The 72,089-nt window shown below is 45.2% G+C and overlaps 2 long non-coding RNA genes across 3 annotated transcripts; one reads left to right on the forward strand and one right to left on the reverse strand.

Annotated features, from left to right (window-relative positions):
• The first annotated feature begins 26,748 nt into the window (after positions 1 to 26,748).
• On the forward strand, positions 26,749 to 31,572 carry LOC128776413 (uncharacterized). The gene is made up of 3 exons (XR_008421461.1): positions 26,749 to 26,798; positions 30,275 to 30,367; positions 31,415 to 31,572. It is a non-coding gene; the product is annotated as an uncharacterized LOC128776413 (long non-coding RNA).
• LOC128776412 (uncharacterized) lies at positions 27,764 to 35,237 on the reverse strand. 2 transcript variants are annotated; one of them, XR_008421460.1, is made up of 6 exons: positions 35,039 to 35,237; positions 34,896 to 34,924; positions 34,521 to 34,806; positions 31,708 to 31,861; positions 29,324 to 29,479; positions 27,764 to 27,883 (listed from the first exon to the last, which is right to left on the reverse strand). It is a non-coding gene; the product is annotated as an uncharacterized LOC128776412 (long non-coding RNA). The 2 variants fall into 2 exon arrangements; XR_008421459.1 differs by having other exon boundaries at positions 34,896 to 34,931.
• Positions 35,238 to 72,089: the final 36,852 nt, after the last annotated feature.

Raw genomic sequence — 72,089 nt, forward strand, 5'->3', positions numbered from 1 at the left:
AGGATCCGTCTTTGGCTGCCAAGGCCACACACGTGATTGGGCCCCTGGTCGAGGAGGCCTCCGGAATCCTCTGGGCAGCTGCAGCCGGGCCTGGGAAACGACATGGTGAGCTTCCAGGTTCCATGCCGCGTCAGCCTGCACCTCTTCCGGACCCCAGGCGCGTGGTGATGTCAGACGTTGGCATTGGGTCCTCTTGGGGAGAGAGCCTTAGCTAGGGTTAGGGTTCGGTCCAGGGACGTGGCCAGGGCCGAAGCGACTCCGGTCTCGTGATCTCCCTCGAGGGCTGAAGTGAGGGCCCATGCAGCAAGGCGGCTCAAGTGCAGGGTTAGGGGTCGAGGCCGGCTTAGGTTTCGATGGAGGGTCCCCGTTCGGTGTGGGGTTAGGGTTAGGGTTAGGTCCCAGGAGGCTCCAGGCGCCGAACCCACTGCAGGGCAGTGGTCTTCCCGAATGCCTGAGTTGAGGGCACAAGGGACCGTGCCGGTCAGGATCCGTCTTTGGCTGCCAAGGCCACAGACGTCGATCGGCCCCTGTTCGAGGAGGCCTCCGGAATCCTCTCGGTCAGCTGCACACGGGCCTGGGAAACCACATGGTGAGCTTGCAGCTTCCATGCCGAGTCAGCCTGCACCGCCTCTGGACCCCAGGCGCGTGGTCTTGTCAGACTTTGGCATGGGGTCCCCATGGGGAGGGAGCCTTAGCTAGGGTTAGGGTTTGGTCCAGGGACGTCGCCAGGGCTGAATCGACTCCAGTCTCGTGATCTCCCTCGAGGGCTGAAGTGAGGGCCCATGCCAGAAGGCGGCTCCATTGCAGGGTTAGGGTTCGAGGCAGGCTTACGTTGCGGTGGAGGGTCCCGGTTCGGGGTACGGTTAGGGTTAGGGTTAGGTCCCAGGAGGCTCCAGGCGCCCAACCCACAGCAGGGCAGTGGTCTCCCCGAAGGGCTGAGTGGAGGGCACAAGGGACCGTGCCGGTCAGGATCCGTCTTTGGCTGCCAAGGCCACACACGTGATTGGGCCCCTGGTCGAAGAGGCCTCCGGAATCCTCTGGGCAGCTGCAGCCGGGCCTGGGAAACGACATGGTGAGCTTCCAGGTTCCATGCCGAGTCAGCCTGCACCTCTTCCGGACCCCAGGCGCGTGGTGTTGTCAGACGTTGGCATTGGGTCCTCTTGGGGAGAGAGCCTTAGCTAGGGTTAGGGTTCGGTCCAGGGACGTGGCCAGGGCCGAAGCGACTCCGGTCTCGTGATCTCCCTCGAGGGCTGAAGTGAGGGCCCATGCAGCAAGGCGGCTCAAGTGCAGGGTTAGGGGTCGAGGCCGGCTTTGGTTTCGGTGGAGGGTCCCCGTTCGGTGTGGGGTTAGGGTTAGGGTTAGGTCCCAGGAGGCTCCAGGCGCCGAACCCAAAGCAGGGCAGTGGTCTTCCCGAAGGCCTGAGTTGAGGGCACAAGGGACCGTGCCGGTCAGGATCCGTCTTTGGCTGCCAAGGCCACAGACGTCGATCGGCCCCTGTTCGAGGAGGCCTCCGGAATCCTCTCGGTCAGCTGCACACGGGCCTGGGAAACCACATGGTGAGCTTGCAGCTTCCATGCCGAGTCAGCCTGCACCGCCTCTGGACCCCAGGCGCGTGGTCTTGTCAGACTTTGGCATGGGGTCCCCATGGGGAGGGAGCCTTAGCTAGGGTTAGGGTTTGGTCCAGGGACGTCGCCAGGGCTGAATCGACTCCAGTCTCGTGATCTCCCTCGAGGGCTGAAGTGAGGGCCCATGCCAGAAGGCGGCTCCATTGCAGGGTTAGGGTTCGAGGCAGGCTTACGTTGCGGTGGAGGGTCCCGGTTCGGGGTACGGTTAGGGTTAGGGTTAGGTCCCAGGAGGCTCCAGGCGCCCAACCCACAGCAGGGCAGTGTTCTCCCCGAAGGGCTGAGTGGAGGGCACAAGGGACCGTGCCGGTCAGGATCCGTCTTTGGCTGCCAAGGCCACACACGTGATTGGGCCCCTGGTCGAGGAGGCCTCCGGAATCCTCTGGGCAGCTGCAGCCGGGCCTGGGAAACGACATGGTGAGCTTCCAGGTTCCATGCCGAGTCAGCCTGCACCTCTTCCGGACCCCAGGCGCGTGGTGTTGTCAGACGTTGGCATTGGGTCCTCTTGGGGAGAGAGCCTTAGCTAGGGTTAGGGTTCGGTCCAGGGACGTGGCCAGGGCCGAAGCGACTCCGGTCTCGTGATCTCCCTCGAGGGCTGAAGTGAGGGCCCATGCAGCAAGGCGGCTCAAGTGCAGGGTTAGGGGTCGAGGCCGGCTTTGGTTTCGGTGGAGGGTCCCCGTTCGGTGTGGGGTTAGGGTTAGGGTTAGGTCCCAGGAGGCTCCAGGCGCCGAACCCAAAGCAGGGCAGGGGTCTTCCCGAAGGCCTGAGTTGAGGGCACAAGGGACCGTGCCGGTCAGGATCCGTCTTTGGCTGCCAAGGCCACAGACGTCGATCGGCCCCTGTTCGAGGAGGCCTCCGGAATCCTCTCGGTCAGCTGCACACGGGCCTGGGAAACCACATGGTGAGCTTGCAGCTTCCATGCCGAGTCAGCCTGCACCGCCTCTGGACCCCAGGCGCGTGGTCTTGTCAGACTTTGGCATGGGGTCCCCATGGGGAGGGAGCCTTAGCTAGGGTTAGGGTTTGGTCCAGGGACGTCGCCAGGGCTGAATCGACTCCAGTCTCGTGATCTCCCTCGAGGGCTGAAGTGAGGGCCCATGCCAGAAGGCGGCTCCATTGCAGGGTTAGGGTTCGAGGCAGGCTTACGTTGCGGTGGAGGGTCCCGGTTCGGGGTACGGTTAGGGTTAGGGTTAGGTCCCAGGAGGCTCCAGGCGCCCAACACACAGCAGGGCAGTGTTCTCCCCGAAGGGCTGAGTGGAGGGCACAAGGGACCGTGCCGGTCAGGATCCGTCTTTGGCTGCCAAGGCCACACACGTGATTGGGCCCCTGGTCGAGGAGGCCTCCGGAATCCTCTGGGCAGCTGCAGCCGGGCCTGGGAAACGACATGGTGAGCTTCCAGGTTCCATGCCGAGTCAGCCTGCACCTCTTCCGGACCCCAGGCGCGTGGTGTTGTCAGACGTTGGCATTGGGTCCTCTTGGGGAGAGAGCCTTAGCTAGGGTTAGGGTTCGGTCCAGGGACGTGGCCAGGGCCGAAGCGACTCCGGTCTCGTGATCTCCCTCGAGGGCTGAAGTGAGGGCCCATGCAGCAAGGCGGCTCAAGTGCAGGGTTAGGGGTCGAGGCCGGCTTATGTTTCGGTGGAGGGTCCCCGTTCGGTGTGGGGTTAGGGTTAGGGTTAGGTCCCAGGAGGCTCCAGGCGCCGAACCCACTGCAGGGCAGTGGTCTTCCCGAAGGCCTGAGTTGAGGGCACAAGGGACCGTGCCGGTCAGGATCCGTCTTTGGCTGCCAAGGCCACAGACGTCGATCGGCCCCTGTTCGAGGAGGCCTCCGGAATCCTCTCGGTCAGCTGCACACGGGTCTGGGAAACCACATGGTGAGCTTGCAGCTTCCATGCCGAGTCAGCCTGCACCGCCTCTGGACCCCATGCGCGTGGTCTTATCAGACTTTGGCATGGGGTCCCCATGGGGAGGGAGCCTTAGCTAGGGTTAGGGTTTGGTCCAGGGACGTCGCCAGGGCTGAATCGACTCCAGTCTCGTGATCTCCCTCGAGGGCTGAAGTGAGGGCCCATGCCAGAAGGCGGCTCCATTGCAGGGTTAGGGTTCGAGGCAGGCTTACGTTGCGGTGGAGGGTCCCGGTTCGGGGTACGGTTAGGGTTAGGGTTAGGTCCCAGGAGGCTCCAGGCGCCCAACCCACAGCAGGGCAGTGTTGTCCCCGAAGGGCTGAGTGGAGGGCACAAGGGACCGTGCCGGTCAGGATCCGTCTTTGGCTGCCAAGGCCACACACGTGATTGGGCCCGTGGTCGAGGAGGCCTCCGGAATCCTCTGGGCAGCTGCAGCCGGGCCTGGGAAACGACATGGTGAGCTTCCAGGTTCCATGCCGAGTCAGCCTGCACCTCTTCCGGACCCCAGGCGCGTGGTGTTGTCAGACGTTGGCGTTGGGTCCTCTTGGGGAGAGAGCCTTAGCTAGGGTTAGGGTTCGGTCCAGGGACGTGGCCAGGGCCGAAGCGACTCCGGTCTCGTGATCTCCCTCGAGGGCTGAAGTGAGGGCCCATGCAGCAAGGCGGCTCAAGTGCAGGGTTAGGGGTCGAGGCCGGCTTAGGTTTCGGTGGAGGGTCCCCGTTCGGTGTGGGGTTAGGGTTAGGGTTAGGTCCCAGGAGGCTCCAGGCGCCGAACCCACTGCAGGGCAGTGGTCTTCCCGAAGGCCTGAGTTGAGGGCACAAGGGAACGTGCCGGTCAGGATCCGTCTTTGGCTGCCAAGGCCACAGACGTCGATCGGCCCCTGTTCGAGGAGGCCTCCGGAATCCTCTGGGTCAGCTGCACACGGGCCTGGGAAACCACATGGTGAGCTTGCAGCTTCCATGCCGAGTCAGCCTGCACCGCCTCTGGACCCCAGGCGCGTGGTCTTGTCAGACTTTGGCATGGGGTCCCCATGGGGAGGGAGCCTTAGCTAGGGTTAGGGTTTGGTCCAGGGACGTCTCCAGGGCTGAATCGACTCCAGTCTCGTGATCTGCCTCGAGGGCTGAAGTGAGGGCCCATGCCAGAAGGCGGCTCCATTGCAGGGTTAGGGTTCGAGGCAGGCTTTCGTTGCGGTGGAGGGTCCCGGTTCGGGGTACGGTTAGGGTTAGGGTTAGGTCCCAGGAGGCTCCAGGCGCCCAACCCACAGCAGGGCAGTGGTCTCCCCGAAGGGCTGAGTTGAGGGCACAAGGGACCGTGCCGGTCAGGATCCGTCTTTGGCTGCCAAGGCCACACACGTGATTGGGCCCCTGGTCGAGGAGGCCTCCGGAATCCTCTGGGCAGCTGCAGCCGGGCCTGGGAAACGACATGGTGAGCTTCCAGGTTCCATGCCGAGTCAGCCTGCACCTCTTCCGGACCCCAGGCGCGTGGTGTTGTCAGACGTTGGCATTGGGTCCTCTTGGGGAGAGAGCCTTAGCTAGGGTTAGGGTTCGGTCCAGGGACGTGGCCAGGGCCGAAGCGACTCCGGTCTCGTGATCTCCCTCGAGGGCTGAAGTGAGGGCCCATGCAGCAAGGCGGCTCAAGTGCAGGGTTAGGGGTCGAGGCCGGCTTATGTTTCGGTGGAGGGTCCCCGTTCGGTGTGGGGTTAGGGTTAGGGTTAGGTCCCAGGAGGCTCCAGGCGCCGAACCCACTGCAGGGCAGTGGTCTTCCCGAAGGCCTGAGTTGAGGGCACAAGGGACCGTGCCGGTCAGGATCCGTCTTTGGCTGCCAAGGCCACAGACGTCGATCGGCCTCTGTTCGAGGAGGCCTCCGGAATCCTCTCGGTCAGCTGCACACGGGTCTGGGAAACCACATGGTGAGCTTGCAGCTTCCATGCCGAGTCAGCCTGCACCGCCTCTGGACCCCATGCGCGTGGTCTTATCAGACTTTGGCATGGGGTCCCCATGGGGAGGGAGCCTTAGCTAGGGTTAGGGTTTGGTCCAGGGACGTCGCCAGGGCTGAATCGACTCCAGTCTCGTGATCTCCCTCGAGGGCTGAAGTGAGGGCCCATGCCAGAAGGCGGCTCCATTGCAGGGTTAGGGTTCGAGGCAGGCTTACGTTGCGGTGGAGGGTCCCGGTTCGGGGTACGGTTAGGGTTAGGGTTAGGTCCCAGGAGGCTCCAGGCGCCCAACCCACAGCAGGGCAGTGTTGTCCCCGAAGGGCTGAGTGGAGGGCACAAGGGACCGTGCCGGTCAGGATCCGTCTTTGGCTGCCAAGGCCACACACGTGATTGGGCCCGTGGTCGAGGAGGCCTCCGGAATCCTCTGGGCAGCTGCAGCCGGGCCTGGGAAACGACATGGTGAGCTTCCAGGTTCCATGCCGAGTCAGCCTGCGCCTCTTCCGGACCCCAGGCGCGTGGTGTTGTCAGACGTTGGCGTTGGGTCCTCTTGGGGAGAGAGCCTTAGCTAGGGTTAGGGTTCGGTCCAGGGACGTGGCCAGGGCCGAAGCGACTCCGGTCTCGTGATCTCCCTCGAGGGCTGAAGTGAGGGCCCATGCAGCAAGGCGGCTCAAGTGCAGGGTTAGGGGTCGAGGCCGGCTTAGGTTTCGGTGGAGGGTCCCCGTTCGGTGTGGGGTTAGGGTTAGGGTTAGGTCCCAGGAGGCTCCAGGCGCCGAACCCACTGCAGGGCAGTGGTCTTCCCGAAGGCCTGAGTTGAGGGCACAAGGGAACGTGCCGGTCAGGATCCGTCTTTGGCTGCCAAGGCCACAGACGTCGATCGGCCCCTGTTCGAGGAGGCCTCCGGAATCCTCTGGGTCAGCTGCACACGGGCCTGGGAAACCACATGGTGAGCTTGCAGCTTCCATGCCGAGTCAGCCTGCACCGCCTCTGGACCCCAGGCGCGTGGTCTTGTCAGACTTTGGCATGGGGTCCCCATGGGGAGGGAGCCTTAGCTAGGGTTAGGGTTTGGTCCAGGGACGTCGCCAGGGCTGAATCGACTCCAGTCTCGTGATCTCCCTCGAGGGCTGAAGTGAGGGCCCATGCCAGAAGGCGGCTCCATTGCAGGGTTAGGGTTCGAGGCAGGCTTACGTTGCGGTGGAGGGTCCCGGTTCGGGGTACGGTTAGGGTTAGGGTTAGGTCCCAGGAGGCTCCAGGCGCCCAACCCACAGCAGGGCAGTGGTCTCCCCGAAGGGCTGAGTGGAGGGCACAAGGGACCGTGCCGGTCAGGATCCGTCTTTGGCTGCCAAGGCCACACACGTGATTGGGCCCCTGGTCGAAGAGGCCTCCGGAATCCTCTGGGCAGCTGCAGCCGGGCCTGGGAAACGACATGGTGAGCTTCCAGGTTCCATGCCGAGTCAGCCTGCACCTCTTCCGGACCCCAGGCGCGTGGTGTTGTCAGACGTTGGCATTGGGTCCTCTTGGGGAGAGAGCCTTAGCTAGGGTTAGGGTTCGGTCCAGGGACGTGGCCAGGGCCGAAGCGACTCCGGTCTCGTGATCTCCCTCGAGGGCTGAAGTGAGGGCCCATGCAGCAAGGCGGCTCAAGTGCAGGGTTAGGGGTCGAGGCCGGCTTTGGTTTCGGTGGAGGGTCCCCGTTCGGTGTGGGGTTAGGGTTAGGGTTAGGTCCCAGGAGGCTCCAGGCGCCGAACCCAAAGCAGGGCAGTGGTCTTCCCGAAGGCCTGAGTTGAGGGCACAAGGGACCGTGCCGGTCAGGATCCGTCTTTGGCTGCCAAGGCCACAGACGTCGATCGGCCCCTGTTCGAGGAGGCCTCCGGAATCCTCTCGGTCAGCTGCACACGGGCCTGGGAAACCACATGGTGAGCTTGCAGCTTCCATGCCGAGTCAGCCTGCACCGCCTCTGGACCCCAGGCGCGTGGTCTTGTCAGACTTTGGCATGGGGTCCCCATGGGGAGGGAGCCTTAGCTAGGGTTAGGGTTTGGTCCAGGGACGTCGCCAGGGCTGAATCGACTCCAGTCTCGTGATCTGCCTCGAGGGCTGAAGTGAGGGCCCATGCCAGAAGGCGGCTCCATTGCAGGGTTAGGGTTCGAGGCAGGCTTACGTTGCGGTGGAGGGTCCCGGTTCGGGGTACGGTTAGGGTTAGGGTTAGGTCCCAGGAGGCTCCAGGCGCCCAACCCACAGCAGGGCAGTGTTCTCCCCGAAGGGCTGAGTGGAGGGCACAAGGGACCGTGCCGGTCAGGATCCGTCTTTGGCTGCCAAGGCCACACACGTGATTGGGCCCCTGGTCGAGGAGGCCTCCGGAATCCTCTGGGCAGCTGCAGCCGGGCCTGGGAAACGACCTGGTGAGCTTCCAGGTTCCATGCCGAGTCAGCCTGCACCTCTTCCGGACCCCAGGCGCGTGGTGTTGTCAGACGTTGGCATTGGGTCCTCTTGGGGAGAGAGCCTTAGCTAGGGTTAGGGTTCGGTCCAGGGACGTGGCCAGGGCCGAAGCGACTCCGGTCTCGTGATCTCCCTCGAGGGCTGAAGTGAGGGCCCATGCAGCAAGGCGGCTCAAGTGCAGGGTAGGGGTCGAGGCCGGCTTAGGTTTCGGTGGAGGGTCCCCGTTCGGTGTGGGGTTAGGGTTAGGGTTAGGTCCCAGGAGGCTCCAGGCGCCGAACCCACTGCAGGGCAGTGGTCTTCCCGAAGGCCTGAGTTGAGGGCACAAGGGACCGTGCCGGTCAGGATCCGTCTTTGGCTGCCAAGGCCACAGACGTCGATCGGCCCCTGTTCGAGGAGGCCTCCGGAATCCTCTCGGTCAGCTGCACACGGGTCTGGGAAACCACATGGTGAGCTTGCAGCTTCCATGCCGAGTCAGCATGCACCACCTCTGGACCCCATGCGCGTGGTCTTATCAGACTTTGGCATGGGGTCCCCATGGGGAGGGAGCCTTAGCTAGGGTTAGGGTTTGGTCCAGGGACGTCGCCAGGGCTGAATCGACTCCAGTCTCGTGATCTGCCTCGAGGGCTGAAGTGAGGGCCCATGCCAGAAGGCGGCTCCATTGCAGGGTTAGGGTTCGAGGCAGGCTTACGTTGCGGTGGAGGGTCCCGGTTCGGGGTACGGTTAGGGTTAGGGTTAGGTCCCAGGAGGCTCCAGGCGCCCAACCCACAGCAGGGCAGTGTTCCCCCCGAAGGGCTGAGTGGAGGGCACAAGGGACCGTGCCGGTCAGGATCCGTCTTTGGCTGCCAAGGCCACACACGTGATTGGGCCCCTGGTCGATGAGGCCTCCGGAATCCTCTGGGCAGCTGCAGCCGGGCCTGGGAAACGACATGGTGAGCTTCCAGGTTCCATGCCGAGTCAGCCTGCGCCTCTTCCGGACCCCAGGCGCGTGGTGTTGTCAGACGTTGGCATTGGGTCCTCTTGGGGAGAGAGCCTTAGCTAGGGTTAGGGTTCGGTCCAGGGACGTGGCCAGGGCCGAAGCGACTCCGGTCTCGTGATCTCCCTCGAGGGCTGAAGTGAGGGCCCATGCAGCAAGGCGGCTCAAGTGCAGGGTTAGGGGTCGAGGCCGGCTTAGGTTTCGGTGGAGGGTCCCCGTTCGGTGTGGGGTTAGGGTTAGGGTTAGGTCCCAGGAGGCTCCAGGCGCCGAACTCACTGCAGGGCAGTGGTCTTCCCGAAGGCCTGAGTTGAGGGCACAAGGGACCGTGCCGGTCAGGATCCGTCTTTGGCTGCCAAGGCCACAGACGTCGATCGGCCCCTGTTCGAGGAGGCCTCCGGAATCCTCTCGGTCAGCTGCACACGGGCCTGGGAAACCACATGGTGAGCTTGCAGCTTCCATGCCGAGTCAGCCTGCACCGCCTCTGGACCCCAGGCGCGTGGTCTTGTCAGACTTTGGCATGGGGTCCCCATGGGGAGGGAGCCTTAGCTAGGGTTAGGGTTTGGTCCAGGGACGTCTCCAGGGCTGAATCGACTCCAGTCTCGTGATCTCCCTCGAGGGCTGAAGTGAGGGCCCTTGCAGCAAGGCTGCTCAAGTGCAGGGTTAGGGGTCGAGGCCGGCTTAGGTTTCGGTGGAGGGTCCCTGATCGGTGTGGTGTTAGGGTTAGGGTTAGGTCCCAGGAGGCTCCAGGCGCCGAACCCACAGCAGGGCAGTGGTCTTCCCGAAGGCCTGAGTTCAGGGCACAAGGGACCGTGCCGGTCAGGATCCGTCTTTGGCTGCCAAGGCCACAGACGTCGATCGGCCCCTGTTCGAGGAGGCCTCCGGAATCCTCTCGGTCAGCTGCAGATGGGCTTGGGAAACCACATGGTGAGCTTGCAGCTTCCATTTCGAGTCAGCCTGCACCGCTTATGGACCCCTGGTGCGTGGTCTTGTCAGACTTTGGCATGGGGTCCCCATGAGGAGGGAGCCTTAGCTAGGGTTGGGTTTTGGTCCAGGGACGTCGCCAGGGCTGAATCGACTGCAGTCTCGTGATCTCCCTCGAGGGCTGAATTGAGGGCCCATGCCAGAAGGCTGCTCCATTGCAGGGTTAGGGTTCGAGGCAGGCTTAGGTTGCGGTGGAGTGTCCCGGTTCGGGGTATGGTTAGGGTTAGGGTTAGGTCCCAGGAGGCTCCAGGCGTTGAACCCACAGTCGTGCAGTGGTCTACCCGAAGGTCTGAGTAGAGGTTACAGGGAGGGTGCCAATCAAGACCAGTCTTTGGCTTCCAATTTCACACAAATACATGGCCCCCTGTAGGTTAAGCCTCAGGAATCCTCTCCGGCAGCTGCAGCCGGGCCTGGGAAATGATATGGTGAGGTTCCACATTCCATTCCGAGTGACCCTTTACTGCTTCTGGACCCCAGCCACGTGATGTTGTCAGAGGTTTATGGTTCAGTCCAGGAAAGTCGCTAGTGTCGAAGCAACATCAGTGTTTTGAATTCCATGGAAGGCTGAAATGAGGGCACATATTCTGACATGGATCTGTTGTAAAGTTAGTGTGATATATAGGGTTAGGTGTAGCGTGAGTATTCTGGTTAGGGTTACCATTAGGTTTAGGGTTAGTTCCCTGGAGGCTCCGGGTTTTTACCCCAGAGCAGAGTACGTGTATCCCCAAAGGGCTGAGTGGAGTCACAAGGGTGTGTGCCGGTCAAGATTATTCTATGGGTTCCAAGACTAGACATATGTATGTGCCACCCTTACTGTAGGCTTCAGGAATCCTCTCGTGCAGCTGCCGTCTCGCTTTGGAAATGACATGGTGATATTCCACGTTCCATGTCGAGTATTTCTTCATCAATTCTGGAACCCATGTGCATGCTGTTATTAGAAAATGTACAAATGTATATTTTCTGGTGGAATGATATCTCCCTTGATGTCTTTGCAGTGTTAAAGTGCTCTTCTATGTATGTATGAGTATCAATTCTTTACTTTAGGTTTTCAGTGTTTTGTGTATTGAATTCTCTCAGGTTGAGCACATGTATGTTTACAATTGTTGTATCTTTCGTTGGATTATACCTTTTATCATTATAATTTCCTTCTTTCCCTCTTCTTAGAGTTTTATTTTTAAATGTAAAAGGATGTCAACTTTTCATTGAAATATTCTTCACACATTTGTTGTATTAGTTTTAGGCATACATTGTAGTCATTCCATATGTCTATAAATTATGTTGTCCTTCAGCACAAGTGAAAGCATGCAACAGTATTATTACAGGATTAACTCTATTCAATTGGCTATCTCTTGTATCCCTAGGACTCATTCGTTCCATAGCTGGAAGCAGTTATCTCTCTCTCAAAGGTGTCAATTCTTTATCTAACCTAAATACTCTGGTGGTAAACACAATTACTTGCTCAGCATGTGTAAATTGGCCGTCTATTTTTCTGTGGACATTGCTTAAAACATTACAAATGATGTCATTATGTTAATAAATTCTGTTTCATTCTTCACTCAAAAACAAGGAGAAGGAAAAGGTTTCTTTGTGTCCCAGGCCCTGTCACTAAGACCCTTCCCATTGTGGAGAACAGGCGGAGTTGCCCAGAGCACCTTCAGTCCCTCAGCTGAGCGACCAAGGCCTTCAACTTTGCAGGAATTCCCATGGTAGCCAGCAGAGAGAGCTCAAGCACCACAGACCCGGAGGGGCGGCCTCCTCTGCCTAGGCAGTGATGGCCAGCAGAGGGCGCACCATCAGCTTTTCTGACCCAGGGCACTTCAGAGCAGGAAGGGCTGCTGCTGCTCCCAGAGGACACAGGGCCTCTACCACTGTCTCAGGACAGAGAGCAGAGCTGTGTTTCGAGCGGGTTCTGCCGCCCGCCCCAGGGGAGACCTTGGGAGCTTTGCAGCAACTTGGCATCTCCTGAGTCGCCAGAGAGAAGCTGCCTTGTTGTACTGAGTGCTGAGGAGGGGGCGCTGCGTGGCTTCCCTGGGCATGATGGTTGCAAAACAGCATAGGCCCTTGCATTTTCTGGGTTGTTCCCGTGTTTCATTCCTCAACTTCCTGGACAGTATTTGAACAAGTCGTATTTTATTAAAGGACTTGTGGATTGCAGGGTTCCACGACATCACCTCATAGATACAGTCGATGGTTTGTTCCAGATTCAGGCTTGTTTCCGGGAAGAAACCCTGACAGAAATTCAGAAGAACGGGAGCTGCATTCCATTAGGACTTGAATACACGAAATGTTTGTCTCAGGACCTTCTAGAAGAATGAGCTGTGACCCACTTTCCGAGTCCTGCTGGAACCAGTGACCGAGGTAAGGGCACAAACTGTCCCCCACAACATACATGCTTTTTTAAAAAATTTATGGTTATTTTTCCAACCTAATGAAGTGATTGAAAACTACAGAAAACCCCGTAGGTAGGTGTCTTAACCTTCTGATATCTATTACTTTAAATTGCACTTAGTAAACATACAGTGTAATATTAGTTTCAGGTGTACAATGTAGAGCAACACTTCCATGCGTCACCTGGTGCTCATCCCAGGTGCACTTCGTAATCCCCAGAAGCTGTTTCATCCATTCCCCCAACTCATTGTGGAACCCCTCAGTTTGTTTTCTAGTTAAGAGTGTTTGTCACTGTCTCCTCCTCCCCCCCCCCAATTTGTTTTGTTTCATTTCCATGTGTTAGTGAAATCATCTGGTATTTGTGTTTCTCTGACAGGCTTATTTCACCCAGCATAACATTCTCTCCATCCACCTCGTGGAAAATGACAAGATTTCATGTTTTTATGGCTAAATAATATTACATTCCATATACTACATCTCAGTTTATTCATCAGTTGATGGATGCTTGGTCAGTTTCCGTAATTTGGCTTTTGTAGAAAATGCTGCTGTAAACTCATGGTGCATGTATCCCTTTGAAGAATTATTTTTGTATTCTTTCTGTAAATACCTCGTAGTGAAATTGCTGGATCGTAACATAGTTCTATTTCCATTTTTTTTTTTTGACGAATCTCCATGTTGTTTTCCAGAGTGGCTGCACCAGTTTGCATTCCTTCCCACAATGCAAGAGGGTTCCTCTTTCCCCACATCCTTGCCAACACCTGCTGTCTCATCATTCATTGATTTTAGTCATTTTCACAGATGTGACGTGTTATCTCATTGTACTTTTGAATTGTATTTCCCTGAAGACGAGTAATGCTGAGCATCTTTTCATGTGTCTCTTGGCTATGTTTATGTCACCTTGGGAAAATGTCCATTCGTGTCATCTGCCCATTTTTAATTGGATTTCTCATTTTTTGGGTGCTGTATAACTTTATATATTTTGGACAGTAAACCTTTATCAGATGTCGTTTACAAATATTATTCTGTAGGTGTTTTAGTTTTGTTGATTATTTCCTTTGTGACAGAAGCTTTTTATTTTTATGAAGTCCCATTATTTTTGCTTGTGTTTCCCTTACCTCAGGAGATATATCTACAAAGATGTTTGTACAGACAATGTCAAATAAGATACTGCCTGTGTTAGGTATCCTCTGGGATTTTTATGGTTTCAGGTTTCACACATAGTTCTTTATTCATGTTGGATTTATTTTTGTGTATGTTGTAAGAAAGTGGTCCGTTTGTGTTTTTGTTTTGTTTTGCAGGTTGCTGTCTAGTTTTTCCAAAACCACATGTTGAGGAGACTTTTTTTAAGTTTATGTATTTATTTTTGAGAGAGAGAGAGAGAGAGAGAGAGAACATGCAGAAGAGGGTCAGAGAGAAATGGAGAGAGAGAATCCCACGCATGCTCTGCACTGCCCTTAGATCATGGTTGGAGCTGAATCCACAGTCACACGCTGTGGAGACACACATGTGTCCCAAGAGTATCTTTTTTTACCCATTGGATATCCTTTCCTGCTTTGTTGAGAATTAATTGATCATATATGTATGAGTTCATGCCTGGGTTTCCATTCTATTGGTCTCTGCGTCTATGTTTTTGTTGTTGTTGTTGGTTGCCAGTACCATACTGTTCTGTTTAGTACAGCTTTGTAATATAACCTAAAGTCTAGAAGCGTGATGTCTCCAGCTTTAGTTTTGGTCTTCAATTTCTTTTGGCTGTTTGGGGTCTTTGTCACTCCATACATATTTTGGGACTATTTGTTCTAGTTCTGTGACAAATGTTTTGTTTGTGTGATAGGGATTTCATTACATGTGTAGATTGTTTTGTGGAGTGTAGACCTTTTAACAGTATTTTGTTCTTCCTATCCGGGAACATGAAATGTATTTCCTTTTCTTTGCGTCCTCTTCCATTTCTTTCATCAGTGTTTCAAAGCCTTTAGAGTACAGATCTTTTACCTCTTTGGTTAGGTTTATTCCAGGTATCTTGGGGTATTTGGTGCACCTGTCAATGGGATTGACCCCTTACTTTCTCTTTCTGTTAATTCATTATTTGTCTACAGAAATGCAATAGATTTATGTACATTGATTTCTGTATATTTTGATTTGTTGAATTCATGTATCAATTCTAACAATTTTGAGGGGAATCTTTCATGTTTTCTATAGAGACCATCATGTCATTTCCAAATACTGAAAGTTCTATTTCTTCCTTGCCAGTTTGGATGCTTCTTATTTCTTTTTGTTGTCTGATTGCTGTGGCTATAACTTACAGTACTATGTGGAATAACAGTGGTGAGAGGGATCATCCCTGTCTTGTCCCTGACCTTGGAAGAAAAATTTCAATTTTTCCCCATTGAGGATGAGATGAGCTGTGGGTTTTTCATAGATGGCCTTTATTATGTGCAGGTAGGTTGAGTACCAATATACTTGCTAGGGGGTTTTATCGTGAATGGACGTGACATTTTGTCAAATCGTTTTCCTGCATGTCTTGAAAGCATCATATTGTTCTTATCCTTTCTTCTATTACTGTGGTGCATCATGTTGATTGATCTGTGAATGTGGAACCACCCTTGCAGTCCGGGAATATATCCCACTTGATTATGGTAAATGATTCTATTAATGTATTATTGACTTTAATTTGAAGGTATTTTGATGTGGATTTATGCATACATATTCATCAGGATATAGGTCTGTAGTTGTATTTAAATTTTTTTTAACATATTCAAAGTATTTATTTACTTAGAGACATAGAGTACATAAAAGTGAGGGAGGGGCAGAGAGACAGGGAGAGGGAGAATCCTGGCCATGCTCCACACTGTCAGCACAGGGTCCAACGTTGGACTCGAACCCATGTGCTGCAAGATAATGTCCTAATCCAAAATTAAGATTTGGACACTAAACCCACTAAGCCACACAGGAGCCCCGGCAGTTTTCATTTTTAGTGGAGGCTTTAACTGGTTTTGGTATCAGCGTAATGATGGCCTCATAAGATGAATTTGTAAGTTTTCCTTCTTTTTTTTATTTTTATTTTTTGTAATAATTCAAGAAGAATACATATTATCTCTTCCTTAAATGGATGGTAGAATTCATTAGTGAAGCCATCTGGCCCTGAACTCTTGTGTTGGTGGGAAATTTTTTTTATTACTGATTTGATTTCTTTCTGTTTTCAGATTTTATGTATCTTCCCATTTCAGTTTTGGTAGTTTGTGTGTTTCTAGGAATTGTTCCATTTTTCTCAGAGTGTCCAATTTGTTGCATATAGATTTTCATAATATTATCTTCTAACTGTATTTTTGTGGTGTTGACTGTTATTTCTCCTGTGTTATTTGTGATTTTATTTACTTGAGTCCTTTCCTTCTTCTTTGTGAAAACTCTGCCTGGGAGGTTTTCATGTTGATTACTGTTTTCAAGGAACCAGCCCCTGGTTTCATTGATTTGGTCTAGTGTCTTTTTGGTTTCTATATTCCTTATTTCTGCCGTAATCTCTATTATTTCCTTCCTTCGGCTGTTCTTCTCATTCCTTTAGTTATAAGTTAGGATTGTTTGGGATTTTTCTTGCTCTTTATGGTAGGCTTGTACTGCTATATACTTCCATCATAGACTGCTTCTGCCGCATTCCAAATATTTTTACCAGTGTATTTTCATTTTCATTAGATTCAGTGTATTTTCTCATTGATTTCCTGTTTGACCCATTCATTTGGTAGCATGTTATTTAACCTCCCTTTATTTGTGGCCTTTCCCCCTTAGTGTGTGTGTGTGTGTGTGTGTGTGTGTGTGTGTGCGCGCACGCTCATGTGGTTAACTTCAAGTTTCTTAGCTTCGTGGTCAGAAAAAAATGCTTGGTCTGATCTCTGTCTTTGGATACCTGTTGAGGCCTGCTTTGTGACCTAGAATATGATCAGTTACGGAGAATGCCCCATGTGCACTTGAAAAGAATGTGTACTCTGTCATTTTAGTATGGAGTGTTCTGAATATATCTGTTAAACCCACCTGGTCCAGTGTGTCATTCAAAGCCATTGTTTCCTTGTTGATTTTCTATTTACAGGTTCTGTCCATCGATGTGAGTTATGTGTTAAAGTCCTCTAACATCGTTATATTATTATAAATGAGTTCTTTTATGGTTGTTGTTAAATGTTTTATATACTTGCTGGTTGCATGTTTGGGGCATCAAAATTTAAAATCATTGGATCTTCTTGTTTGGTTGTCCCCTTTAGTATGAGACAGTGTTCGTCTTCATCTCTTGTTACAGCTTTATTTATTTTTTAAATTTAAGTCTTAGTTGACATACAGTGCATTCTCGGATTCGTGAGTAGAATTCAGTGATTCATCCCTTACATACAACACCCAGTGCTCATCGCAACAAGTGCTCTTCTTAATACAGGTCCCCCATCTAGCCCAGAGCTGACCCATCTCCCTCCATGAAACTTCACTTTTTTTTTCTCTATCATTAAGAGACACATGTGGTTTGTTACCACTCTTCTCTTTTCCTGCCCCCTTCCCATGTTTTCATCTGTTTTGATTCTTCAATTCCACATGAGTGAAATCATATATTTGTCTTTCTCTGATTGACATATTTCACTTAGCATAACACATTCTAGATCCATCCACATCATTGCAAATGGCAGGATTTCATTCTTTTTGAAGCTGAGACATATTTGATTGTATATACATATGTATGTATGTATGTATGAATATATGCACATAACACACACACACATGCGTATACATGAATACACAGACACACACATACACAGACCCCACAACTTCTTTATACCTTCATCAAACGATGGATACTTGGGCTTTCTCCATAATTTAGCTACTGTTGATAAAACTGCTATAAATATTGGGTGCATGCAATTTTACTACTAGGTATTGACCTAAAGGGTACCAAACTACAGTCTCGATTTTAAAGTTTTTTTGCCCGATATAAGTATTGGTACTGAGTTTCTTTTGATACTATTAGCATGATAAATGTTTTTTCATTCCCTCAATTTAAATCTGCAGGTGACTTAAGTCCAAATAAGGCTTTGTAGGCAGCACCTAGATAGGCCTTGTTTTTTTTGTTTTTTTTTGTTTTTTTTTGTTTTTTTTTTTGTCCATTCTGTCCCCCTATCCAATGTCTTTTGATTGGAGAATTTAGTCGATCTACATTAGAGTAAATATTGATAGGTATATATTTAGTGCCCTACTAGTTGTTTTACCATTGTATCTTGATGTTTTCTCTGATCCTTTCTTGTCTGTAACAATTTTGGTCTTTCATTTCCGCTAAAAGAGCCCGATTTATATATTCTTTTCTTTTGACTGGTAGTATATTTCTTTACTTATTTTTAATATTTTTTCTTTTTTAAAATTTAAGTCCAAGTTAGTTACCTTATAGTGGAATACAGTTTCAGGATTAGAATTTAGTGATCCGTCAATTACAAAATATATCCAGTACTCATCCTAAGTGCTGTCTCTAATGCCCATCACCCATTTAGCCCATACCCCTATTCAGTAACCCTCCAGGAACCCTTAGCTTCTTCCCTCTATTTAACGGTGTCTTATCGTTTGACTCCATCTCTGTTTGTATCTTATTTTTGCTTTCCTTTCACTACGTTCTTCACTGTTATGAATTTTCTCATCTGTGGAATTTAATATGATGTGTCTTTCTCTGACATATTTTGCTTATCATAATAAAGTCCAGTTCACTCCACGTTGTTGAAAATAGCAAGATTTCACTCCTTTTGATCGCCGTGTAATATTCCATTGTATGAATATACATCTTCTTTATCCATTCATCTGTCAATGGTCATTTGGCATCTTTGCATAATGTAGCTATTGTTGATAATGCTGCTATAAACATTGGAGTGCATGTGCCACTTGGAGTTAGCATTAATGTATCCTTTGTGTAAATACCTAGTAGTGCAATTGCTGGGTCCTAGTGCAGTTCTATTTTTGGTTTTTGTAGCGAATCTCCATACTATTTTCCAGAGTGGCTACACCATTTTGCATTCCCACCAGCATTGCAAAAGCTTTCCCTTTGCATCCTTGCCAACATCTGTCATTTCCTGAGATGTTAATTTTAGCCATTCTGATAGGTGTGAGGGGATATCTCATTGTGGTTTTGATGTGTATTTCACTTATGAGGAATGGGTTTGAGCATCTTTTCACGTGTGACCAATCTGGATGTCCTGTGTGTTAAAGTGTCTCTTCATGTCTTTTTCCCATTTATTCTCTGGATTATTTGGCTTTTGAGTGCTGAGTGTGATAAGTTCTTGATAGATTGTGGATACTAACCTTTTATCTGATATGTCACCTGCAAATATCTTCTCCCATTCCATTAAGTTTCCTTTTAGTTTTCCTGATTGTGTCCTCTGCTGTGCAGAAGCTTTTTATCTTGAGGGCCCAATAGTTTATTTTGGTTTTATTGCCCTTGCTTCTGGAGAAATGACAAGCAAGAAGTTGTTGTGGTCAGGATCAAAGAGGTAGGTTGCCTGTTTTCTCCTCTAGGATTTTGATGGTTTCCTGTCTTACATTTAGATCTTTCATCCATTTTGAGGTGTGTTGTGTGTGTGTGTGTGTGTGTGTGTGTGTGTGTGAGAGAGAGAGAGAGAGAGAGAGAGGGAGAGAGAGAGAGAGAGAGAAGTTTAAGAACATAGTCCAGGTTCATACTTCTCACTGTCCAGGTTTCCCAGTACCATTTGTTGAAGAGACTCTTCTTTTTCCTTTGGATATTCTTTCCTGCTTTGTGAAAGATTATTCAGCCATATGTTTTAGGCTCCATTTTTGGGTTCCCTATTCTGGTCCTTTGATCTATGTGTCCGTTCATGTGCCCGTACCATACTGTCTTGATGATTGCGGCTTTCTAATGCACCATGAAGTCCAGAGTTGTAATGTCTCCATCTTTGTTTTTCCTTTTCAACATTACTTTGGCTCTTTGGGGTCTTTTCTGGTTCCATACAATTTTAAGATTGTTGTCTCTAGCTCTGTGAAAAATGCTGGTGTTGTTTTGATAGGAATTACATTGAATTTGTCGATTGCTTTGGATAGTATTGACATTTTAACAATATTTGTTCTTCTAATCCATGTGCATGGGATGTTTTTTTTTTCATTTCTTTGTGTCTTCTTCAACTTCTTTTATAGACGTTGTATGGTTTGTTCTTTTAATTTTTTTAATGTTTATATTTGAGAGAGTGAGCGAGCAAGTGAGAGCGCATGAGCGGGGGGGTGGGGGCAGAGAGAGAGAGAGGGAGACACAGACTCTGAGGCAGGCTCCAGGCTCTGAGCTGTCAGCACAGAGCCCGTCAAGGGACTCAATCCCACAAATGCAGGATCATGCCCAGAACCGAAGACGGCACTTAACCGACTGAGCCACCCAGGAGACCCTCTATTGTTTTAACTGTACTGATCTTTTCCCTCTTTGGTTGGGTTTATCCCTGGGTATTTTATGGTTTTCAGTGCAGTTGTAAATGACATCAATTCCTTGATTTCTCTGTTGATTCATTACTGGTGTATAGAAATGCAATCAACTTCTGCATATTGATTGTATATTCTGATACTTTCCTGAATTCCTGTATCAATCCTAGAAGTTTTTTGGTGGAGTCGTTCGGATTTTCCACGGAGAGTATCGTGTCTGTGAGCAGGGAAAGATTGATTCGTCCTTGCCAACTTGGACACCTTGTATTCTTTTTGATGTCTGATTGCTGAGGCTAAGACTTCCAACAGCATGGTGAATAACAGTGCTGAGAGTGGACATCCCCGTCGTGTTCCTGACCTTAGGGGGAAAGCTCAGTTTTTCACCATTGAAGATGATATTAGCTGTGGGACTTTCATATCTGGATATTCTCATGTTGAGGCATGATACTTCTATCCCTCCTTTCATGAGGTTTTTTTTCATCAAGAAAGGATGCTGCTGCATTTTGTCAAACGTTTATTCTGCATCTATTGAGAGGATCATGTGGTTGTTATCCTTTCTTTTATCAATGTGATGTATCACATTAGTTGATTTGCAGATATTGAATCTATTGTGCATTCTAGGAATAAAATCCACCTCATTGTCCTGAATAATCCTTTTTATGTATTGTTGGATCCGGTTTGCTACTTTTTGTTGAGAATTTTTGCATCCAGGTTCATCAGGGAAATTGGTCTGTAGTTTTCCTTTCCGGTGGGGTCTTTGTCCAGTTTGGACTCAAGGCCATGCCGGCCTCATAGAATGAGTTTGGAAGTGTTCCTTCCATGTCTTTGGGCATGACCTTATCTTGTCCTTTCACTTGGGATGCATTCCTCTTGTCTTGGCATTTTGGTTGAGTATTTGCCTTCTCTGTTACCAAAGCTCATTATGTTACCTGCCTCTGGGATGAATGGCTATATGAAGAGGAGATCATCTAGTGTCCAGGGCCTGGCACATCACGGAGTGTCTGCGGTGTGTGTTGCATGCACTGTTTTGTGTTCTGGCTGCACTATCCTTCAAGCCAGTTGTATGAGCAATGTATGGTCCTTGGCCAGAATGTTGTGAGACTTTTCTAGGTCTGCTCCGATCTGCTTGTTAAGTGAGACTTGAAATGATTGCCACTAGAAGTGAAGCCCTGCATAACTGTCTGGTCAAGAGAGGTGTTATGGTCATGGGCTTCCCCTGGTCTTCTGGGGAATGGGCCAGCTCCATTGTGACTGAAGCAAGATTGAATGACCTTGAAGGCCAGTCTCGCCAGAACACAGGAAGTTGGGGTTGTCGTAAGCAGCTTAGGCACCCAGTGTGGGGATTGCCTTGGTTCCAGCAGATGGCTCTGTGGTTTTTTTTGCCTGGGGGGTGTGCAGAGCAGGGTAATGGCGCCACGCAGCTCCTCTGTCCTAGCTCTTTGTCCCCTCATTGTGAACACTGCTTCTCAGGGATGCTCTCCACGATGAGTGTATAATCTCCCCCACGGTGTGCACCAGGAGTTGTACAGATCACTGATTCAATGCCATCTGCCTGCAAGTTGTTGGCTGCCTTCTCTTCAGGAGTAGGCCAGTGCCCTCATGGCTGTATCCCAGCCAAGCATGCTAACCTTTGAAACTACACATTCTCGGGGTGCCTAGATGGCTTGGTTAAGTTTCTGACATTTGATACTGGCTCAGATCATGACCTCTTGGTTGTGGGATTCTCTCTTTCCCTGTTGTCTTTCCCCTCCTTTGCATGTGCTCTCTGTCTCTAACTTGAATAAACTTAAAAAAGAAATAGTGGCATGGAATACCTAATTTAGGCAAGACTGCCTCTCTGAGGGGAATGGCAGGGATCTATCAGTTAAATTTCCAGCACTGACTAGGGAATTCTTTGCTGACTGGTTAAAGGTTACATTCCTGAAGGAATGAAATTAGGTTTAGTGACATGTGGCCTTACCGTAAGTAACTCCATGATGGGCCTGTGATTTTTCTTAACATTCCAAACCCAAATTTTTACACATACATTTTTTTCATTAAATGTATAGCCCTAAATAATACTTTAGGCATCTACTGCCGGCCCAAAGATCATATCCTGTGAAACTGTGACCATCTCCTAATCATAGGTAAAGATCGACTCTGTGGCTCTAAGATCTTTGTGGCTCTAATTTACTTTGATCTATGTTACTAAGATCTTTGTGAGTATGGGTTACTGCTGGCCTTTTGAAGTCTTTGACGCAGGGACCCCCGGCCAGGTTGCTGACCCATCACTTAGGCACAGAAGTACCCTTTACAAGTCACCCCGCCCTAAAGCGTTGTCTTTCCCTCTGGTACTTCTGGGGCTTACCCTTTGGCAAGTCACATATCCTCATGCAAACATGTCAGTGTGGACCAGAGAAAGCTCCTTGCCTGTGACTCCCCCTTCATGGTCAACTCTTATCCTTCTGAAACCCTTTGAACTCCCTATCGTTCGTCCAGTCTTTGGATGTCTCTTTGATTTGGAAATATTTGATTCTCTTGTATTCCTGCTAAAAATATACGTGAAAATATTAAAGCAAGGGTTCTTTACAATAAGTGAGCCAGTCACAATGCTTCATCTGGCCGCGTGTATGCTTTTATTTTTGACGATGTTCAGGCATGATGTGAAGTACATCCTGTAAACTCTGAGTATCATTCATTATCTAGCATGACCACCTTTATGGAAAGCCATTCAATGACATGATCGTTCAAGATCAGAAAAACACTTAATTTACATACCACATAATAGAGTGGTATATATGTACGTTATTATCTTAAAATATGTAAAGTAGATGTTTCTATGAAGTGTTTATCATGCATTCAGTTTTCTGTACCATGAAAGCTAGTATTTAAATTAAACAATAGTAAGAACAACAAGAATAGGTACATGTACATCACGAGTAACTAATACTGGAACTGGTGATATAATCTTATGTGTAGAAAAACCATGATTACTAATAATCTATTCTATCATGATGGGTTTCTATTTACCAAAAAAAATTGGGAACATAATACTGAGTATCCACATACATCAGACTGTTTTCTCACTATTGATGTCATAATGGTTGGTACATGATCACAATCAATGCATCAAAGAGATATGGTAGTATGAAGTAAAGTTTATATTTGTATTCAGATTGCTTCGGTTTTAACCTCTCCTAGCCCAGACTCATCCCAGCTGGCACGTTACAGTCATCCTGTCTCCTTACGCTCTACTAGGCCATGACAATTTTTAGATTTTTCCATATTTTTCATAAGGTGCAAAGTTTTGAGGGTACGTTTGTAGAATGTATTTTGTAGAATGATCCTTGGTTGGGATATGTCTAACGTTTGTTCAAATGCTTAAGCCAGAGTTATTGTGTTTTGGAGCAGAAGATCCAGAGGCATAGTGCCATCCATAATTATCACTTCACATAAAGATTGTTTATTTTGAAGATTGGGGTCTTTTTTGGTTCCATACAAATTTTAGGACTGTTGTTCTGTGAAAACTGCTGTCGGTAATTTGATAGAAATTCCATTAATTCTGTCAATTGCTTTGGGAAGTATAGACTTTTTCACTATATTTGTACTTCTGATCCGTGAGTATGGAATGTCCTTCCATTTCTTTGTGTCATCTTGAATTTCTTTCATCACTGTTTTATACTTTCTGAGTATAGGTCGCTCACCACTTAGGTTAGATTTATTCATAGATATCTTATTTTTGGTGTATGACTGTAAATGGGACTGTTTTCTTAATGTCTCTTTCTACTGCTTCTGTATTGTCTACAAATGCAACAGATTTCTGTACAATGATTTTGTATCCTGTGACATTGCTGAATTCATTTATCAGTTCTAGCAGTTATTAGGTGGACTCTTTAGGGTTTTCTATATATAGTTTCATGTAATCTGCAAATGGTTTCGTTTCGTTTGTCTGCTGGCTGTGGCTAGGACTTCCAGTAATTTGTTTACTAAAAGTGGTATGAGTAAACATCCTTGTCTTCTTCATGACCTTACAGGAAAAGCTCTCAGATTTTCCCCATAAGGTTGATTATAACTGCAGGGTTTTCATAGATAACATTTATTACGTTAATGTATGTTTCCTGTAAACCTACTTTAAGGGGTTACATGCATGAACGGATGTTGTACTTTGTCAAATGTTTCTTTCTGCATGTATTGAAATGACTGTATGCTTCTTTTCTTTTAACGTTTATTAATTTTGAGAGAGACAGAGCGTGAGCAGGGGAGGGGCAGAGAGAGAGGGAGACATAGAATTTGAAGGAGGCTCTTGGATCTGAGCTTTCAGCACAGAGTCTGAAGCGGGACTTGAACTCAGGAATCATGAAGTCATGACCTGAGCTGATTTCAGACTGTTAAAGGATGAGCCACCCAGATGCCCCGATCATCTGGTTCTTATCCTTTCTCCTGTTGATGTATTGTATCACATTGATTGATTTGCGAATATTGAACCACCTTTGTAGCTTGGGAATAAATCCCACTTAATTGTGGGATATATTTACAGTTGGTTTATCTTCTTTTTGGATTGTACCATTTACTGGTATATACTCTCCTCCTCTGTGTCTTGTTATGTACTTTTTTGAGTGTATTTTTTCTGATACAAGTATTGCTACCCCAGCTTTCTTTTGACATTCATTTGTGTGATATTTCTCTATCCTATCATTGTTGAGCTGTAAAGTGGGTCACTTGTAGGCATCTGAATCTGTTTTGTTTTTTCATCCATTCTTAGACCTTACCTCTCTAGATTGGAGCATTCACTCCATTTCCCTTCAAAATTGATTGTTATGTATATATGTATTGCCATTTTATTGCCTGTTTTGTTGTGGTTTCTAATGATTTTCTCTGATCCTTTCTTGCCTTTCTTTCATGTATTGCTTATTTTCTTTAGTGATATATTTTGATTTCTTTATCCCTATTCTTAGCATATTTATGACTGGTTTTAGGATATGGCTACTGTTAGGTGTTTATATAACCTTTTCTGCATTGAGCAGTTTGTATTGATGGTCATTTACCTTTGAACCCATTACTTTCTCCTCCCTAGGTTTTTGGTAAATGTTATTATATTTCAAATCCATTTCTCTGAGTACTTTAACTGATTTTTTTCCAGAAATGTTCATTTTTTACTTGAATTTGTCTTCTACCTCTATACTGTCACTGTTGGTCTCTCCTTTCCACTCAAAGAATCCCTCTTAATATTTCTTGCAGGACTGGTTTAGTGGTACAAACTCCTTTAGTTTTTGTTTGGGGAAGTCTGTGTCTCCTTCATCCTGAAAGATAGCCTTGCTGAATAGAGTATTCTTGGCTGCTGATTTTTCCATTCAGCACTTTGAATATGTGATGTCACTCACTTCTGGCTTGCCAAGTTTCTGTTCAGAAATATGTAGCAAGCCTTATGGGTCTTCCCTTCTAAGTTAAGGACTGTTTTGCTGCTTTTACAAGTTTTTCTTTATTCTCACCCTAATTTGTAAGTTTGCTTACAATAGGTTTGTGTGTTGGCCTGATTTTGATGGGAGTTCTCTAGTCTCCTGGATGTGGATGTTTGTTTCCCTCCCCCAATTAGGGAAGTTTTCAGCTATTGTTTCCTCAAATAAATTTTCTACCCCATTTTCTCTTCCTTCTGGACTCCTACAATATGAATACTATTATCTTTCCTGTAGTTACTGAGTTCGCTTAGTCTCATCTCATGTTGCAGAATTCTGTTCTCTCTCTTTGGTTCAGTGTGATTAATTTCCATCACTCAGTCTTCGAGGTCACTAGTTTGTTCGGCTGCTTCTTCCATCCCTCTGTTCATTCCAGCAAGCATGTTTCTCCTTGATTGTGTCCTCAGTGTCTAACTATGTTATATCTTACCTCTGTCAGGGGTCTCACTCTTCTACTCATTCCACAACTCCAGTGAGTATCCTTATGATCATTGCTTTCAAATCTGTATCAGGTATGTTACCTACATCTCTTTGGCTTAGTTCTCTGGCTGTGGCTTTGACTAGGTCTTTCATTGTAGATAAATATCTCTGTGTGTCCATTTTGTCTGTCCCTCTGGCTCTATTTCTCTGTGTTAAGAAAGTCAGCTGTGCCTTCCGATCTTGAAATGAATGCCGTTATTAAAAAGAGGTCCTGGAGTCCTCAGCAGTGCACGTCTCCGTTTATAGGACCTGAACCTTCAGGAGGATATCGTATGGGTATTGCTCACTCCCTGCTGTTGTGTCTGGGTTACTTTTCCTTTCAGTGCAGGGGTCTGCACTGAATGCGTGCCTGTTGTGGGCTGTGCTTGCTCTCAGTGGTGTCAGTGGGACTCAGGCAGGCCAGCTGAGTCAAGAATCAGCATGAATACATGTGTCTCCTGTGGCCTAAGCATTGTGTGAAATGCCATGTATACGTTGCCTCTCTACACAGGCAGGGACCTGGCTATCACTCATCCTCCTGGATAACCCAGTGCTGGGTCAGCTGACCTCCAAATACCAGGATCTAAACTCAAGGGAATTCAGCCCCCCTGGGTTTTAATGCCCAATGTTGTGGAGATTTGTCTTCCCTGTGTTGCTACCTGGTGTGAGGGCTCACTTTTTCTGCCCCTTCTGCAGGCAGACAGCCTCCACCTTTCTGACCTTCCTAACCTTTCTGATGCAGCTTCTCTCTATTTAGGTGTGGAGTTTCTTCTGCCAGTCTTTGGAATGCTCTCTGGTTCATGGACTTGGATGTGGATGTTATGCAGTTGAAAACATGGGACAGCGTGAGCTCAGGGTCTGCTTACTCTGCTATTATTAATTTTTTAAATGTCTTATTATTTTGGATTTTTGAGACATGGGCTGACTCATATCACCCGTGCACTTCAGGATTAGAAAGGAACGTTCCCACATTTGCTTCTAGTATATTGTGCTTTGAAACTCTCTTTAATGAGGTATAATTTACATATAACAAAGAGCCTCAATTTAAAGGGTATAATTTGATGAGACTTGATCTCATGGATACAGCACCATGAAGTCATATGGTTGCTCTCTAAACCTTAAATCATGATCCCTTTGTGTCTAGAGCTAATGTTGCTTTTGAAGTAAGGACTTTTTTTTTTTTTAACGGTTTCGGATATTGGCCAGGTGTCTGAATGCATGCACTAGGGTACCTACCTCCTTTTCGGATAGACTGTATTCCCGTAAGTTTTGCCATCGCTCTACCTTTGGACTTTATCCTGCGTTGTATCTTTCAGTCTGTTCACTTAATTTTGTTGCAGTACTTTAATGCTGAGGGATGCATAATTGGATTGATTTTCACTAAATGGTACAGGCTGCAGTTCCAATCGTGACAGAAAGCACATGCTTCCTGTGTTAGGTACTCAAGAGCAAGGCAGATACCCTGGGCACTTGAGCTGAGTATGTCACTCGGTGTTTTGCCAGCCCTCTTCCCTTCCGTGGGAGACAAGGGTCTCGTTTTGGTCACACAGAAATGTAGGTGAAGTCAGCAGAGAAGGGTCCCTTCTCCTCTCTTCCGTTTGTCTCTCAAACTCCCTGTCACTACCTTCTGCCTGTCCCTTTCCCTGACTCACTCCCCCAGGCCCACTGCTCCATTCCAGCCATGATAAGGGTGTCCTCCAGCTGCTGGTCTCTGCTCTGCCATCACTCAGTGAGGAAACTACAGGAGGATTATGTAGTTCATGGGTCTGATCAAGAAATCTCTGCTCCTCAGGGTCCTCCTACACGTGGTGCTGTCTGTGGAGACCTGGCATCCTGGGCGTGGGTCTGACCCTCACTCCTCTCTACAGCTGGTTCCTCATCCTTCTCCACCATTAGATCTCAGCCATTTCCTAAGGACAGATACCTGTCTGACCCCAAGGCACCATGGAGTCAGGGAATATTCCCAAAATAATTGAGCATAAGCACCCCATCAATCTAGATATAGGTAGTTCCCATCACCCCGGAAAACTCCCTCAGGTTCCCCTGCACAAAGGGTGATCTTGCTTCTATCCTCCATCACCACCATTTCTGGCACTTTGTTACCTGTGTGTACAGGAACCCCACTGTGTGCACTCAATGGGGAGCGAGAGTAGATGGCCCTAGAAGCAGACGCTGACACAGAGACAAAACGATGAAAGGTAGATTATGGGACAGTAAGAAGGACAAAGTGGAGGGGACATGATGGGCAGGGAAAGCATTCAGGTAGATCTGACACCTTCTTAAAATGTATATACAAACACGATTGTCTGTCACCATGCAGTCCTCTTCAAATTTCAAAAGAGTTGTCCTATAAGGCAAAGAGATTTTGGTTTATTCCCCTGTGATCTTATGTTTTCCTACATGCATTCTGTCTTCTGTAGTTTATCTGTGGCCTCAGATGAACATTTTAGTGTGTGGCTGCCTCTGTGAGATTATGTGTAATAGAAAATGATTATCTTCAGATCTAGGTCTCTGAATGTACATATTCTCATACTTATCTTTTCTTTCATTGTGTGACAGGGCCCGAATTCTAATAGAAAAATGAAGGACATTGTCTTATTTTTTAAAACAGTGATTCCCACTCCCTGGGCTGAGTTGTTAACAGTCTTAGTTTAATGAACTCCCGTGACCATCTTTTTTGGAGGATCATTGTGTGGATATCTTAATTGAAACTGTGAGAAGCGTGAGGGGACAATTCCCAGAGATTTTGCAGATGATTTCTGCACTGAATGTCTTCTTTTTCTCTTGTTCTTGGAAACAAATGTTATCCCTGTTTTCACAGATAACACAGCTGAGGCTCTGTGTAGGTCCCACTGAGAACTGGTATTAGGGCTGAGACAGCAGGAACACAGGCAAAACCTCAGTATATTGTGAGAGAAGTTTGAGGAGATGCAAAGCTGTAGTCACGATGATGACAGGGGTCCAGTAGTGGTGGCATCTGGCCAGCCCTGAATTGTAGGATGACTCAGCTGATCTAGACTCTGTCTCCACTTTTAGTCTCACTGAGGGATATGAACTTGGGCATACAGCATTTTCATAAGACCAAGTTAAATTCCCCATATCTCCAGGGCTCTTTTCCCCCCACAAATACCAGAACCTTCAGGAAAATCCAGAGAGACAAGAATCTTTTTACATGATTACCTGCGTGCACTTTGGCAACACACTGATATTTTGGAGATGAACGGTGCATTGTGCACTGATAGTAATCCCACACAGCACCTCCGTATGGACCTCACACTCCCTGCTCAGGCTGCGGCCAGGAATGACCTCCCACTGCATCTCACTGACCCCAACACCCTACCCTCTGCACCTCCTCAAACTCTGCTTACTGTGCTCAACTTCCCTTCTATTCCTGTATGATTCAAGGTTCCCCCGTTTTTGCCCTGGATCCTTCACTGGTGTTTCCATTTTGGTGATTACAAGGTCTGAATCATTTAATGAATGTCCCTCTTTCACACGGGACACCTGATGCTCTAAAAGTTAGAGAACCCAACACATTGTGTCTCCAACATACGCACCAGTACTGCTGATACGTCTGCTTTTGTGTAAAAACTCCTCTTTCATTTGACAAGAAAAACGTATAGCTCACTGTATTACAGGGACATGACACTGCCCATTGTATGTATGTCCTGAGAAACTTGAGATATGCTACGGTGTCCTCAGGCAGTTTGTAGTTGGATTGCCAAGACTCACAACCATCTCTACATCATTGCCACAGTCAATCATGAAGAAGATGAATATACTTTACCAGCCACTCATCCAATTCAGGTCATCTTAACAAATAGAGTAGGTGGAGGAGGGGGATGTGGCCTATAGCCCATGACTGGTGGTGAAGGGTGGTCCACCGGGTACAGCCTGCAAGGCAATCCTGGGAAAGGACCAGGACTCTTGCATACAAAATAGCCTGCGGAAAAGAAATGAGAGGTATGTTCATAGGACAGAACAGAGCACCAACACCAGCAAAAAGCAGAAACCCAAAGCAGCAGTGCTCATATCCTACTAGTTTCCCCACCACCAGATTCCAAGAGGGCAGCATCAGTGCCAAAATCTCTACCCATACTTTGGGTTCCACTTACAGCTTTGGGGTGGGAAGAGGATGTGATTGGGGTAAACTAATGTCCCCACGTGTCTGGAAACGTAGAAACAGCAAGGGCCCTTTTCCTAGAAGATTTATAGGCTGAATACTAAATTAACACAGTAGCATATTCCAGATAGGAAGGCAACTATGTCCAGGATCACACTCCACCCTTCATCCCCTCCACCACAGAGGCTGTTTATTGTGCATGTGAAGAACTACAGAATGAGAAGGAATGACAAAGCCAGTGTCCACACATGGAATCATAGCCCTCGTGGCTCAAAGTTCTGCCTCTAAGCCCCTGCCTGTGCCCAAACTACTGTCCCGACAATGGGGTCTCCTCCTCTCTGGAAGTGCTATCCATGGGCACAGAGACATATGGGGAGATGGGGATCCTGAGGGCCTGTAGAGGAACTGGGAAAGCATGCTCTTAGAGAAACAGGTGGCCTATACACGTTAGTTGGCCTATACATGTTAGTTAGGTTCAGCTAATTTATTTGAATTCAGAGGTACTTCTCAGCTTAAGTACAGTACATTTTGCAGGGTAATTGTGTTCTCTGGAAAAATGAGCTGAAATTCTAAAAGACAAAATTAACACAAATGCACTTTGATGTCTGGTGTAAGTTTCCATGTTTTAGCTGTACCTGTGACACAGGACACGAGAGAACGTGCTCAGGTGAACACAAGCGAAGGACACCGTGGGGACTTGCCACACAGGTAATTTTGGATTTTTTCTCTTCACAAATTAAGTTCCAGTGCATGTTTTCTATGACAAATATGCCACCTCTTATAGTTCAGAGTGTGTGTGCCCAGGGCACACCTGAAGGGATTCTGGACAGCATGTTTACCAAAATGCTGATAGGTATGAAATTTACTTTGTCTAAGACCATTGTAAATGACACATGCAAAAATATAAGTTGGAGTGAAGGCAGTTCGCATTTTCAAGTTGTAAGGATACCCACAGATTATTCTGAGCACGTTAAAACCCTCAATAGAAGGAAACAGGAGAGGAGGAAACAGCAAGAGCAATGATTCCACATTGAGGAGATCCACAAAGAATGAGGCAAGGTAGGAGACTTCCAAGTGGAGTGTGGTGTCATCCTCCTTGATTTATTCCAGGAACACATTAGAAAAGCCCTATGGCCCCCACCTTTAGGCATGCTTAGCTGCTCAAGTTACCACAAACAGATGCCAGCTGGGAAAGAGGGAAGCCTGTAGACTCGGCGGTAAAGGTTTTGCATTTGGGGAAAAAAAAAACAAAAACAGCAGACAGCCCATACTTCACACAAACCAGAGAAAATGGCAGGAGGGTGTCCTGTACAGAAAGATGTGGCGGTCTGTAAAGAATTAGAACTGAAAATGGCCACAGCATTTACTTTGTGCTTCACGGCAGTTTTGGCAGAGCCAGTGTCGATGTCACTCTTGGTTGTGACTCCTACTTCTGGACCTACAAAAAGCTCTAGAAGGGATGGAGGTTTATTCTGACTTGAGTAGACTGTTTGGAGGTCAAAAACAAAACAAAAAACCCTCCCCTCATACTTCGAACAACTTAAACTCTTTGTCCCAGTGAGATCCCAAATTACATGCACAGGGTGTCTCACATGCCTCCGGTGATACCCAAAAAGAACTTGAAGAACCATCCCTTGTAACTTGATGAAGACTCCTAAAAGCCCTGACTCAGATGTATTCACTCAGCGAACAACTATGGATGGCTGGGGGCACAACTAGATGGACGTACGTTACATTGTGCCTCATGCCTCACAGATCCCAGCACGTGGACTGTGTACAGGGCATTTCTGCTGAAGCGCTATGTCTGATTTTCTGCATACGGCCCCATTCCTTTTCCACAAGAGATGCCTGTACCAACCCATTGTGGGGGAAAGGACAAAGATGAGATCCTGAGAAACTTTTGAGGAATGTGGTAATGGCAGCAGACACATTCCCCTTGCATCACAATATCTGTGGTACCGCCTCTACACCTTGGCCCAAGACCTAACAGCAACAAAATAAGGTGAGTGTGTTTTACAAGTCAACTCCTAGTGCTCAGATCATCTTACCAAGTGTTGCAGGTGGAGGGGTTCTGAGTGGCCTCAGGGCCACTAAGGTTCAGGAGGTGGACGTGCGTAATAGTCCATGGGGGTGGGGCGTCTCCAGGGTAGGGCATGCAGAATCGTCCAGTTAACAGAGGAGGTCCCCAGGATCCAGACTGCCCTGCAGAATTGACAGCTACATCCATATGCCAGACAAGAGAACCAATACCAAAAGCAGCTGTAACCCAGAGAAGAATGTGTCAGCACCTGCCACCTTCTCTACCACCAGGATCCAAGAGAGTAGCATCAGTACCTGAAAACTCTGTCCCTGCCACTGGATACCACCTACAGCTTGGGGTAGTAGATGCAAGAGGTTAACCTACTGCCACCACACATCACTGCCCATGTCTGTGGAAGAAAATGGCAAGGGTCCTGTCCTAGAGGGTTAACAGAAGTAATTACAGATTAATGAAGTAGCATTCTCCAGACAGGCAGCCATCGATGTCCAGGTTCACCCTGCATCCCTCCTCTACAGCAACTCCAGATGCTCTGCTTTTGGTATATTAAGAACACACACACACACAAAAATAAGTAGGAATACACGGCTCATATTCCGCTCATGGAATCACAGCCACTCCTGGCAAAACGTTCTGCAGCCGGACCCTCTCTATGCTTCCTTTGCTCTTCTCCCTGAGAAAGGAGTCTTCCCTCATGAAGTGTTGTCAAAGGCCTCTGAGACCTCTGGGGAGTGGAGGATGCCTGGAATCCTGCAGGGGAATGAGAGACCTCTGTGAAGAACAAGTTACTTGTGGTGAATGTCTACAAAGCTCAGATGTGTTCATCTTAATTCATAGGGAATTCTGACTTTAAGCATACTACAGGACACAGAGTAATTATGTGCAACAGAAAAAAAGAAGGAGAAATTCACATAACAGATTTCATGCAAGTGTTTTGGTACAAAACTCCTGGTATGTGTCATGAGACTGTATGAGCTCTAACAGTGACTGGGGACACAACCAAAAACTGCTCATAGAAACACAATTGAAGGACACAGTGTTCAAACTATTTTTACCTAAGGTATAGGTGGAGGATTCCAGGCAAGTCATTTACCAACAAAGACAGGAAGGTGATGACTGATGACACTGGCTTTATCTAGGACCACTCTAAATGGCACAGGGCACAACATATAAAGTTGGAGTCATGAGGTCGTTTCTAACCGGTTCATCTCCTAGCCAGAATCAAGAAAGAAAGACACAGCAACCACACTCTTCCCACCGAGGTGAGGTCTGCAAGGGGTCACCCAGGCCAGGAGACTTCTGTTTGGAGTGTGCAGTCATCCTCCTCTCGTTATTTCTTGAAACTCACGGAAAAACCTAAAGGTACTCAGTCTCTAAGCGCTTTTGGCTTCTAAACTTACCACAGAAAGCTGACAGACTAAAAATTGAGAAGCCTGTGGGCTCCTGGGTTATGAGTATGCGTTTCGAAAACAAAGAAGAAATAGACATAGCACACAACACGCAAAACAAGACAAGGCTGGGTGAGCGTGCTGTACATAAAGATGAGGGTTTCCCAAAAGAGTTACAACTGAGAATGGCCCCGGCATTTACCTTGTCCTTGTCTGCATTCTTGGTACAGCCAGAGTCGCTGTAACTCACAGAGGTTTCAGCAGTTTCTCAATCTACTAAAGACCCTAGAAGGGACAGAGGTTTATTCTGCTTTCAGAGGACTGGGCATAATGAAAACAATCCCTCAACTCATTCCTCAAATATCTTAAACTTTTCCCTTCAGTCAGGTCCGTGACCAGAGGCAGAGGGTATCCCACATGCCTCAGGTGACCCCCAAGGATAAGGGAGAGAACCATCCCCTCACCTTGATAAAGACCTCACGGTGCTCTAGTTCATGTTGTTTCATAATTAATCACATAACTGTGGACAGGTCAGGCACAACTAGCAATTTAGAATTCATCAGTAAAACAGTTTTCTCAGTATACATCATGGGAAATCACGATTTCATTACAGATAAAGAATTAATATGAGGATGCTTGGATTCATCATCCGTCTCTTAATTTTGGCTCAGGTCACGATCTCACAGCTTGTGAATTCAAGCCCAGCATTGGGTTCCTCACTGACAGTGTGGAACCTGCTTGGCATTCTGTCTCTGCCTCTCTCAAAATAAATAAACTTAAAAAAAAAAAGATTACTGGTTTGGCATATATCCTCAATGAGTCCTCAAGAAGCGTGCATTTCTTCCGACTTCAGGCAAATTGTTCAATCTCTCAGCTTATCTACAAGCTGCCTTCCACATGAGAGCAGTTAGTATATAAGGAAAGACTAATTTGACACTATAGAGAAATGGGAAACTGTGAGAAGTTAGCAGTGAAGCTGCAGAGTTACACTGATACCATCAGGGGACTAAGCTAAGCTTTATGGAACTTCAATTGAGGGATGTAGGAGTACAGTTCCCAAAAACAAACAAAAAGAAAGACCGTTAAAACTAGTGAATAAATGACCTTCTCCTCAAATAAACTAAAGTCTTCACATTGAGTCCGGGTGGGAAGAAGGATGAGGCCCATGTCCTGTCATCCTTTCCAGGCTCTTCAGACAGGGGGATGCTAGAGGAGGTGGGAGGGTCACCGGTAGAGGAGGGGCATGAGCTCCACCAGTCTCAGGGACAAGTGCCTCACTGACTGCGGCAGCAGAGGAGAACACCCTTCTGTCACCCCTTCAGACCACCTGCTGTCCTTAGTGCTTGTGATTCTTTCCAGACCACACAATGATCATCCACAGGAACAAGCTGCACAGCAGAAGTTAGATTGCGGCACATCACAACGTGCCTCTTACCTCTCCTCGGAGGGTTCTGCGTCTCTGGTCTTGCAGCCATTGGTTTCTGCCTCGTGTATCCCTCAGGCAGCCTCTTTGCTTCCATCCCGTCCAGTCTTGGATACAGAAAAATAATGGACTTCTATAAGAGTTGTAACACCACGTCGTCTACTAGACAACTAACAGTGCAGGCGTCATCCCTGGAAACACCCATAAAAACGCAAGTCAAATGACCACACCTGTATTTCAAGTAAGCGACCTCCCTGCCCTGCTCCACCATCTCCCTGTCCCAGATCTGAGTCTTGATCTGGGGGAGAAAAAACACATCCACCTTCAGTCGGAAGGTGGTGCCACACTGTGCACCAGAGAAAGAGGAGGAAACAAGAAAACACTTACCTAGTTGTCCTGAGCATTCTTCTCATGAACTGCAAGCTGAAAAAGCCAACAATGAAAAGCCTGTGGTCAGGGATTCCAAGGGCCACTACACTCACCCGCGTGAGGTGCTAAGGCTTCAGTATGTCAGGCAGAACTCAGGTTACCTGGTATCTAAAGGGGAGCTCTGCCTGCTGCAGCTGTTCCCGTGTTTGTTCAATTTGTTGCCTGTGAGTTACAATTGCTCTTGTCAGATAAGGCCCAATATTGGGTATGATTTTAAATAAGCTGCCCACGTTCCCAACAACCTCATATCTGTCCCCTGATACAATTTATTCTTACACATGAAACACTTTGCCCATGATTATCAATGACCAGTAGGATCAAAGCTCTTGTTACATCCTTTCCTTACTCATTATTCCATGCCTGTAGGGTTCAGAGTTCATAGAGTTCCTTCCCATTTTCAATCTTTCTCTAACTCATCATGTGACAAGTGTCTTTTATCATAAAGATCTATTCTTCTATAACTTATATCCTCACCATGTTTCCCAGGGTTGCAAAGACAAGGGCCATGAAATGGCACTACCACGTTGATGGGTATGATTCATTGTACGACACACTGCTTTCCTACAGATGTTGACAATTGACACCACCCCCGAGGAATGTTAGCATGGACAAAGTTTCCACACAGTCTGGCCACTACTTGAGATCTGCAAATGTTTATAAACTTAATTGTTTTATTCTTTCTAAATTTACCTTTTTTATCTGTTAACACTCTATGTATATGTTGACTTTAAACATTGCAAAAAGATTAAAAACCAAAAAATGAACAGCGGTTTCATGAGCTTCTGGTAATTACTAGCTGAACTCACTTGTACTTGTTTATTTCTTCTGTAGCTATTTTCTTTTTTTTTCCTAATGTTTATTTTTGAGACAGAGAGAGAGTGAGCACATGCATGAGCGGGGGAGGGACAGAGAGAGATGTAACAGAATCTGAAACAGGCTCCAGGCTCTGACCTGTCAGCACAGAGCCTGACATGGGGCTCGAGCTCCCGGACTGTGAAATTATGACCTGAGCTGAAGTTGGACACTTAAACGACTGAGCCACCCGGGCGCCCTTTCTGTAGCTATTTTCAAATTTTACCCGCAGCTGCCAGATGATTCTTCTTTGCCGCCAGTTCACAGTGTCATTTTCAGCTTCCTAAGATGGGAAAAATACATACACAGTCAGGACCAAGGTCCAGAAGTTCTCCCTTTTTACCTCCCAGCACTCTTGAAGGCCTATGCAAATATCCCTTCCCCCACTTCTCCCATAAATGCACAGACAACCCAATCAGACAAATGAAGTGAACACCCCATTTAAGTTCAAGAAAATTCAACTTCTGTCTGCTGCCACGTCTCTACTATTGGAACTGTCTTTCTAGTTCTCTTGTTTCATCTCCTTTATCATAAAGTCATCAAATAACATTGTATTTTGTGCCTTCCCAGAGTTGGTCTTTTGTTTGAGATGGTGAAGACTCATTTCATCAGTGAGTGAAAAACCATATCTGACCAACTGTACCCATTAGGATGAAGCAGGGGATCATCACTAGTCTTACATCTCCGTGGGGAGCCCTGATTCTCAGTCCAAAAGTTGTACCATGACACAGGCAATCACCTGAAAGACGACCTTCCAGATTATGGTTTCACTAACATTGCAGCTCACTCCCACACATCGCTAGAGTTCAGGACTGCAACCCCTGCCTCCACCTTCAAAAGGCCAATCTTAGAACAACATCATCTCCTGACGTACAACCTGATATGAACTGTCACACAGTCTGGGTTTACTTCCAGGAAAGAGATTTCAGGTGGAAAACTCTCAACTTCATGGAGCCAAATCTACTTTAACAAGACTCATTCCGTTGATAGTGAAGGCAGCCAAAGGCAATGCTTGGCAAGGCTGGGTTGCTGTGTTGCCCTCAGACTATTTTGTTTGTGGTGTTGACTGAGATGGTTTCAACTTAACACTTGATGTACTCAAGAATCACATGAAAAATTGAAAATCTCTTAGAAAATGACACAAAAGCACTAGACAGAGAAAGGCACATGCATTTCCTTCTGGCCTCTCAGGCAGTCCTTCGGCAAATGCTTGCTGGAGTGGTTGTAATGTAGTGGCTCTGTTGTAAGGGGTTGAAGATAGACAGGTGATCAGGGTGTTGTACCCACTCACAGGAAGAGCTTACGAGTTAACAAAAACAAGATGCCAGTGAGACAGAGCAAGCCCTAACCCCAGCTATGGGAAGGATGAACATAAAGTGAGTCTCCAGGGAAGAGAAGACTTCACTTTCCAACACGAGTGAGGGTCTCAAGTCCCGCATCTCCTCCTGAGAACAAAAGGAAATACTGTACAAAGGAGGAGACATGTGACTGAATGCACCAAGTATCTGACAACCCCACGAAGACACACAAGACCAAGATGGAGAAGAAGGAAGCCCAGGACAAAGCCAGCCTGGCAGTTGGACCCAAACTCCCTAGGACTCATCATTGATGTGGGGGGCATACACTTGAATGGCAAAGAAGCTGAGGAACTTTATGGGCACAGAGTTAGAAGTAAACAAGTGTAGTTCAGGGACGGCCAGCAAAGATGAGCCCTAGTGAAGCTGCAGGCTTTGGCCAAGACTCAGAAGAGTTACACTTGAAAAATCGGGGGACAGGAAACAACTTGACTTTCTTACGGATTGGGCCTGCAGTGAACAATCTCACTGGCAGAATGGATGCAGGGATCCAGTACTGCTGGTACCCCTACCCACTTTCCAGAAAGCAACCTCCATTGTTTCTGCAGCAAGATAATTCATTTTTTTCCCCACACATTTTTGACCCATGTCTGGTCCTGAACAAAAATGACCTAATTGCTGGGCGACAAAACAGTGTGATGCGATTGAAACCTACAGGACAGTGTAGGTGATTCCAGAGTGGATCCAGGTATTAAAGTTATTAATGATGGTACCTTCCCTCTTCCGCCCCCAAAACATGACACAATGTGTGGCAAGCACTTAGGACAGAAAGGAAAATGTCGGTTACGTTACAGAAAGCAAGGTAGGAAGGGAAGGTCCAATTCTACTGAATGCATTGGGCAAAAATACTCTGGACCCAGTTCCAAAAGAAATACAATTATCTCTACTGGCTGCCATGTTCTCCCATACAATCCGGTCCTTGTGACAGTTGTCACGTGAACATCTTACTTTTCTAAATATTTTTTAACGTTTATTCATTTTTTGATAGAGACAGAGTGCGAGTTGGGTAGGGCTAGAGGAAGATATAGAATCCAAAGCAAGCTCCAGGCTCTGAACTGTCAACACAGAGCCTGACATGGGGCTTGAACTCATGGACCCTGAGATCATGACCTGAGCCGAATTTGGACGTTCAACCGACTGAGCCACCCAAGCGCCCCATCTTACTTTTTTGAAGGCACTTTTCTTTGTTCATAGAATTCTTCCAGGTTATGTGCTTTCTCTTTCAGCTGCTTGACTTTTGCTTCCTTTGTGGCTTTCACAGACCTCAATGCATTATGCTTGTCTTCCAGGACGTTTTTATTTTCTGGAAAAAAAAAAGGTGTTTTCTTGATAAACGGGCACATGACCTGAGTCTTGATTTTGGTGAGACAGAAAAAGGCAAGAACCATGAAGGCATGAAAGTATTCTTTCCCTTACCAATGCAAAGTCATTGCCATCATATGGGGATTTCTCCCCAACAGAAAATATAACTTCTAGTTGACAGTTATTGGACCTCAAGGCTCTTAGCTCTACATCCTCGAATTCAACATTTGCATCTGTGGTTAAGACAGATATGAGGAAAGACTTTCACGGAAAACTGATCACACAACAATTTGTACCTCACACAGCAAGATCTTGCATTGCAATCAACAAACACTTTGAGGCATGAATATAACTAGAAGACAAAGATGATGGAAAATAGTTCATGTCTAACAACTCATGGCTTTCTTAGTGGTATACATATGTATGTATGTATGTATGTATGTATGTATGTATGTATATATGTATGTATGTATGCCTGTTTATCCCCCATTCACGTTGAAACTTTACTATTCAGCATTCAGAGAGAAAGAGACTATTGAGCACCTGGGTGGCCCAGTCAGTTGAGCATCAGATTCTTGATTTTGGGTCAGGTCATGATTGTAGGATCATGTGATCCAGACCTGTGTTGGGCTCCACACTGAGTGTGAATCCTGCTTAAGATTCTCTCTCTTTCCCTCTGCCCCTCTCCCCCACTTGCATTTCCCCTCACTAAAATTAAAAAAAAATCATAAACCATAATTTAAACATATTTTTTAAAGGGAAAGGATTATACACTTTGGCTATCACCCTTTCTCTCTCAACTATATTTGGGTATTTTCTACATATCTTGGAGGGCAGAGTTGAATGATTGATAATTACCGAGTTGTGAAAATAAAAGATAACTCCTGGTCCTTGAAATAGCAAATCTCATCTTGGCGGTCCTAGTAAAATTCCAGCTCATTGGTCAGAAAGAGTTTTGGCTCCCAGAGGTCCACTGTGTACTATGGTAAAGGGCAGGCAAATATGCTGTGCTCACTTCACCCAATGAACAAACACCCTCCAAAGCCAAAATACAGTAAAACTCAGCAGCCAACTCTTACCACTTCCTGATTCTTCACATTGCTTTCTCTCTCTCTGAGTTTGCAAGGTATCAAGTGTACTTTGAATGGTGTCATTTAAAATTTCATTAAAGTTGGTGCCTGGGAGGCTCATTCAGTTAAGCATCTGATTTCAGCTCAGGTCGTCATCTCATGGTTTGTGAGTTTGAGCCCTGTGTCGGACTCTGTGCTGACAGCTCAGAGCCTGAGGCCTGCTTTGGATTCTGTGTCTCCCTCTCTTTCTGCCCCTGTCTCTCTCTCTCTCTCTCTCTCTCTCTAAAATAAATAAACATAAATAATTTTATGTTTACTTGTACTCAACAAGTACAAAAATATAGAGATCATACCGTGCACAGTTTCAGACCCCAATGCTATGAAACTCTAAATCAACCACAAGAAAAAAATTGGAAAGATAACAAATACTTGTAGACTGAAGAACATCCTACGGAACAATGAATAGTGGAATGCAAGTTGCTGCAGTCACTCTGGAAAACAGTACGGAGGCTCCTCAAAAAGCTAAAAAGAGAACTATCCTACGACACAGCAATTGCAATACTAGGCATTTATCTAAGGGATACAGGTGTGCTGTTTTGAAGGGACACATGCACCCCCAGGATTATAGCACCACGATCAACAATAGCCAAAGTATGGAAAAAGCCCAAATGTCCATTGATGGACGAATGGACAAAGAAGATGTGGTGTGTGTGTGTGTGTGTGTGTGTGTGTGTGTGATGGAGTATTACTCAGCAATCAAAAAGAATGAAATCTTGCCATTTGCAACTACATGGGTGGAACTAGAGGGTATTATGCTAAGTGAAATTAGTAGTCAGAGAAAGACAAATATCATATGACTTCACTCATAGGAGGTCTTTGAGACACAAAACAGATGAACATATAATGGAAGGGAAACAAAAATAAAAACAGGGAGGTGTACAAAAGAAGTGCACACATAAATATGGAGAACAAACAGTGGGTTACTGGAGGGGTTGTGGGGCGGATGGACTAAATGGGTAAGGGGCACTAAGGAATCTACTCATGAAATAACTGTTGCACTGTACGGTAACTAATTTGGATATAAATTGTAAATAATAAAAACTAAAATTAAAAAAAAGAATGAATGGGTGAACCAAGAGGTTAAAGGGAAAATTAAAAAGTACATGGAAGCCAATAAAACTGATAACACCACAGTCCAAAACCTCTGGGATGCAGCAAAGATAGTCATAAGAGGAAGTTTAGCAATCCAGGCCTTCCTAAAGAGGGAAGAAAAGTCTTAGATACATGACGTAAGCTTATACCTTAAAGTAATGGAAAAAAGATCATCAAATAAAATCCAAATCCAGCAGAAGACAAGAAATGATAAAGATTACAGCAAAAATCAATGCTTTCAAAACTGAAAACAAAAACAAAAACAAACAACAACCCCCCCCACACACAAACAGTAGAAGAGATCAATGTAACCAGAAGCTAGTTCTTTGAAATAAATAAAATTGATAAACCACCAACCAGTTGGATCAAAAAGAATAAGGAAAGGACCCAAATAAATAAAATCAAGAATGAAAGAGGAGAGATCACTACCAAAACAGCAGAAATACAAAAAAGAATAAGAGAATATTATCAGCAATTATATACCAATAAAATGGACAATCTGGAAGAAATGGACAAATTCCTAGAAATATGCAAACTATGAAAACTGAAAGAGGAAGAAATAGAAATTTTGAACAGACCCATAACCAGTAAAGAATTGAATTAGTAATCAAAAATCTCCCAAAAAAACAAGAGCCCAGGGCCAGATGGCTCTCCAGGGGAATTCTACCAAACATTTAAGGAAGAGTTAACACCTATTCTCTTGAAGCTGTCCCAAAAATAGAAATGGAAGGAAACATCCAAACTCTTCCTATGAGTTGGCATTACCTGGATTCCAAAACTAGACAAAGATCCCACTAAAAAGTAGAAGTATAGACCAATTTTCATGATGAACATGGATGCAAAAATCTTCCACAAGATATTAGCCAACCAGATCCAATGATACATTTAAACTTTATTCACCATGACCAAGTGGGATTTAACCTGGCTGGATTGATATCCACAAAATAATCAATGTGATTCATCACATCAATAAAATAAAGACAAGAACCACATGACGCACTCAATAGATGCAGAGAAACCATTTGACAAAATACAGCATCCTTTCTTGATAAAAGGATTCCACCAAAAAACTGTTAAATGATCCATGAATTCAGCAAAGTGGCAGGGTATAAAATTAATGCACAGAAATTAGTTGCATTCTTATACACAAACAAAAAAGCAACAGAAAGAGAAATCACAGAATCCATCCCGTTTACAATTGCACCAAAACCCATAAAATACCTAGGAATAAATCTAACCAAAGAGGTGAAAAATCTATGCACTTAAATCTATAGAAAGATTATGAAAGAAATTGAAGATGACAAACACAGAAAAACAAAAAACATTCCATGAGCCTGGATAGGGAGAACAAATATTGTTAAAATGTCAATAGTACCCAAAGCAATCTACATATTCAATGCAATGCCTATCGAAATAACACCAGCATTCTCCACAGAGTTACACAAACAATCCTTCAATTTGTATGGAACCAGAAAAGACCCCGAATAGCCAAAGCAATCTTGAAAAAGAAAACCTAAGTAGGAGGTATCACAATCCTGGACTTCCAGCTGTATTACAAAGCTGTAATCATCAAGACAGTATGGTACTGGCACAAGAACAGACACTCAGATCAATGGAACAGAACAGGAACACAGAATTGGACCCACAGATGTATGGCAAACTAGTCTTTGACCAAAAGAAAGAAGATCCAATGGAATAAAGACAGTCTCCTCAGCAAGTGTGCTGGGAAAACTGGACAGTGATATGCAGAAGAATGAGCCTGGACCACTTTCTCACACAAAAAGACACTCTAAACGGATGTAAGACCTAAATGTAAGATAGGCAGCCATCAAAATCCTCAAGGGGAAAGCAGGCAAAAACCTCTTAATGTTGGCGTCCACATCTTCTTACCCAATACATCTCCAGAGGCAAGGGAAACAAAAGCAAAACTGAAGTATTAGGACCTCATCAAAATAAAAACCTTCTGCACAGAGAAGGAAACAATCAGCAAAACTAAAAGGCAACCAACAGAATGGGAGAAGATATTTGCAAATGACATATGAGATAAAGGATTAGTATTCAAAATCTATAAAGAACATACCAAACTCAACACCCAAAAAACAAGTAATCCAGTGAAGAAATGGGCAAAGACACGAGCAAACACTCCTCCAAGGAAGACATCCAGATGGCCAACCGACACATGTAAAAATGCTCAAAATCACTCATCAGGAAAATACAAATTAAAACCACAATGAAACACCCCCTCACCCCTGTGAGAATGGCTAACATTAACAACGCAGGCAACAACAGATGTTGGCGAGGAAATGGAGAAAGAGGAACTCTTGCACTGCTGGTGCACTGGCTTGCACTGCTGGTGCAGCCACTCTGGAAAACAGTAGGTAGGTTCCTCAAAAAACGAAAAAGAAGACTGTTCTACAACCCAACAGGTGCACTAGTAGGTATTTATGCAAGGGATACAGATATGCTACTTTGAAGGGACACGTGAACCCCAAAGTTTATAGCAGTACTATCAACAATAGCTAAAGTATGGAAAAAAGCCCAAATGTCCATCGATGGAGGAATGAATAAAGACGTGGTATATATACATACATACATACATACATACATAGTATCTACATGTGTGTGTGTGCGTGTGTGTGTATACACATACATACATACACACACCATGGAATATTACTTAGCCATCAAAAAGAATAAAATCTTGCCATTTGAAACTATACGGATGGAGAGGCTCCTGGGACCTAACACTAACCATAAACATAACCCTAACCATAACCCTCAACCTACACTACTAGCACATGAAAAGTAAACCAGATCCACAGCCACACATGTGCCCTCACTTCAGCCCTCCATGGAATTAACAACATTGGTGTCACTTCGGGCTTAGCAATTCCCTGTACCGAACTCTTACCCTAGCTAAGTGTCTATCCCCACGGGGACCCAATTCAAAAGTCTGACAACAGCACGCACACGGGTTCGAGAATCGGTGCAACAATCCTCGGCATGGAACATGGATCATCACCATGTCTTTTGTAAAGTGTGATTGCAGCTGCACGACAGGATTCCTGAGGCCTATTCCAAGGGTGGCCCAAACATCTCTCTGGCTTTGGATCCTATGAACTGACACTGACTGGCACGCTCCCTTATGTACTCCATTCATCCCTTCAGAGAGACAACTGCACTGTTGTGGGTTCAGTGCCTGGAGCCTCCTGGGACCTAAAACTAACCCTAAACGAAACCCTAAACATAACCTTCAACTTACACCTAACCCTATCTCTAATTGAACCCTATACTTGACCCCCACCTTCTCTAGGGCCCTCAACACAGCCCTCAGGGAGATCATGAGACTGGAGTCGCTTCAGCCCTGTCGACTTCCTTGGACTGAACCCTAACCCTAGCTAAGGCTTTCTCTCCATGGGGACCCAATTCTAAAACCTGACAACAGCACCCACAAGGGTTCGAATATCGGTGCAATAATACTCAGCATGGAACATAACCATGTCATTTCAAAAGCACAACTGCAGTTGCACAAGAGGATTCCTGAGGCCAACCCGAAGGGTTGCCCATACATTTGCCTGTCCTTGGAACCCAAAGACTAATCCGGACAGTCACCCTCCATTGTATCCTACACTCAGCCCTTAGGGGAGACAATTGTTCTGCTCTGCGTTCAGTGCCTGGAGCTTGCTGGGTTAGGACTTAACCTTAACCCTAATCATAACCCTAATCATAAACTTCAACCTACACCTAACCCTATCTCTAACCCAAACACTACACTTGACCCGCACACTCGCATGGGCACTCAATTCAGCCCTGCAGCGAGATCACGACACTGGAGTCTCTTCGGCCATAGCCACACCGCTGGAATGAACTCTAACCCTAGCTATGGCTCTGTATGCATTGGGACCCAATTCCAATGTCTGACAACAGCTCTCACACTGGTTCAAGAACTGGTCCAGAAATAGTTGGCATGGAACTTGGAACATCAACATGTCACTTCCAAAGCGTGACTGCAGCTGCACGGGAGGAATCCTGAGGCCTACCCAAAGGGTGGCCCATACATTTGTTTGGTCTTGGAACCCAAATACGAATACTGACGGGCACCCTCCCTTGTGTACTACACTCAGCTCTTCAGGTTGACACCTGCTCTGTTTGGGGTCAGTGTCTGGAGGGTCATGGGACCTAAACCTAAACGTAACAGTAATCCTAACCCTAAATATCACCCTACACTGAACCCTATCTATCTCATTAAGTCTACACCAGACCCACAGCTGCGCATGTGCCCTGACTTCAGAGCTCCATGGAATTCACAACACTGGAGTTGCTTTGGTCCTGGTGACATTCCTGGACCAAACCCTAAACCTATCTAAGTGTCTCTCCCATGGGGAAACAAGTCCAAAATCTGACAATAGCACACACAAGGGTTCGTAAACAGGTGTAGAAATACTTGGCATGGAATATATATCATCACCACGTTATTTCCAAACCATAACCCTAACAGTACCCCTAACAATTACCCTCACCCTACACCTACCCCTATCTCTAACCATACACTACATTGAACCACACCCTCGCATGTGCCCTCAATTCAGCCCTCGAGGGAGATCACAAAACAGGAGTTGCTTCAGGCCTGGCGACTTCCTTGGACCAAACCCTAACACTAGCTAAGGCTCAGGGACCCAATTCCAAAGTCTGACAACAGTACGCATGCGGGCTCGAGAATCAGTACAGAAATACTTGGCATGGAACGCGGAACATTACCATGTCATTTCCAAAGCACGACTGCAGCTGCACCAGAGGCTTCCTAAATCCTACAGGAAGGGTGACACATACATTTCTCTTGCCTTGGAAGTCAAAGGCTAATCATGACCGGCACCCTCTCTTGTGTACTCCACTCAATCCCTCAGGTTAACACCAGCTCTGCTCTGGGATCAGTGTCCGGAGTCTTCTGGGAACTAAACCTAATCCTAATCCTAAACATAATTCTTACCCTACACCTAACCCTATCAACCTCGATAAGCTACACCAGACCCATAGCCACGCACATACCCTCACTTCAGCCCCCCATGGAATTCACAACACTGCTATGGCTTCTGCCATGGTGATGCCCATGGACCGAAACCTAACCCTAACTGAGGCTCTTTCCCCATGGGGACCCAATTCCAAAGTCTGACAAGAGCACGCACATGGGTTCGAATATCGGTACAGAAATACTCGACATGGAACGTGGAACATCACTATGTCATTTTCAAAGAGGAACTGCAGCTGAACGAGAGGATTCCTGAGGCCTATATGAAGCTTGCCCAATATTTGTTTGGTATTGGAAACCAAAGACTAATCCTGACTGGCACCTTCCTTTATGTACTCCACTCATCCCATCGGGGAGACAACTGCTCTGCATGGGGTCAGTGCCTAGAGACTCCTGGGACCTAAGCCTAGCCCTGACGTAACCCTAAACATAACCCTCACCCTACACCTAACCCTAACATTAACCCAAATCCTACACTTGACCCGAACTGTCCCATGGGCCCTCAATTCAGTCTTCGAGGGAGATCACGAAACTGGAGTCGATTCGCTCCTGCTGACTTCCCTGGACCTAACACAAACCCTAGGTAAGGCTCTCTTCCCATCGGGACCCAATTCCAAGTCTGACAACAGCATGCACACGGTTTCAAGAATCTGTACAGAAATACTCGACATGGACTGTGGAACATCACTATCTCATTTCAAAAGCGCCACTGCAGCTGCATGAGACGAATCCTGAGGCCTACCCGAATGGTGACCCTTATATTTGTCTGGCCTTGGAACCCAAAGACTAGTCCTGACTGACACCCTCCCTTGGGGACACCACTCACCCCTTTGTGGAGATAACACCACTGTTGTGGGTTCAGTGCCTAGAGCCTCCTGAGACCTGACCCTGACCCTAATCATAACCCGAACCATAACCTTCACCCTACACCTAACCCTATCTAGCACACTAACTCTAAACCAGATTCACAGCCGCGCATGTGCCCTCACTTCAGCGCTCCATGGAATCCAAAACACTTGTCACTTGGGACTTGGCGACTTCCCTATACTGAACCCTGACCCTAGCTAATTGTCTATCCCCATGGGGACTCATTTACAAAGTCTGACATCAGCACATACATGGGATCGAGAATCGGTGCATAAATACTAGGCATGAAACGTGGAACATCACCATTTCACATGCAAGGCATGACAGCAGCTGCACGAGAAGAATCCTGAGGCCTACCCGAAGGGTGGGCCATATGTTTGTCTGGCTTTGGACCCAAAGATTAATGCTAACAAGAACCCTCCCTTCTGTACTGCACTCAGGCCTTCAGGAAGACAACTGTTTTGCTGTAGAGTCACTGCCTTCACTCACCTGGGACCTAACACTAAGGGTGAACTGAAACATAACCCTCACCCTAAGCCTAACCGTACCTAGCACACTAACTCTATAGCAGACTCACAGCCACACATCAGCCCTCCATTGAATTCACAACAGTGGTGTTGTTTCAGCCTGGCGACAACCCTAGATGGAACCATACTCTAGCTAAGGCTCTTACCCATGGACACCCAAAACCAAAGTCTGACAACACCACAAGACTGGGGTCCAGAAGCAGTGCAGGATCATTCCAGATAGAACCTTGAGCCTCAGCATGTCATTTCTCAGGCCCGGCTGCAGCTTTCTGAAATGACTGCTGAGGCCTACACAACCAATGGCCCATACAGTTGTCTGGAATTGGAACGGAAATACTAAAAATGACCGGCATCCTCCCATGTGCCCTCAACTCAGCCCTTCGGGGAGATAACTGCACTGCTGTGGACTCAGTGCCAGGAGCTTCCTGGGACCTAACCCTACCCCTAACCAGAAACCTCAACTGAAACCTAATGCTACACTTGACCCGCACCGTCACATGGGACCTCACTTCAGCCCTCGAGGGAGATCACGAGTCTTGAGTCACTTTGCATCTGGGGACATCCCTGGACCGAACCCTAACCCTAGCTAGGGCTCTCTCCCCATTGGGACCCACCAAAGTCTCACAACACCACGTGCTTGGGGTCCAGAATTGATGTAGGATCATTCAGCATAGAAACTGGAACATCACCAACTCATTTCCAAGGCCTGAGTACAGGTGCACAAGAGAATTCCTGAGTCCTAACTGACGAGTGATCCATAGAATTGTATGGCCTGGGACCCAAAGACTAACCCTGAGCGGCACCCTCCCTTGTGCCCTCAACTCAGCCTTTCAGGGAGACAACTGCACTGCTGTGGGTTCAGCGCAGGGAGAATCCTGGGACTTAACACTAACCCTAACCCTAACCAGAACCCTCAACAGAAACCTAACCGTATCTCAAACCGAAACCCATGACTCACACCGTTGCATGGACCCTCAATTCAGCCCTCAAGAAAGATCATGAGACTGGAGTCGCTTCGGCCCTGGGGTTGTCTCTGAACCGAACCTTATCCCTAGTTAAGGCTCTCTCCCCATAAGGACCCAATACCAAACTGACAACACCACGAGCCTATGGTCCAGAAGTGGTGCAGGATCACTCAGCATAGAATCTGGAACATCACCATGTCATTTCCAAGGCCTGGTGGCAGCTGTCCAAGAGTATTCCTGAGGCCTACCCGAACATTGGCCAACAGCGTTGTCTGGCCTTGAAATCCAAAGACTCATCCTGAGGGCACCCTCCCTTGTGCCCTCAATTCAGCCCTTCGGGGAGTCAACTGCACTGCTGTGGCTTCAGCACCTGGAGCCTGTTGGGACCTAACGCTAACCAGAACTCTCAACCAAAAGCTAACCTTATCTCGAAAACTAACCCTACAGTTGAGCCGCACCGTCGCATGGGCCCTTACTTCAGCCCTCGAGGGAGATCAAAAGACTGGAGTGGCTTTGGCCCTGGCGACGTCCCTAGACCGAAACCTATCACAAGCTAACATCCTTTCCGAATGGGGACCCCATACCAAAATCTGACAACACCAAGCGCCTGGGGTGCAGAAATGGTGCAGGATCACTCAACATATAATCTAGATCCTCACCATGTCGTTTCCAAAACCCGGCTGCAGCAATCTGAGAGGAATCCTGACGCCTACACAACAAGTGGCCCATAGAGATATCTGGCATAGGAACCCAAAGACTAATCCTGACTAGCACCCTCCCTTGAGCCCTCAACTCACCCCGTTGGGTAGACAACCACACTGCTGTAGGTTCAGTGCCTGGAGCCTCTTGGGACCTAACCGTAACCCTAACCCCAACCAGAACCGCCAACCAAAACCTAACCCAGTCTCGAAACCTAACCGTACACTGGACCCTTACCATCACCCAGGCCTTCACTTCAGCCCTCGAGGAAGATCACGGGACGGGAGTGGCTTCAGCTCTGGTGACGTCCCTGGACCAAACCCTAAGCCTAGCTAAGGCTCTCTTCCCATGGAACCGAATACCAAAATCTGACATCACCACGCGCCTGGGGTCCAGAAGCGGTGCAGGATCACTCCACATAGAAGCTGGGACATCACCATGTTGTTTCCAAGGTTGGGCTTCAGGTGCTCAAAAGTATTCCTGAGGCCTAACCGACCAGTGGCCCATAGAGTTGTCTGGCCTTGGAACCCAAAGACAAACCCTGACTGGCACCCTCCCTTGTGCCCTCAACTCAGCCCTTCGGGGAGACAAGTGCACTGCTATGTGTTTAGCGCCTTGAACGTCCTGGGAACAAACCCCGAACATTACTTCTAACCCTCATCAGAAACCTCAACTGAAACCGAACCTAACTAGACCCAAACCCTACAATTGCTCTGCATCGTCATATTGGCCCTCACTACAGACCTCGAGGGAGATGACGAGACTGGTTTCGCTTGGAGCTGGAAATGTCACTGGACAGAACCCTAACCCTAGATAAGGCTCTCTCGCTATTAGACCCAATAACAACGTATGACAACACCACATGCCTGGAGAACAAAAGCGGTGCAGCATAACTCCGCATAGGACATGTAACCTACTACGTCCTTTTGAAGGACCGGTTGAAGCTCCAGAGAGATTTCCAGAGGCCTACCCGACTAGTGGCCCATACAGTCGTCTAGCCTTGGAACTCAAAGACTAATCCTAATCGGCACCATCCATTGTTCCTTCAAATTAGGCTTTCCGGGAAACAACTACACTGCTCTGGTTTCAGCGCCTAGTGTCTCCTGGAACATAACACTAAACCTATGCCTAAACCTAAACAGAACCCTCAACCGAATCCTAACACTATCTCAACCCTAACCCTACAGTTGAAAAGCACCGTCGCATGGGTCCTCAATTCAGTCCTAGAGGGAGATCACGAAACTAGAGTCGCTTAAGCCCTGGTGACATCCCTGTAACAAACCATAACCCTAGTTAAGGCTTTCTATCCATGCGGACCCACTAACAAAGTCTGACAACAACACGCCCTGGGGTCCAGAAGTGGTGCAGGATCACTCAGCTTAGAACCTGGAACATCACCATGTCATTTCCAAAACCTGGTTGCAGCTGCCCGAGATTATTCCCTGAGGCCTACCAAACCACTCTCCCATACAGTTGTCTGTATTGAAAGCAAAAGACTAATCCTGAAAGGCAAACGACCTACGAACCTCACCTCAGGCATTTGGAGACACAATTGCAATGCTGTGGTTCAGCCCCTGCACTGTCCAAGGGCCGAATCCTAACTACGAACCCTAAACCTAACCCAAACCCAAACCCAAACCCAAACCTAAATCCTAGCCCTAAATCCTATCCCTAACCCAAACCATGGCACTAACCTACCCTAACACCATCAGCAACAATAATACTAACCCAAAACTCTACACCCAAACGCTGAACCCTAGACCCCAAATCCTAACTACAACCATAAACTTAAACCCTAGACCTGAACATTAAACTCTAACCCTAATCCCTAAACCATAAATCCTACACACTAACCCTAAACCAAACACTGACCCTGACCATAACCCTAAAACCTAACCACTAACACATAACCACGAAAACCTAAAACCTACCCCAAAACCTAAAACCTAAACTCTAAACAATAAAACCTAAATCCTAACCCCTATCCCCTGACCCTGACACTACCCTGACCGTGAACCTAACCCTGAAGCTAATGCTGATACTAACACTAACACCTAAGCCCTACCCTAACCATCACCCCAACCCTAGCCCATAAACCCTAAACCTAACCTTCACCGTAATCCTAACCCTTTAAATCTAACCATCTAATCTAACCCTAACCCTAAACCTAACCCTAACCCCGAACCGCTAACCCTAACCCCTAACCCTAACCCCATGGAAAGTCTTTCATCACCAGTCATGGGCTATGAACCACCCCCCCCCCATCCCCCGCCTCCTCTATTTGGGTAGATAAACTGAAGTGGTTAGGGATTTCTAAAGCATATTCATCTACTTCGTGAAACACTTTGTGGGAAAAATGTAGAGATGGTTGTTAGGGCTTGGCAATTCAACTGCAAAACTGCCTGAGGACTTTGTAACATATCTCAAGTTTCTCAGGACATATGTTCAATGGACTGTATCATTTCCCCGTAATGAGGTCAGCTTTAGGTTTCTCCTGTCAAAAAGAAAGAGGATTTTTACACAAAGACAGATGTATCGGGCGTACTGGTGCATATTTTACAGACACAATGTTTTGAGTTCTGTGAAGGATGAGATGCACCCCTAAGTGTAGGTGCCTTAGGTGTCCTGTGTGAAATGGGGCACGTGCATTATATGACACAGACCTTGTGGTCACCATAATGGAAGCACCAGTGAAGGAATGGGGGAAACTTGAATCACACAGGAATAGAAATTTGAGAAATTAGAGGACAGTAAGCAGAGTTTGAGGAAGTGCAGAGGGGAGGGTCCTGGGTTCAGTGAGATGCAGTTGCAGGCCATTCCTGACCACAGCCTGAGCAGGGAGCATGAGTTCCACACGGAGCTGCTATGTGGGATCACTCTCAGTGCACAATGCAAGCTTCCTCTCCAAAATGTCATATTTGTCAAAGTGCACCCAGGTGATCATCTAAAAAGGTTGTTGTCTCCCTGCGTTGTCTGAAGGTTCTGGATATTTATGGGTGAAAAAAATGCCCTGGATATATAGGAAATTTAACTTGGTCTTAAGGAAATGCTTGTCTGCCTAAGTTCATATCCTTCAGTGAGACTAAAAGTGAAGACAGGATCTAGATCAGCTGAGTGCCTGCATTGGCCTTTAGCCTGGGTAGACCTACAATTCAGGGATGCCCAGATGCCACCCCTGCTGGACCCCTGACATAACCTGACAACGGCATTGCATCTATCTCCTTAAACTTCTATCACAATATCCCGAGGGTTTCCCTGTGTTCCTGCTATCTCAGCCAGAACACCAATTCTCAGTGGGACCTACACAGAGCCTGAGATGGGTTATCTGTGAAAGAGGGGTAATATTTGTTTCTAAGGACATAATGAAAAGAAGACATTGAATACAGAATGCATCTGCAAAATGTCTGGGAAATATCCACTCACCCTTCTCACAGTTTCAATTAAGATATCTCCACACAAATGATCATCAAAAAAATATGGTCACAGAAGTTCATTAAACCAGATGGTTAACGCCTCTGCCCAGGGATTGGGGATTGCCACTTTAAAGAAGACAACGGCACACTTATTCTATTAAGATTCAGGCCCTACCAGACAAAGAAAGAAAAAGATAATTACGAGAATGTGTATATCAGAGTTCTACATCTGAGATCTGAAGACAATCATATTCCATTACATATAGACTCGCAGATGCATCCACACACTAAAGTGTTCATCTGAAGCCACAGATTAAGTACCGAAGAGGGAATGCACGTAGCAAAACATAAGACCATAGGGAAATAACCCCAAATCTCGTAAATCTCACTGCCTTATACGACAACGATTTTGAAATTTGACTAGGACTGTGTCAGGTGACAGAGTATGGTGATTATATATCTTAAAAATGTGTCAGATCTGCCCGCATGCTTTCTCTGCTCACCCTGCGCTCTCCACTTTGTTTTTCTTAGTATCCCTTAATAGTACTTTCACTGTTCTGTCTCTGTTTCAGTGTTTGCTTCTAGGAGGACCTACTCTCACCCCCCATCGAATGCACACAGTGCGGTTCCTATACACACAGGTAACAAACTAGCAGAAATTGCAGTGATGGAGGATAGTAGCAAGATTGCCCTTTTTGCAGAGGAGCCCAAGAGAGTTTTCTGGGTTGATGGTAACTTCCTATATCTAGATGCATGGGGTGCTTGTGTTCATTTATTTCAGAAATATTCACTGACTCCTGTCTTGGGGTCAGATAGACAGGTACATGACCCTAGCATATGGCTGATTTGTAATGGTGGGTAAGGATCAGTGACCAGCGGTGACTGTGGGAGATGAGTGAGGAGGCCACACATGGAGTCAGATCCTCCCTCAGGATGCCATGTCTCCACGGACAGCAACCTTGTGCAGGAGGGCTCTGAGGATCACATATTTCTTGATCAGTCCTGTGAAATGCATAATCCTACTCCAGATTTCTCACTGAGGGATGGACAGGGCAGAGGCCAGCAGCTGGAGGACACCCTGATCATGGCTGGGGTGGAACAGTGGGCCTGGGAGATTGAGTCAGAGAAAGGGAAAGGCAGAAGATAGTGGCAAGGATTTTGAGATATAAAGGGAAGAGGAGAGAAGGCAATGTTTTCTACTGACTTCACCCACATTTCTGTGTGAACAAAAGGAGATTCTTGTCTCACAGGGAAGGGAAGAGGGCCGGCAAAAAGACAGGGTGACATTCTCAGCTCAAGTGCTCAGGATATCTGCCTTGCTCTTGAATACATATCACAGGAAGCCTGTGCCTTCTGTCATACGTGGAACTGCAGCTCATACCATTTAGTGAAAATTAAAGCGATGATGAAGACCTCATCATTAAGGTATTGCAACGAGAGTATGTGAACATACAGAGAAATACAATAGAAGCAAAAGTCCAAAGGTAAACCGACTGCAAAACTTATGGGAACATAGACTATCGGAAAAAGAGATACCCCAATGCCAGCTTTCAGACACCTGGGCAATATGTGAAAACATGGGGGAAAAAAAGTAGTCCTTACTTCAAAAGCAACATAGGCATTAGACAAAAAGGGATCATGATGGAAGGTTTAGGGAGAAACCATATGATTTCATGGTGCTGTACCCATGGTCCTGTACCCTCAATCTCATCAAAGTATACCCTTTAACTTGAGGTTATATGTAATTGTACCTCATTAAAGAGAGTTTCAAAACATAAAATAATAGAAGCAAATGTGGGAAAGTTCCTTTCTAATCCTGAAGTGCATGTGTGATATGAGTCTGTCTTCCCATGTCTCAAAAATCCAAAATAATAAGACATTAAAAAAATTAATAATAGCAAAGTAAGAGGACCTTGAGCTCACCCTGTCCCATGTTTTCAACTGCATAACTTCCACATCCAAGTCCATGAACCAAAGAGCGATCCAAAGACTGGCAGAACAAACTCCACACCGAAGTAGAGAGAAGCTGCATCAGAAAGGTTAGGAATGTCAGAAAGGTGGAGGCCATCTGCCTGCAGAAGGGGCAGAAAAAGTGCGCCGCCCCACACCAGGGAGGTCATAGGGGGAAGACTAATCTCCATAACAATGGGCATTAAAACTTAGAGGGGCTGAATGCCTTTGTGTTCAGATCCAGGAGCTTTGGAGGTCAGCTGACCCAGCACTGGGAGATCCAGGAGGGATGAGTGATAGCCAGATCCCTGCGTGTGTAGAGAGGCAATGTAAACATGGCATTTTGCACAATGCCGAGGGAACAGGAGACAGATGTATTCATGCTGATTCTGGAGTGTGTTGGAGGACTTCTCCAACAATGAGGGAGCTCACAGGCACCACTCCTCTCCCCCAGCCTCCCAGAATAAGCATAGAAGCACTCACAAGAGGGTGAGGCTGCACAGACACTTGCTAACTAACCCATTAGCAGTGCGCCAGTCCCAAGGGTTCACTAGGGGACTCACCAAACCAAGCCTGCTGGTCTCAGGCCAAACATTTTTCAAACCACAAGGGCACCCTGTCTGACAAGCTGCATGCATAGCTGCCACAACATGCTGTGCACATCTGCACCTCACCCAGCTGTAGATATCCAGGCACCCTCATCTGTCTCACTAAGCCACATGTCCCCAGGCACAGACATGCTCTGTGCATATCCTCAAGCCCCTAGCTTCCACCGCTGGGCCACACCCCCCAGCCACCAAAGGACATCGGGAAATCTGGCATAGGACTTGTAGCCCTGTGAAATTTTGCTAACACTCCTGCCCTGTGCCCAAGTTATCCAGCGGGCGTACCACCCCACAGCTGGCCTGCCTGGGTCCCACTAACACCACTGAGACGAAGCACAGCCCACAACAGCACGCAATCAGTGCAGACACCTGCACTAAAAGGAAAAGTAACCCAGACACAACAGCAGGCTGTGAACAGTACCCATACGATAGCCTCCTGAAGGTCCAGGTCCTATAAACACAGATGTGCACTGCTGAGTTCTCCAGGACCTCTTCTTCATAACGTTATTAGTTTCAAGAGCAGAAGGTACAGCTGACTTTCTTAACACAGACAAATAGAGACAGAGAGACAGACAAAATGGACACACAGAGATGTTTTTCCACAGTGAAAGACCTAGTCAAAGTCACAGCCAGAGATATAAGCCAAAGAGATGTAGGTAACATACCTGATACAGATTTGAAAGCAATGATCATAAGGATACTCATTAGAGTTGTGAAATGAGTAGAAGAGTGAGACCCCTGACTAGAGATAAGAAATAGTACAGTAGACATTGAGGACACAATAAAGGAGAGACACGCTTGCTGGAACTAACAGAGGGACAGAAGAAGCAGGGGAGCAAACCAGTGACCTCGAAGACTGAGTGATGGAAATTAATCACACTGAACCAAAGAGAGAGAACAGAATTCTGCCTTGTGAGATGAGACTAAGGGAACTCAGTGACTACAGCAAAGATAACAATATTGATATTGTACGAGTCTCAGAAGAAAGAGAAAATGGGGCAGAAAATTTATTTGTGGAAACAATAGCTGAAAAATGTCCTAATTGGGGGAGGAAACAAACATCCACATCCGGGAGGCTAGAGAATTCACATCGAAATGAACAAAATCAGGCCAACATGCAGACATATTGTAAGCAAACTTGCAAATTACAGTGACAATAAAGAAAAACTCTTAAATGCAGCAACACAAAGAGACCTTCACTTAGAAGGGAAGACCCATAAGGCTAGCTACCAGATTTCTGAACAGATACTTGGCAGGCGAGAAGCAAGTGACATCACATATTCAAAGTGCTGAATGGAAAAATCAGCAGCCAAGAATACTCTATCCAGCAAGTCTATCATTCAGAATGGAAGGAGACACAGACTTTCCCAAAGAAAAACTAAAGGTGTTTGTACCACTAAACCAGTCCTGCAAGAAATCTGAAGAGGGACTCTTTGAGTGGAAAGGAGAGACCAAAAGTGACACTATAGACGTAAAAGACACAAATCAAGTAAAACATGAATATTTTTGTAAAAAATAGTTAAGGAACTCAGAGATATGGATTTGAAATATAATAACATTTACCAAAAACCTAGGGAGGAGAAAATAATGGGTTCCAAGGTAAATGACCATCACCTTAATACAAACTGCTAAACGCAGAAGAGGTTATATAAATAATCCAGCAGTAACCATATATCAGAAACCAGTCACAAATATGCTAAGAATAAAGATAAATAAATTAAAATACTTCACTAAAGAAAATAAGCAAAACATGAAAGACAGACAAGAAAGGATCGGAGAAAATCATTAGAAACCACAAGAAAACAGGTAATATAATGGCAATACATACATACATACATACATACATACATACATAGCAATCATTTCTTTGAAGGTAAATGGAATGAACGCTCCAATCTAGAGACATAGGGTGTAAGAACGGATGAAAAAAAAAAAAAAACTAGAGTAGCAATACTTGTATCAGAAAAAATACACTTAAAACAAAGTACATAACAAGAGACAGAGGAGGACGTTATATAACAGTAAAGGGTACAGTCCAAAAGGAGATATAAGAAATGTAAATATATCCCACAATTAAGTGGGATTTATTCCCAAGCTGCAAGGGTGGTTCAGTATTTGCAAATCAATCAATGTGATACAATATATCAACAGGAGAAAGGACAAGAACCATATGATCGAGGCACCGATCCTTTGGCAGTCCGACATCAGCTCAGGTCATGACCCCATGATTCGCGAGTTCAAGTCCCACATCGGACTCTGTGCTGAAAGCTCAGAGCCAAGAGCCTCCATAGAACTCTGTGTCTCCCACTCTCTTTCTGCCCCTTCCTTGCTCACACTCTGTGTCTCTCAAAATTAATAAATGTTAAAAGAAATGAATCATACGATCATTTCAATACATGAAGAAAAAACATTTGACATACTACAACATCCATTCATGATTATAACCCCCTAAAGTAGGTTTACAGGGAACATACATCAGTGCAATAAATGTTTTCTATGAAAACCCTGAAGCTATAATCAACCTTAATGGAGAAAATCTGAGAGCTTTTCCTATAAGGTCAGGGAAAACACAAGGATGTTTACTCTTACCACTTTTAATAACCATAGCACTGGAAGTCCAAGCTACAGCCAGCAGATAAATCAAACAAAACAAAACGAAACAAAACAACATAAAGTAAATTAAAGTAAAAGAAAAGAAAAGAAGAAAAGAGAAAAGAAAAGAAAAGAAAAGAAAAGAAAAGAAAAGAAAAGAAAAGAAAAGAAAAGAAAAAAGAAAAACTAATCCAAATCTGGAAGAAGTGAATCTTTCACACTTTGCAGATTACATGACACTATATATAGAAAACCCTAAAGAGTCCACACAATAACTGCTAGAAGTGATGAATGAATACAGCAATGTCACCGGATACAAAAATCATTGTACAGAAATCTGTTGCATTTCTAGACAATAACGAAGCAGTAGAGAGAGAAATTAAGAAAACAGTCCCATTTACAGTTGTACACCAAATAATAAGGTATCTATGAATAAATCTATCCAAGGTGGTGAGCGACCTATACTCTGAAAATTATAAAACAATGATGAAAGAAATACAAGATGACACCAAAAAATGGAAGGATATTCTATACTCATGGATCGGAAGTACAAATTTCATGGAAATGTCTATACTTCCCAAAGCAACAGACACAATTAATGCAATTGCCATCAAAATAGCAACAACATTTTTCATAGAACTAGAACGGTCCTAAAATTTGTACAGAACCACAAAAGACCCAAATCTTCAGAGTAAACAACCTTTATGTGAAGTGATAATTATGGATGGAACTATGCCTCTGGATCTTCTGCTCCAAAACACAGTAGTCAGCCTAAGCATTTGAACAAACGTTAGACATATCCCAACCAAGGATCATTCTACAAAATACATTCTACAAACGTACCCTCAAAACTTTGCAGATTAGGAAAAATATGGAAAATCTAAAAATCGCCATGGCCAATTGAAGCTGAAGGAGACAGGATGACTGTAATGTACCAGCTGGGATGAGTCTGGGATAGAAGAGGTTAAAACCGAAGCAATCTGAATACAAATATAAAGTAATTAATACTACCATATCTCTTTGGGATATTGATTGTGATCATGTATCAACTTAGAGGACATCAATAGTCAGAAAACACTCTGATGTATGTGGAGACTCAATAATATCTTCCCAATTTTGCTAGTAACTAGAAACCCACCACGATTGAAAAGATTATTAGTAATCATGGTTTTATTTTTTCAACACCTAATATTATATGACTAGTTCTAGTGTTAGTTACTAGTGATGGCCATGTACCTATTCTTGTTGTTCTTACTGTTGTGTAATTTAAATAATAGCATTCATGGTACAGAAAACTGAATGCATGATATACACTTCATAGAAACATCCACTTTACATATTTTAAGATAATAACGTATGTATACACCACTGTATTATGTGGTATGTAAATTAAGCGTTTTTCGGATCTTGAATGAACATGTCATTAAATGGCTTTCCATAGAGGCGGTTATCCTAGATAATGAATGATACTCAGATTTTACAGGATGTACTTCACATCATGCCTGAAGAGTGTCCAAAAAAGAAAACATACGTACACACGGCCAGATGGATCATTGTGACTAGCTCACTTATTGTAAAGAATCCTTGCTTTAATATTTTCACGCATATTTTTAGCAGGAATACAAGAGAATGAAATATTTCCAAATCGAAGAGATGTTCAAAGGCTGGAAGAATGATATGGTGTTCAAGGGGTTTCAGAAGGAAAATATGTGACCATGAAGTGGCAGTCACAGGCAAGCAGGTTTCTCTCGTCCACTTTGACAGGTTTTCATGAGGGGATGTCCATCACAGCATGTGATCTGCAAAAGGGTAAGACCCAGAAGTACCAGAGTGAAAGACACGCTTTAGGAAGAGGTGACTTGGAAAGGGTCCTTCTGTGGCTAAGTGATGGCTCAGAAACCTGGCTGGGTGTCCCTGGGTCAAAGATTTCAGGAGGCCAGCAGTAACCTAGACTCACAAAGATCTTAGTAACATACATCAATGTAATTTAGAGTCACAAAAACCTTATAGCCACAGAGTTGATCTTCATCTATGATTAGGAGATGGTCACAGTTTTACAGGATATGATCATTGGGCCGGCAGTAGATGACTAAAATATTATTTAGGGCTATGATTTTAATAAAAAAATTGATGTGCAAAAATATGGGTTTGGAATGTAAAGAAAACTCACAGGACCATCATGGAGTTACTTATGTTAAGGCCTCATGTCACTAACACTAAATTCATTCCTGTAGGAATGTAACCTTTAACCAGTCAGCAATGAAATTCCTGGTCATTGCTGGAAATTTAACTGATAGACCCCTGCCATTTCTTCAGGGAGGAAATCTCACCTAAATAAGGTATTCCATGTCACTAAATTTGTTTTAAGTTTATTTATTTTGAGAGAGAGGGAGAGAGAGAGAGAGAGAGAGACAGAGAAAGAGCACATGCAAGGGAGGGGCAGGAATGGAGGGAGAGAGAGAAGCCCATGACCACGAGGTCATGATCTGAGCCAGGATCAAGACTCGGACACTTAACCAAGCGATCGAGACCCCAAAAATGTGGAGTTTCAAAGGTTAGCAGGCTTGACTGGGATACAGCCCTGAGGGCACTGGCCTAATCCTTGAGAGAAGGCAGCAAACTACTTACAGGCAGATGGTATGGAAACAGTGACCTGTACATCGCCTGGTGCACACAGTGGGGCGATTATACACTCATCATGGAGAGCACCCCTGAGAGGCAGTGTTCACAACAAGGGGACAAAGGAGCTAGGACAGAGGATGTGTGTGGGACCATTTTCCTCCTCTTCTCCACAGCATAAACACAGAGCCATCTGCTGGAAACAATGTCATCCCACACTGGCTGCCTAAGATGCTTACACCAACCCCACATGCCTGTGCTCTGGTGAGACTGGCCTTCTAGGTCAATCAGGCTTGCCTCAGTCCCAATGGAGGTGTCCCCTTCCCCAGGAGACCAGCGGAAGCCCAGGACCACACCACCTCTCTTGACCAGACAGTTCTGCAGAGCTTCACTTCGAGTGGCAGTCATTTCAAGTCTCATTTAAGAAGCAGATCGGAGCTGGCCTAGACAAAACTCAGCACATTCTGGCCAAGGACCATACATCGTCCATACAAGTGGCCTGAAGGACAGTGCAGCCAGAACACAAAACAGTGTACGCAACACACACCACAGACACTCCCTGATGTGTCAGGCCCTGGACACTAGATGACCTCCATTTTATAAAGCCATTCATCTCACAGGAAGATAACATAATGAGTGTTTGTAACACAGAGAAGGCAAAAACTCAGCCAAAATGCCAAGACAAGAGGAAGGCATCCCAAATGAATGAACAAGATAAGGTCATGGCCAGAGAAATGGAAGGAACACTTCCAAACTCATTCTATGAGGCCAGCTTGGCCTTGAGTCCAAACTGGACAAAGACCCCACCAGAAAGGAAAACTACAGACCAATTACCCTGATGAAACTGGATGCAAAAATTCTCAACAAAAAGTAACGAACCGGATCCAACAATACATACAAATAATTATTCACCACAATGAATTGGATTTATTCCTGGAATGCACCACGAATTCAATATCTGCAGATCAACTGATGTGATACAGCACATTGATAAAAGAAAGGATAAAAACATATGATCCTCTCAATAGATGCAGAAAGAGCATTTGACACAATGCAGCATCCGTTCTTGATGGAAAAAAAAGCACTCATGAAAGGAAGGATAGAAAGATCTTGTCTGAATATCAGTATGTCCAGATACAAAAGTTCCACAACTAATATCATCTTCAATGAGGAAAAACTGAGAGCTTTCCCCCTAAGGTCAGGAACACGACTGGGATGTCCACTCTCACCACTGTTATTCCACAAACTGTTGGAAGTCCTAACCTCAGCAAGCAGACAACAAAAAGAAATACAAGGCGTCCAAATTGGCAAGGAGGGTCAAACTTTCCCTCTTCGCAGACATGATACTTTCCAAGGAAATCCAAAAGACTCCATGGAAAAACTTGTAGGACTGATACTGGAATTCAGGAAAGTCTCAGGATATAAAATCAATATACAGAAGTTGACTGCATTTCTATACACCAATAATGAGTCAGCAGAGAGAAATCAAGGATTGATGTTCTTTACAACTGCACTGAAAACCATCAAATACCCAGGGGTAAACATAACCAACGAGGTAAAAGATCAGTACACTTAAAACAATAGGGGGGCGGGGCGCCTGGGTGGCTCAGTCGGTTAAGCGCCGACTTCGGTTCAGGACATGATCCCACATTTGTGGGTCTGAGTCCCGTGATGGGCACTGTGCTGACAGCTTGGAGCCTGGAGCCTGCTTCAGAGTCTGTGTCTCCATCTCTCTCTCTTTCTGCCCCTCCCCTGCTCATGTGCTCTCTCTTTCTCTCAAAAATGAACAAAGATAAAAAAAAATAAAGGAACAAACCATACAACATCTATGAAAGAAATGGAAGAAACACAAAGAAACGGAAAAACATTCCATGCTCATGGATGAGAAGAACAAATATTATTAAAATGTCAATACTCCCCAAAGCAATCGACACATTCAATGCAATCCCTATCAAAATAACACCAGCATCCCTCACAGAACTAGAACAAACAACCCTAAAATTTGTAGGGAGCCAGAAAAGACCCCAAATCGCCAAAGACATGTTGAAAAAGAAAACAAAGCTGGAGACATTAAAATCTGGACTTTATGGTGTATTAGAAAACCGCAATCATCAAGACAGTGTGGTACGGGCACAAAAACGGACACAGACATCAATGGAATGGAATGGGGAACCCATAAATGGATCCTCAAACATATGGCCGAGTAATCTTTGATAACACTGGAAAGAATATCCAGTGGAAAAACAAAAGTCTCTTCAGCAAATGGTACCGGGAAAACTGGACAGTGAGAAGATTGGACCTGGACTATGTTCTTAAACACACACACACACACACACACACACACACACACACACACACACACACACACCTCAAAATGGATGAAAGATATAAATGTAAGAAAGGGACCATCAAAATCCTAGAGGAGAAAACAGGCAATCTACCTCCTTGATCCTGGCCACAACAACTTCTTGCTTGTCATGTACCCAAAGCAAGGGCAATAAAAACCAAAACGAACTATTGGGACCGCAAGATAAAAAGCTTCTGCACAGCAGAGGACACAATCAGCAAAACTGAAAGGCCACTGAATGAAATGGGAGAAGATATTTGCAGGTGACATATCAGATAAAGGGTTAGTATCCAAAATCTATAAAAAATTATCACACTCAACACCTAAAAACCAAATAATCCAATGAAGAAATGGGCAAAAGACATGAAGAGACACTTTAAGAAAGATGACATCCAGATTGGTCACACATGAAAAGATGCTCAATCTCACTTGTCATCAATGAAATACAAATCGAAACCACAATGAGATATCCCCTCACACCTATCAGAATGGCTAAAATTAACATCTCCGAAAAAGACAGATGTTGGCAAGGATGCATAGAAAGGGAACGCTTTTGAAATGCTGGTGGGCATGCAAAGTGGTGTAGCCACTCTGGAAATAGTATGGAGATTTGTCAGGAAAACTAAAAACAGAACTACACTAGGCCCCTGCAATTGCACTACTACGTATTTATCCAAAGGATACACTAACGCCGAGTCGAAGTGGCACATGCACTGCAATGTTTATAGCAACATTATCAACAATAGCTAAATTATGCAAAGAGCCCAAATGACCATTGACAGATGAATGGATAAAGAAGATGTGGTATATTCATACAATGGAATATTACTTGGTGGTAAAAAATAATGAAATCTTGCTATTTGAAACAACATGGATGGAACCAGACTTGATTATACTAAGCAAAATATGTCAGAGAAAGACACACATCATATGATTTCTCTCATCTGTGGAATTTAATACACCTCATGAATGTAGTGAAAGGAAAGCAAAATAAGATACAAACAGAGAGGGAGTCAAACGATAAGAGACTCTGAAATACAGAGAAGAAACTCAGGGTTTCAGGAGGGTTACTGAATAGGGGTATGGGCTAAATGGGTGATGGGCATTACGGGCGCACTTGGGATGAGTATTGGGTATATTTTGTACTTGATGGATCACTAAATTCTACTGCTGAAACTGTATTCCAATATAAAGTAACTAACTTGAGCTTAAATTTAAAAAAAAATATTAAAAAGAAGTAAAGAAATGTACTACCAGTCAAAAGAAAAGAATATTTAAATCGGGCTCTTTGAGTGGAAATATAGGACTAAAAGTGTTACAGACAAGAAAGGATCAGAGAAAACATCAAGAAACAATGGCAAAACAACTAGTAGAATGGCACTAAATATACACCTATTAATAATCACTCTAAATGTACATGGACTAAATGCTCCAATCATAAGACATTGGATAGGGCTTCAGAATGGACAAAACAAACAAACAAACGAACAAAAACAACACCTATCTAGATGCTGCCTACAAAGCTTTATTTGGACTTAAGTCACCTTCAGATTTAAAGTAAGGGAATGAAGAAACATTTATTATGCCAATAATGTCAAAAGAAAGCCAGTAGCAATACTTATATCAGGCAAAATAACCTTTAAAACCCAGACTCTATTTTGATACACTTTGGGTAAATACCTAATAGTGACATTTCATGAACCCAGTATTTATAGCAGCATTATCAAGAGTAGCCAAACTATAGAGAAAGCCCAAGTATCCATCAACTGATGAAGGTATAAAGAAGTTGTGGTGTGTGTGCGTATATATGTATACGCATATATACATATGTGTACGTTCATATATACAAACATATGTATATACAAAGAAATATAACTCAACTTCAAGAAGAATGAAATCTTGCCATTTGCAATGATGTGGATGGAGCTAGAATGTATTATGCTAAGTGAGATATGTCAATCAGAGAAAGACAAATATATGATTTCACTCATGTGGAATTGAAGAAACAAAACAGATGAAAACATGGGAAAGGGGCAGGAAACGAGAAGAGTGGTAACAAACCACATGAGTCTCTTAATGTTAGAGAAAAAAACCGAAGGTTGCTAGAGGGAAATGGGTCAGCGCTGGGCTAGATGTGGGATGAGTATTACAGAGAGCACTTGTTGGGATGAGCACTGGGTATTGTATGTAAGGGATGAATCACCAAATTCTACTCGCGAATCCGAGAATGCACTATATGTCAACTATGACTTAAATTAAAATAAATAAATAAATGAATAAGTAAGTAAATAAGTAAATAAATAAATAAAGCTATAACAAGAGATGAAGATGGACGCTATCTCATACTAAAGGGAAAAATGAAACAAGAAGATCCAATGATTGTAAAATTTGATGCACCCAACATGTGATCACCAAGTATATAAAATATTTAACAACAACCATAAAGGATCTCATTTTTTATAATATAACGATAGTAGAGGACTTTAACACATCGCTCACATCAATGGACAGTAGCTGTAAACAGAAAATCAACAAGGAAACAATGGCTTTGAATGACACACTGGACCAGATGGGTTTAGCAGATATATTTAGAACACTCCATACTAAAATGGGAGAGTACATATTCTTTTCAAGCGCACATGGGACATTCTCCAGAGTTGATCATATTCTAGGTCACATATCAGAAGAAGAACAGCAGAAGGAAGGAAGTAATAGAGATTCAGACAGAAATAAGGGATATTCAAACCAAAAAGACACTAGACAACAATCAATGAAACCAGGGGCTGGTTCTTTGAAAACAGTAATCAACATGAAAACCTTCTAGGCAGACTTTTCAGTAAGAAGAGAGAAAGGACTCAAATAAATAAAATCACAAATAAGAAAGGAGAAATAACAGTCCACACCACAAAAACACAGTTAGAAGTTAATATTATGAACAACTATATGCAACAAATTGGACACTCTGAGAAAAATGGACAAATTCCTACAAACACACAAACTACCAAAACTGAAACAGGAAGATACATCTATTCTGAAAAGAGAAAGAAATCAAATCAGTAATAAAAAAATCTCCCCCCAACACAAAAGTTCTGGGCCAGATGGTTTAACTGATGAATTCTACCATCCATTTAAGAAAGAGGTAATATGTATTCTCCTCGAATTATTACGAAGAATAAAAAAGAAGGAAAACTTATAAATTCATCTTATGAGGCCATCATTACCCTGACACCAAAACCAGATAAAGCCTCCACTAAAACCGAAAACTGGCGGGGCGCCTGTGTGGCTCGGGCTGTTTACTGTCCAACTCTTAATTTCAGATTAGGACATTATCTTGCAGTGCGTGGGTTCGAGTCCCATGTTGGACCCTGCCATGACAGTGTGGGGCATGGCCAGGATTCTCTCTCTCCCTATCTCTGAGCCCCTCCCTCACTTTTATGTACTCAAAGGAAAGAAATAAACATTTAAAAAATGTTAAAAAATTTTTTAAATAAAACTGCAACCCAATAGCCTGATGACTGTGTATGCAGAAATTCTTATTAAAATACCTTCAAATTAAAGTCAACAATACATTAATAGAATCATTTACCATAATCAAGTGGGATATATTCCTGGGCTGCAAGGGTGGTTGCACATTCACAGATCAATCAACATGATGCACCACAGTAATAGAAGAAAGGATAAGAGCAATACAATGCTTTCAACAGATGCAGGAAAACTATTTGACAGAATGTCACATCCATTCATGATAAAACCCCTCAGCAAAGTACATTGAGAGTCAACCTACCTGCACATAATAAAGGTCATCTAGGAAAAACCCACAGCTCATCTCATCCTCAATGGGGAAAAATTGAAAATTTTTCCTCCAAGGTCAGGGACAAAACAGGGATGACCCCTCTCACCACTGTTATTCCACATAGTACGGGAAACCCTAACCACAGCACTCAGACAACAAAAAGAAATAAGAGGCATCCAAATCGGCAAGGAAGAAGTAGCACTTTGGCTATTTGGAACTGACATGATGTGTTCTATAAAAAAACATGAATGATTCCCTTAAAAATTGCTAGAATTGATATATGAATTCCACAAGTCACAATATAGAGAAATCAAGCTACATAGATGTATTGCATTTCTAACACAAATCATGAATTAACACAGAGAGAAAGTAAGGGATCAATCCCACTGACAGGCTCACAAATACCACAAGAAACCAGGAATAAACCTCACCAAAGAGTTGAAAGACGTGTACTCTAAAGTCAATGAAACACTGATGAAAGAAATGGAAGAGGACACAAAGAAATGGAATACATTTCATTTTCATGGATGGGAAGCACAAAATACTGTTAAAATGTCTACACTCCTCAAAACAATCTACACATATAATGAAATCCCTATCACACTAACAAAAACATTTGTGACAGAACAAGAACAAATAATCTCAAAATTTGTATGGAATAACAAAAGTCCCCAAACAGCCAAAACAAACTTGAAGAAGAAAAGCAAAGTTGGAGACATCACAATTCCAGACTTTAGGTTATATTACAAAGCTGTACTGATCAGAACAGTATGGTACTGGCAAAACAACAACAACAACAACAACAACAACAACAACAACCACAACAACACACAGAGGCATAGATCAATAGAATAGAAACGCAGAAATGAACTAACACCTATATGGTCAATTAATGCTCAACAAAGCAGGAAAGAACATCCAATGGGAAAAAAGATAGTCTTGGGACACAGGGGTGGCTCAGTCAACAAAGCGTGTGATTGTGAATTCAGCTCAGGTTATGATCTTAGGGCAGTGCAGAGCATGCGTGGGATTCTCTGTCTCCATTACTCTCTGCCCCTCTTCTGCATGCTCTCTCTCTCAAAAATAAGTAAATAAACTTAAAAAAAGGCTCCTCAACAAATGGTTTTGGAAAAACTGGACAGCATCCTGCAAAACAAAACAAAAACAACAATGGACCACTTTCTTACAACATACACAAAAATAAATCCAACATGGATAAAGACCTATATGTGAAACCTGAAACCATAAAAATCCCAGAGGATAACACGGGTAGTATCTTATTTGACATTGCCTGTACAAACGTCTTTGCAGATATATCTCTACAGGTAAGGGAGACACAAGCAAAAATAATGAGGCTTCATAAAAATTAAAACCTTCTATCACCAAGGAAATAATCAACAAAACTAAAACACCTACAGAATGATATTTGCAAACGACATCAGATAAAGGGTTAGTGCCCAAAATATATACAGTTATACAGCACCCAAAAAATGAAAAATCTGATTAAAAATGGGCAGAAGACAAAAATGGACATTTCCTGAAGGAAGACATATACCTGGCCAAGAGACACATGAAAAAATACTCAACAATACTGATCTTCAGGGAAATACAATTTAAAAGTACAATGAGTTAACACATCACATCTGTCACAATGACGAAAATCAATGAAGGATGAAACAGCAGGTGTTTCCAAGGATGTGGGGAAAGAATAACCCTCTTGCACTGTGGGTAAGAATGCAAACTGGTGCAGCCAGTATGGAAAACATTATGGAGATTTCTCAAAAAGAAAAAAAAACTGGAAATGGAAGTACCTTACGATTCAGCAATTTCATTACAAGATATTTCCACAAAGAATACAAAATCTTCAAAGGGATACATACACCATGATGTTTACAGCAGCATTTTCTACAACAGCCAAATTACAGAAACTACCCAAGCTTCCATCAACTGATGAATAAATTGAGATGTGGTATATGGAATGTAATATTATTTAGCCATAAAAACATGAAATCTTGTCATTTGCCATGAGCTGGATGCAGCGAGAGAATGTTATCCTGGGTGAAATAGCCTTTCAGACAAAGACAAATACCAGATGATTTCATCAACACATGGACATAAAATAAAACAAAGCGGGGGGGGCGGGCGGGGGCGGGGAGGAGATAGTGACAAACAGTCTTTTAACTAGGAAACAAACTGAGGGCTTCCAGAGCAAGGTGGGGAATGGGTGAAACAGCTGCTGGGGATTAAGAAGTGCACCTGGGATGAGCACCGGATGAAGTGTGGAAGGGTTGCTCTATATTTTACACCTGAAACTAATACTACACTGTATCTTTATGCACTGCAATTTAAATTCAAGATAACGTACGTTAATGACAGGTACCTACCAGGTTTTCTGTAGTTTGCAATCACTTAATTAGGTTGGAAAAATAACCATGAAACTTTTTAAAAGGCATGTATGATGTGGGGGACAGTTTGTGCCCTTACCTCGGTCACTGGTTCTAGCAGGACTCGGAAAGTGGGTCCCAGCTCAATCTTCTAGGGGTTCCCAAGACGAGCATTTCATGTATTCATGTCCTAACGGAATGCAGCTCCCGTTCTTCTGAATTTCTGTCAGGGTTTCTTCCCGGAAACAAGCCTGAATCTGGAACAACAAACCATCGACTGCATCAATGAGGTGATGTCGTGGGCCTCCGCAATCCACGAGACCTTTAGTAAAATATGTCTTGTTCAAATACTGTCCGGGAAGGGGAGGAATGAAACACTGGAACAGCCCAGAAAACGCAAGGGCCTGTGCAGCTCAGCAACCAGTTTGCCCAGGGAAGCCACCCAGCACCCACTCCTCAGCACTCAGTACAATAAGACAAATTCTCTCTGGCGACTCAGGAGATGCCAAGTTGCTACAAAGCTCCCAAGATCTCCCCTGGGGCGGGTGGCACAACCTGCTGGAAATGCAGCTCTGCTCTCTGTACTGAGGCAGCGGCAGAGGCCCTGAGTCCTCTGGGAGCAATCAAAGCCCTTCCTGCTCTCAGGTGCCCTGGGTCAGAAAAGCCCATGGTGCGCCCTCTACTGGCCATCACTGCCTGGGCAGAGGAACCCGCCTCTCCGGGTCTGTGGTGCTCGAGCTCTCTCTGTTGGCTATCATGGGCATTTTTGCAATGTGGAAGGCCCTGGTCGCTCAGCTGAGACACTGAAGGTGCCTGGGCAACTAAACCTGTTCTCCACATTGGGAAAGGTTTTAATGACAGGGCCTGAGACACAAAGAAATCTTTTCCTTCTCCTTTCTTGTGAGTGAAGAATGAAACCGACGTTATTAACGTAATGACATCATTTGTAATGTTTTAAGCAATGTTCACAGAAAAACAGACCGCCAATTTACACTTGCTGAGCAAGTGGTAATTGTGTTTACCACCAAAATACTTAGGTTAGATAAAGAATGAACAACTTTGAGAGAGATACTGGCGTCAGCTATGGAATGAATGAGTCCTAGGGATACAAGGGACAGCCAATGTAATGGAGTCAATCCTGTAATACTGTTGCATGCTTTCACAGGATAGCTACACTTGTGCTTAAGTACAATATAATTTATAGACATATGGAATGACTACAATGTATGCCTAAAACTCATACAACAAATGTGTGAACAATATTTCAATTAAAAATAAACATCCTTTACACTATTTTTAATTTCTCCTTCTTTGCCAATAAACTATCATTCCTGGGGCGCTTGGGTGGCTTAGTCGGCTAAGCGTCCGACTTTGACGCAAGTCGTGATCTTGCAGTCCATGAGTTTGAGCCCCGCGTCAGGCTCTGTCCTGAGAGCTCAGAGCCTCGAGCCTGCCTCAGATTCGGTATCTCCCACTCTCTCCCCCCTCCCCAGCTCGGGCTCTCTCAAAAAAAGAAAAAAAGAAACATTAAAAATGAAAAATAATTCCTAATTTGGAATTTGTGAAATTCCGTTTCTACCAGATTCTCTAACATCACCATCTTGATGTGGAGAGCTTATCTGAAAAGTCACTAATATCTTTGATGACACGTATGTGACAAGGTCAGAATGAAACTAACAGGGAGCTATGAATCAGTTGTGAATTTACAGTACGTATCCTTGGCTAATATTTACAGTGAAACGTGCTTTAGGGTCACGGATGGATGAAATAATGTCCACCAGTCATATAGGTAAATATTCTATAGGACCATTATGCCTTCAATTACTAATTGCCATCTCTTCAGCAGTAAAAAAAGCTGGGACAAGAAAATGTCTTTGAATTTGATGTAAGAGAAGACTAGAGTGTTTTAAAGTGTTCACCTACCTTCTGGAATGCTCAGATTAGTTGTGGACAGGAGGATAGCAACCCACGATTGGGATGCACACCGCTAGTCCCAGAGGGAGGATATGGACCTTATTGTCAAATTTTTTTAAAATCAGTATCAGCAGTCCACCTCTGCCAGGTACAGACTTCAGGACCTGGGGACAACATGATGCCTGATGCCTGGGTTCAGAACTTGAGGAAGGCCAGCTGGTGGGGGAGAGGGGAAATCCAACAGGGCCGGTGGCAGTGAGAGAGATGGCCCCAGGACACCTCCCCACAGGGCAGACTTGGAGTATACCTGCCAAAGAGCAGCACAATCTCCCTCAAGACATCCCTCTCCATGACAGAACATGAGGCTGAGCCTCACAGTTCCAGAAGAAATGAGGGATACCCATCTGTTCAATTCCAATGGCTTCTGCAGAGTTTGGACCCAGGGATGTTGGAGTCTTGGGGTCATGGAACTCTGGTTCCCATGATACAAGCCCTTTCTGCCCCAGCACTCAGAGCCACCTCATACATCCCCTCTCCCCTGACGCCTCTAACGCCATCCACATACCTCGAGCAGGTGTCTACCTTCCTCTTTGTACTTCCTCTTTGTCACTGTTTCTCTCTAACCACATCTCTCTATGTTTCTTCCTTTCACTCTTTAGGGAGTGGTGTAACATATGGTGCTAACCTTTATTCTTATACATGTGAATATCCAATTTTCGCAGCACCAGTTATGCAAGAGACTATTCTTCTCCACTGTGTATCTTTGACTCCCTTGTCAAATACTAGTTGACTGTGCATGCTTGGGTTTAGATTGGGCTCTGAATTTCCGTTCCATTGTCTTATGTGTGTGCTTATGCCAGTGACATAACTGACTTCTTTGTGTTAGAATGTAGCTTGAAATCGAGAAGTGTGATGCCTCCTATTTTGTCCTTTCTTGCATTGGCTACTTAGGGTCTCTTTGTGGTTCCAAATACATTTGAGGAAATGTGTTTCTAATTGCATAAAAATTGCATCGGAGTCTTGATAGAGATAGCACTGAATCTCTAGGGGGCTTTGAGTAGTATGGACATTGTATCTGTATTAATTCCTCCTACAGATGGACATGGGGTGGCTTTTCACTGACTTGTGTGTTCTGTTTCTTCCATGAAAATTGAATTTCTTCCATTTCTCCACACAGGTTTTATAGTTTTCTGTAGAGATCTTTCACCTCCTTGGCTAAATTTATTCCAATAAATTTTATTGTTTTTGATGCTATTGTAAACGTATGGCCAACTAATCTTTGACAAAGCAGGAAAGATTATCCAATGGAAAAAAGACAGTCTCTTTAACAAATGGTGCTGGGAGAACCGGACAGAAACATGCAGAAGATTGAAACTAGACCACTTTCTCACACCATTCACAAAAATGAACTCAAAATGGATAAAGGATCTGAATGTGAGACAGGAAACCATCCAAACCCTAGAGGAGAAAGCAGGAAAAGACCTCTCTGACCTCAGCCGTACCAATTTCTTACTTGACACATCCCCAAAGGCAAGGGAATTAAAAGCAAAAATGAACTACTGGGACCTCATGAAGATAAAAATCTTCTGCACAGCAAAGGAAACAACTGACAAAACTAAAAGGCAACCAACGGAATGGGAAAAGATATTTGCAAATGACATATCGGACAAAGGGCTAGTATCCAAAATCTATAAAGAGCTCACCAAACTCCACACCCGAA

This window comes from Panthera pardus, unplaced genomic scaffold (genome assembly GCF_024362965.1).
Source record: "Panthera pardus isolate Hobbes unplaced genomic scaffold, ASM2436296v1 HiC_scaffold_125, whole genome shotgun sequence".
NCBI lineage: Eukaryota > Metazoa > Chordata > Mammalia > Carnivora > Felidae > Panthera > Panthera pardus.